The 72,089-nt window shown below is 36.4% G+C and overlaps 1 pseudogene; it reads right to left on the reverse strand.

Moving 5' to 3' along the window:
* Positions 1–34,311: 34,311 nt before the first annotated feature.
* Positions 34,312–34,466, reverse strand: LOC118619132 (annotated as a pseudogene).
* Between the last annotated feature and the right edge of the window lie 37,623 nt (positions 34,467–72,089).

A 72,089-nucleotide genomic window follows, 5' to 3' on the forward strand; every position in this document is an offset into this window, starting at 1 on the left:
ATTTGTCTTTCTCTGTCTGACATACTCCACTTAGCATAACGCACTCAAGATCCATCCATGTTGTTGCAAATGTCAGGATTTTCTTTGTTTTTATGCCTCAATAATATTTTCTTGTGTGTGTGCATCACATTTTCTTTATTCATCCATCAATGAACACTTAGGTTCCTTTCATGTCTTGGCTATTGTAAATCATGCTACAGAGATGGGGTTGCATATTTTTTTTTAGTGTTTTCCTCTCCTTTGGTTAAATACCCAGAAATAGAATTGCTAGATTATATAGTTATTGTATATTTAATTTTTTGAGGAAACACACTATTTTTGGTAGTAAATGTACCAATTTGTATTTCTACCAATAATGCACAAGGATTTCTTCCCTTTTATGTACATCTTCACAAACAATTTCTGTTTCTTGTACTTTTTATAATAGCATTGTAACAGTTGTGAGATATCTCACTGTGGTTTTGATTTGTATGTCTTTGATGGTTAGTGATGTAGAAGTACCTTTTATTCTTTTTCTTTTTTTAATTTATTTTTTATTCCTCACCCAAAAATATTTTTCTATTTATTATTAGATAGAGTGAGAGGGAGGGAGAGAGAGAGAGAGACAGAGAGAAACATTGATGTGATAGAGGCATATCGAATGGTTGCCTCCTGCACAACCCTGAACAGGGCTTGGGATGAACCGCAACTCGAGGTACATGCTCTTGACCAGAATCAAACCCAAGACTCATTGGTCCATGGGCTGATGCTTTAACCGCTGAGCAAAACTGGCAGGGGCTTGAAGTACCTTTTAATGTATCTGTTGGCCATCTGTCTGTCTTATTTGGGAAAAGGTCTATTCAGATCTTTTGACCATTTTTAATTGGATTGTTTTATTTTTTTATTGAGTTGTTTGAATGTTTTATTATGTTTTGGGTATTAACCCCTTACCAGATGGGTGATTTGTAAATATTCTTTTTATTCAGTAACTTGCATTTTTTTGTTGATGTTTTCTTTGCTGTATAGAAGCTCTTTAGTTTCATGTAGTCCTACTTGATGATTTTTTGTTTTTGTTGGCTTTGCTTTTAGTGTCAAATTTTTAAAAATCATCACCAAAACCAGTGTCAAAGAACTTACTGCCTGTGCTTTCTTCTAGGAGTTTTAGGGTTTAAGGTCTTACATTTAACTCTCTCATCCATTTTGAGTTAATTTTTGTGTATTGTGCAAGAGAGTAATCCTCTTTTATCCCTTTGCATGTGGCTGTCCAGTTTTTCAATGCTATCATTAAGAAACTGTTGTTTCTCTGTTGTATATTATTGCTACTTTTTCATACATTAATTAACTGTGTATGCATGGTATATGCATGGGTTTATTTTAGGTTCTCTGTTCTGTTCCATTGGTCTTTGTGTCTGTTTTTATGTCAATACTATACTATTTTGATTACTGTAGCTTTGTAATATAGTTTGAAATCAGAGGCATGATGCCTCCAGTTTTGTTCTTCTTTCTCACAAGTGCTTTGGCTAAATAGAGAATATTATGATTCCGTGTGTGTGTTATATAAAATAAAAGCAAACTCTTTTTTTCTTACTACTTTTTCGTTTTTGGAAAATATAATTCGTTTTTATAAAATTCTCATTTATATAAAGCACCTATTTTATGATTTTATGATTTCTTTTTCTGTGTTCATGAATTGGAAGAATCAGTATTGATTAAAAATAATATTACTCAAAGCAATCTACAAATTCAATGCAATCTTTATCAAAATTCCAATGGCATTATTACTTGAATCTGTAGACTGTTATGGGTAGTATTAATTCTTTGTATGTGTGTTTGTGCTCACTTTATTCTAGTTAGATTGGAAATCTGTCTGATGAGTTTTTATTTTATTTTTAATTTCATTAATTAATTATTTTATTACAGATGTCTCTCTTTTAAAACCCTATTGACAGCCTCCTTCCCATCCCCTCCCCACCACCTTCACTGCACTGTTGTCTGTGTCCATTGGTTGTGCATACATGCATATAACTTCTTTGGTTTATCTCTTCCCACACATCACTCCCCTTTCCTCTGAGATTTGTCAATCTGTTCCCTCCTTTTATGTCTCTGGATCTATTCTATTCATCAGCTTATTTTGTTCATTATATTCCACAAATAAGTGAGATTATGTGGTACTTGTCTTTCTCTGATTGGCTTATTTCTCTTAGCATAATACTTTCCAGGTCCCTCCATTCTATCTCAAAGGGTAAGAGATCTCTCTTTTTTACAGCTGCATAGTATTCCATTGCACAAATGTACCACAGTTTTTGTATCCGCTCATCTACTGATGGACACTTGGGCACTTCCCAGATCTTAGCTATTGTAAATAGTGCTGCTATGAACATAGAGGTGCATATATTCTTTCTGATTGGTGTTCCAGGTTTCTTAGGATATATTCCTAGAAGTGGAATCTCTGGGTCAAATGGCAGTTTCATTTTTAATTTTTTGAGGAAACACCATAAGAAATGAACAATGAACATCAAAATGTAAAGGGAACCGACTCTTTGGAAGAACATACTTTCCAATTATACATCAGATAAGGGGTTAATTTCCAAAATATATAGAGCACTCATACAACTTAACAAAAGGGAGACAAATAATCCAATTAAAAATGGGCAGAGGACCTGAATAGACACCTCTCCAAACAGGACATACATATGGCCAAGAAACATATGAAAAAAAGTTCAATGTCACTAATCATCACAGAGATGCAAATTAAAACAACAATGAGGTATCACCTCACACCTGCCAGAATGGCTGCCATCAACAAATCATCAAACACCAAGTGCTGGCGAGGGTGTGAAGAAAAGGGGACTGTAGTACACTGCTGGTGGTAATGCACACTGGTGCAGCCACTATGAAAAACTATATGGTTAATACTCAATATTAATCTTCCAGTCCATGAGCACAGAATGTCTATTTCTTTGTATCTTATTTTTAGTTTCTTTCATCAATGCCTTATAGTTTTAATGTAAAAATCTTTCACTCCTTAGGTAATTTATTCCCAGCTATTTTATTTTTTGATGCAATTGTAAGTACAATTATTTTCTTAACTTCTCTAATTATTTGTTATTAGTGTATAGAAATGCAAGTAATATCTTTATGGATTTTGTATTCTACAACTTTACTGAATTATTAGTTCTAACAGTTATTTATAACATCCTAGAACTTTCTATATGTAATATAATATCATCTGCCAATGGAGACCATTTTACTTTATTCTTTCTAATTTGGAAACATTTTATTTCTTTTTCTCGCCTAACTGCTCTGGCTAGGACTTCCAATACCATGTTGAAAAATGGAGTGAGAGTGGGCAGGTATGCTTGACATATAACTGATGTTACAGAAAAAGCTTTTAGCTTTCACCACTGAATATGATGTTAGCTGTGGGCTTGTTCTGTAGGGCCTTTATTATGTTGAGGTATGTACCCTCTTTATCTACATACCCTCTTGTTGAGGGTTTTTGTTATAAGTGGATGTTTTAAGATCCTATTTTCTAAACCCTCTGTTAGAACACTTGCCCTGCGAACAATATTTTGTTCCATTTATGAGCTCCTATAGATAGTCTAGAAAAGGCAGTGAGTATCCTAATTGAGTAGGATATTTGAATTGAGCTTATCTCTAAAGTAAATGATTGTCTTAAGTATAGGATCTACTCACTAATAAACCTACAATATTAATTATTTTATGTGAATAAACTTAGAGCCTGAATAAAAACTTAGAGCTAAAAATTTATATTATTGGAAGCCAGTAGCAGAAAATAAAGGCTTTAATGTTATTCATATAACATACATATTCCCTTCAAGTTAGCCCCACCTTTATCTTTATTCAGATATCAATGCTAGATGATTTTTAGTGTGTGTGTGTATGTGTGTGTGTGTGTGTGTGTATATGTATATATGTGTATATATATATATATATATAATTTATATATAACTTAGCATTAACAACCTTTGCATTACTTTATTTCAGATAGTAGGAGCATTACAAGTTCAAATGCAAAAGTATTATATATTCTGAATGAAATATTGTATCTCTTTAGAAATTCAATTTCCATGATATTAACTACAGCTATATTCTGTGTTATAGTTTGTTTCCCTCTGGCATCTGGAGGCATCAAGTTCATTCTTATATGTAATTTCAGGTCAATACAGGCTGCTTAATTAGCAACTAGTTGAGCTAGTAGCATTGCAAAGCAATTCCACTCTGATAGTTTAACAACTATAATAATATTCATACACAGTTGGCTCACAGAAATTACTGATAGTATCTGGCTCAACTTTCCACCCAGTGCTAAAAGTCATTGGCAATCGGCCATTGAGCTCTCACTTAACCTCAGTAATGGAGACCTCACTACCTGATGAGATTGTACATTTTATGGTTTGGCAGATCTAGATTTTAGGCAATCCTACAGCATTTAAATATTCACACAGTTCAACATATTTCCTGGCAATTGACTTATGGCAGAAATAAAATGAGTGGTAATAATAAAATAATAATGCATACTAATCTTCTTTACATTGTCCTATTAATTTCATGAGAGAATATAAGCTGATTAAACAAAGGTTACACTGTATGTCTAATTAGGAAGGACAAAGCACCAATTATTGCCCCCCCAAATTAAAACTAACAGTGGGTTCTCTACCCTAGTTCGAGAATCCTTGCTTAAATCTCTAACTGTCTAGCCATTAGCTCTGTATGTTCTTTCCCCTAAACACTCAACCGCTACTTGCCACTATTATATATTATAACTGAATTGCCTCACCCCACATCCTTGTCCCCAATTTGGTGGTATGACCTTTTTTTAATTGTTCTTCTATGAGGATTGAGATATACCATCTTGACAATATAATGTATCTTGGTTTTGATTGACCCAACTCCTGGTTCTGCATGAGAGATGCAAGGCTTTCGTCTGACCACCTTTGTAGGTAGCCTATTAAAGATTTACAAACAGAGAAAAACTGTAAAGAAATATTCTGCAAGAATAAAGAAGGCAACAAAAGAGGAGAGAAAGGTTAAATTAACTGACCAACTACATGAACCATGGCTAAAGATCAGTGATGACAGAGAGCCCAATCTCACAATTTTCATTTACATGTGCCATTTTTCTCCTTTAGTGAAACAATTTTGGATTGAAATTATGTGGAAGAAAAAAAGCAGCACATCTGGAAAATGATGTGTGCTTCTCATGCTAATTAGATAGGCTTAATAGTTCTTATCTGGAACTTCAGTCTCAGAAATAAAGCCCACAGCACATTCCAAGGTGTTCCACTGGCCCTGGAGTAGGTGGGTGTCTCAGGAGATTATTAGCTGGATGGAAGTACTTTAAGAAGAATGTCTGTGGCAGAGCTCTAAGGAGCTCAAAAATTCAAAGCAAAGTGTTTGGATCTCTATTCGAAAAACTTTAACAAACGCTTCAAGGTGCAGAGGAAAGAATTTCAAAGATCCCGTCTCTCAGCTTCCCCTGTTCCCCTGCAGAGCTTCATTGATTTCAAAGACTTGCCAGACTTGCATCCACTCAGTGGGGCATAGACCCAGGTGAGAAGTGGACCAAAGATAGGAAAAAAGAAAGGCTGAACAGAGGAAAAGGAGAGTTCTGTAGATAAATTTTAGTATAAAAAGAGAGCCCCTTTCTTCTGACCCACCTGAGTGGCAATGCAACAGAGACAAGCATCCATCATACATTAATAAAACGTGTTTGTAATGAAACTGTATCATGCATAAAATATAGATACACATGTTATGTAGCATGTACAAAATAAAGGAAATGCATATGTTCTTTTTTCTTTTTTTAAGATAAATTTAATCTGAGGGGAAATTGAATAGGTGCAGTAAGGATATTACAGAATGCCACCATAAATCCTAGTATGTTTTTTCTTACCAGTTAACCACTGATGCCTATTTTTTTCTTAGTGAGATCATAATGAGAGATACCACATTATTCATATTGATTTAGGACTTGAGTAATAACAGCTTAAAGAGTGAGAGATTTGCTGGGGGGGGGGTGTATTTATATGAAGACTTTGGAGAATAAGTGTATCTCTATTTCTCCTGTAAGTCTTAGATTGTGGCATTTATGTTGTGCATACTGTAGCATGGGAATCTATCTTTAAAATTTTATTCAGTAACAATTTATCCAAAATTATTTATGAAATGACTTTCTTTTCCCAGTAATGCATAATAGTGCCTCTCTCATATTAAGTTTTCATATATGCTTGGGTCCATTTCTGGGTTCTCCATTGAGTGTCATTTGTCTGCTTTTTACTGTTATGCTAATACCAAACTATTCTAATTGTTATAACTTTAAAATAAATATTGATAAATTGTAGTAGCCCATACAAAGTCACATGTCTCTTCTTTAAAATTAGCTGGTATTGCCCAGCTGGTCTGGCTCAGTGGATTGAGCATCCTCCCATGGACTGAGAGGTTCAGGTTCCATTCCCCGTCAGGGCACATACCCAGGTTGCAGGCTCCATCTCCAGTAGGAAGCGTGCAGGAGGCAGCCGATGGATGTTTCTCTCTCACATAGATGTTTCTCTACCTCTCTCGAAAAAAAAAAAAAAAAAAAATCAATAAAAAACATTAAAAATAAATAAATAAAATTGGCTGGTATTTGTTTTGTCAAGTACATTTAGGATCATATGGCTAAAAATCCACTAAAACTTTATAAGACTTTTACCTTAAAGTACATTTAAATTATAGAATAATAGAGTTTACAGTTATGTACTATTTAGCTTTTATACCTCTTAATATAGAGTCAGAAGATTATTTCTGTAGATTAAAAACAGCATATATACTTGGCTAGTGACGTCTGCATTGTCCCACTGTACATGTTGCTGTGGATGAAGGATCCTGTTGCCATCTGAAACAGTCCTGACCGTTTTGCACTCCGTTGTGTTATCAAGCATGTCTCCAGCAGTTCTATTCTTTTTTATTTAAATCTCTCCCAGATTATTCCCATTAATATACAAGTATGATGCTATTTCTGTCATCTTAAAAAAATCCCTTCTCTTAACCTCATTTCTCCCTCCAGTTTCCTATTTTCCTATGCCACAAAATTATTCAAGACTTGTTTTGACTAACTCCAATTCCTTTCCTTCTGTATCTCCCTAAAACTCCTTAAATTAAATTTTTCTCACCACTCTATTTAAATTGCTCTTATCAATATGACCAATGGCCTCGGCATTGCTACATTCAGTGCAAGTTCTATTTTGCTAGGAAATGACCCAATTCACCTGATTTTCAAATGTATTGGCATATAATTATTTATTATACAATTATATACTCTTCTAAATGTTTGTAACATACGTAGTGATTTTGTGTATTATTTTCACCTTGTTACTTCTGGGTTTTTTTCCCTTTCTCTTCAAAGAATATTTTTCTATGTTTTTTTTATCAGTTTCTAATCTTTTAATTTTTTTTGTTATTCCTTTACTTTCTTTGGATTCATTTTGCTAATCTTTTTCTTCTTCAGATTCAAATTTAATTTGGTCATTTTAAACATTTTTTTATTAAAATATTTATTTTTCTAAAAGTTTTATAGGTGTATTTTATTATCAATAATTTAAAAATATTTTCTAAATTTTAGTATTTTTTTTCCTGTAACCCGTGAGTGACTTAGACATATAGCTCTCAACTTGCAAACACAAGGTTATGTATTATCCTTTAGATCTTCATTGCCTGGAGGTTAGAGAATATGCTCTATCTTATTTAATTCCTTTGAAATTTGTTACAACTTGCTTTATAAGCTAGCATATGATGTACATCTTTTATATGAACTTCAAAGGAATGTATATTTTGAAGTATTAAGGTGAAGAACTCTATGTAAATCACGAGACCAAGTTTGATAGTTATGATGTTCAAATTTCTGCATTCAAACCTCAACCAAATACTAACTTGACCTTAATGTGGCTGATACCGATAGTATGGAAGAGCACTAGAGAGGAGGGAGGAAAAGATAAGAGAATAAGAGTATGCTGCTTTTCTAAATTGTGGTCCCCATGCACTCTCACTAGTTAGACCCTAAACCTCATCCTAGGGGGCAATAAGTAGTGAGATTCCTTTCTTAATAGTTATTTACTTTAACATTATAGATTATTTTTATTTTTTTTATTTGCATTTCTAATTTTTATTTAATTTACTGGGGTTACATTGGTTAATAACATATTGGTTTTAGGTATACAATTCTATAATTGAACTCAGTAACACTTTGCAATTTTAGTGCAAAATTTTTTACATGCTTTGGATTTATTTGATGTTTATAGAAGCTATTAAAATTAAATATTTTAAAAATTACTCTTTTATGCTGATATATAAAAATATAATAATTGTATATAAGGCTTGTATCCAATTGCCTTGGCAGTTTTACTTATTAATCCTAATATTTCATTTGTAGATATTTGTACATTTAACATATATAATTTTATAATGTGCAAAAATATTATATTCTCCACCCTTGTAATTTTATTTCTCTTTCTTGTCTTATTTTATTTGCTAACAACTAGAATATAATGATAAATAAAGCTAGAGAGAAAGGCCATCTTTGTCTCTATAATATTTCACTATTAATTATATGTTTCCTCTAGGATTATTCTAGATTCTCTCCATCAGATTAAGGAACTCTGTTCCTATTAGTGGTTTGCTAAGAGTTTTTGGTTTAAATGAATGTTGAGTTTTATCAAAGTCTTATTCTTCATATATTAAAATGATCATATAAGTTGTCTCTTTTTTTTTTTTTTCTTTCTTTCTTCCTGACAATGTGATGAATTACATTGACTGTTTTCAAATGTTAAACAACTAACTATGAATTCCTGACATAAACTCAACTTGGTCAGGGTGTGTTATCCCCATTGCATATTGCTAGAGTATATCTTTAAACATGTTATTTAGGATTTTAGTATCTACACTCAAGAGGTAATGGCTTGTGATATATTCCTTTCTTAGAATGTCATTTTCAAGTTTTGATATCAAGATAATGGTTTTAGATTGGATTCTCCAGGAAAAATATTCTGAGACAGAGATTTGCATACAGATGAACAGCTTCTGTGGAAGACTGAGGAAAGTAGGGGGGGGGGGGAGGGTTGTGGTACTATGATGATGTCACCACAGAGGTCCCAGCAACCCAGAGGCATTCTAGAGCCACAGTGACCCTTCAGCACTATTCTTGCTTAAGGCCTGGGACCTGGACATTTATACTATTTAATAGCCCAGGCCTTGATTGAGACTGCACACAGTGCCATGCTTGTGAATTGGCAAACTTAATATTTGAAATTCTTCCAAAATTAATCAATAGATTCAATGTATTCCCAATCATTTCCATAGTATTTCCTTTCTCTTTACTCATTTTCTTATTATGTAGACATAAATCAGGATATTCTAAAATTTATGTGGAAATGCAAAGAGCCAAGATTTGTTCAGACAATCTTGAAGAAAACAAATAGGAAAGTGTTATACTAGTGCTGCCAATACTTATTTTCAACTGCAGTAATTAAAATACTGTCTACTATCGGGGAAAGGACAAATACCTAGACAAATGGAAAAGCACAGAGTTCACAAGCAGACGCATATATTCAGTTGTTTGACTTATGCAAGTTGATAGTACAATGTGGTGGGGAAAGAATTATCTTACAATAAGTGTTTGGGTGAATTAGATGTCCGTACGGAAAAAATATTATGAATCTTGCCTCCTATCATATAGAAAATATCAGTTCAAAATGGATTATACAACTGAATGTGAAAGGTAAAACACCAACACTCTAGAACAAAATATGAGAGAATCTCTTCTAGAGATTTATTCTAGAGATAAATCTCTAGAGCCTGAGGTTGGCAAAGATTTATTTTTTTTAATTTTTTATTTATTAATTTGTTTTTGTTACAGATGTTTCTCATTTTTTCCCCCATTGACACACTCCTCCCCTCCCCGCCACATCCCATTCCCAGCTTTGTTGTCTATGTTCATTGGTCATGCATACATGATTGTAAATTCTGTGGTTTATCTCTTCCTTCACAAACCCCCCTCCTCTGAGGCTTGTCAGTCTGTACCCCACCTCTATGTCTCTGGGTTAATTTTGTTCAGCAGTTTGTTTAGTTCATTATATTCCACAAACAAGTGAGATCATGTGATATTTGTCTTTCTCTGCTTGGCTTGTTTCGCTGAGCATTATACTCTCCAGGTCCTTTCATTTTCTCTCTTACAGCTGCATAGTATTCCATTGTGTACATGTTACCACAGCTTTTTAATTCACTCATCTACTGATGGACACTTGGGTTTTTTCCAAATCTTAACTATTGTAAATAGTGGTGCTATGAATATATTGTTATATATATTCTTTCTGATTGGTGTTTCAGGCTTCATAGGGTATATTCCTAGAAGTAGGATCACTGGGTCAAATGGCAGTTCAATTTTTTAACTTTTTGAGGTAACACCATAGTGTTTTCCACAGTGGCTGCACCAGTCTGCATTCCCACCAGCAGTGTACTAGAGTCCCCTTTTCCCCACACCCTCGCCAACACTTGTTTGATGATTTGTTGATGGTGGCCATTCTGACAGGTGTGAGGTGATACCTCATAGTTGTTTTAATTTGCATCTCTCTGATGATTAGTGATGTTGAGCATTTCTTTATATGTCTCTTGGCCATTTGTGTGTCCTGTTTGGAGAAGTGTCTATTTATTTACGTCCTCTGCTCATTTTTTAATTGGGTTCTTTGTCTTTCTTTTGTTGAGTTGTATGAGCACTCTATATATTTTGGAAATTAACCCCTTATCTGATGCATCATTGGTGATTATGTTCTCCCATATAGTGGTATCCTTTTCCATTTTGATGGTTGTTTCTTTTGCTGTGCAGAAGTTTTTTAGTTTGATGTAGTGCCATGTGTTCATTTTTTCCTTTGTTTCTCTGCCCTTAGATGTTGTATCGGTGAAAATTCTGCTGCATATGATGTCTGAGATTTTGTTGCCTACATTTTTATCTAGAATTTTTTTGGATTCACGAGTTATATTTAAGTTTTTTATCTACTTTGAGTTTATTCTTGTGTATGGTATAAGTTGGTGTTCTAGCTTCATTTATTTTGCAAGTAGCTGACCAATTTTCTCAACACCATTTATTGAAAAGACTGTGTTGACTCCACTGTATGCTCTTGCCACATTTGTCAAATATCAATTGAGCATATTGTCTTGGGTCAATTTCTGGGTTCTCTGTTTCATTCCATTGATCTATCTGCCTGTTGTTGTGCCAGTACCAGGCTGTTTTGATTACAGTGGCTTTGTAGTATAACCTGAAATCTGATAAGGTGATCCTTCCTACTTTGTTCTTCTTTTTCAAGATTTCTGTGTCTATTCGGGGTCTTTTCTGGTTCCATATAAACTTTTGGAGTATTTGTTCTAGTTCTGTGAAGTATGTCGTTGGTATTTTGATGGGGATTGCATTGAATCTATAGATTGCTTTGGGTAGTATGGACATTTTAATGATGTTAATTCTTTCAATCCATAAACAAGGTATATGTTTTTACTTTTTTATATCTTCCTATATTTCTTTTTTCAATGATCTGTAGTTTTCTGTGAAGATTTTTTTTTACTTCTTTGGTTAAGTTTATTCCTAGGAATCTTAATTTTTTTGCTGTAATGGTAAATGGGATTGTCTTTTTAGTTTCTCTTTCTGAGATTTTATCATTGGTGTATAAGAATGCTGTTGATTTCTTGATGTTAATTTTGTATCCTGCTACTTTGCCAAATTCATTTATTAAATCTAGTAGATTTTTGATGAGTCTTTGGGTTTTTCTATGTACAATATTATGTTATCTGCTAATAATGACAGTTTTACTTCCTCCTTTCCAATTTGGATCCCCTTTATTTTTTCTTCATGTCTAATTGCTGTGGCTAAGACTTCTAGTACTATGTTAAATAAGAGTGGTGAAGGTGGGCATCCCTGTCTTATTCCTGTTCTTAAGGGGAATGCTTTTAGTTTTTGTCCATTGAGTATGATGTTGGCTGTAGGTTTTTCATATATGGCCTTTATTATGCCTAAATATGATCCCTCTATTCCCACATTGCTGATTGTTTTTATTAAAAAGGGGTGCTGGATTTTGTCAAATGCTTTCTCAGCATCTATTGATATGATCATATGGTTTTTATCTTTCATTTTGTTTATCACATTTTGTTGTATCACATTTATTTATTTGCGAATATTGTACCATCCTTGCATGCCTGGGATGAATCCCACTTGGTCATGATGAATAATTTTTTTGATGTGTTGCTGGATCTGATTTGCTAATATTTTTAAAAGGATTTTGGCATCTGTGTTCATCAGGGATATTGGCCTGCAGTTTTATTTCTTTATAGTGTCTTTATCCGGTTTTGGAATAAGGATTATGCTGACCTCCTAAAACGTGCTTGGAAGTGTTCTGTCTTCTTGGATTTTTTTGGAATAGTTTGAGGAGAATGGGTATTAGATCTTTTTTGAATGTTTGGTAAAACTCCCTTGTGAAGCCATCTGGGCCTGGGCTTTTGTTTGCTGGGAGTTTCTTGATTACATCTTCAATTTTCTTTGTTGTTATTGGTCTGTTCAAGTTTTCTGTCTTCCTGCTTCGGTTTTCAGAGGCTGTGTATTTCTAGAAATCTGTGCATTTCTTCTAGATTGTCCAGTTTGTTGGCGTATAATTGTTCATAGTATGTTTTGAGGATCCTTTGCATTTCTGTGGCATCAGTTGTTACTTCTCCTCTTTCATTTCTGATTTTCTTTATTTGGTTTCTCTCTTTTTGTTTCTTGGTGAGTCTGGCTAAAGGTCCATCAATTTTTTTTATCTTTTCAAAGAACCAGCTTTTTGTTTCATTGATCTTTTGAATTGTTTTTTTTTATTCTCTATGTCATTTATTTCTGCTCTGAACATTACTATTTACTTCCTCCAACTAGCTCTGGGTTTTTTGTTGTTGTTGTTTACTTTCTATTTATTTAAGTTGTAGGGTTAGAAAGTCAATTAGAATTTTTTGTTGTTTCTTGAGGTAGGACTGTAGTGCTATAAACTTCCCTCTCAGGACTGCTTTCGCTGTGTCCCATACATTTTGTGTTGTTGTGTGTTTATTTTCATTGGTTTCCAGGAAGTTTTTCATTTCTTCCTTGATCTTGTTAGTAGCCCATTCATTGTTTAATAACATGCTATTTAGCCTCCAAGTGTTTGAATGTTTTTGTGTGTTTTGAGTTCTAGTTTCATGCCACTGTGATCTGAGAAGATGCTTGATATGATTTCTATTTTCTTGAATTTGTAGATTTGCTTTGTGTCCTACCATGTGGTCTATCTTTAAGAATGACCCATGTGCACTTGAGAAGAATGTACATTCTGCAGCTTTGATGTGAAATGTTCTGCAAATGTTAAGTCTAACTGATATAATTTGTCTCATAAGGACTCTATGTCCTTGTTAATTTTTTGTCTCAGAGATCTATCCAGTGGTTTCAGTGGCATGTTAAAGTCACCGACTATGATCGTGTTGCTATTGATCTCCCCCTTGAAGTCCTCCAGAAGTTTTTAAATATATTTTGGTGCTCCCATATTTGGCGGGCAAAGATTTCTTAAACAAAACATAAAGCATCAATCCTAAAGAAAAACTTTATTAAATCAGACTACATTAAAATTAAGAGCTTCTGTTCAAAAAACAAAAAGAGAGTAAACAGTGAACTGTAGAATGAATAGTCAATCCTCACTCATAGATTTCATATTTGTAAATTTGCTTAATGCTAATATTTATTTGTAACCCCCAAATCAATATGCCCAGTGTTTTCATGATTGTTCTCAGACCTGTGCAGAGTGGCACATTTTGAGGCACTCAAAGCACACATTCCCAGCTAAGGTCAGACAAAATGACACTATTTTTTTTTTGTTTTAGTTCTCATTCTGTAAACAGACATCCTTTTCTCAGGATATTTAGTACCATATATTTTGCATTTTGAGGGGTTCTTTTGTTTGTTATCTTGCTATTTCAAATGTCCCCAAAGCATAGTGCTGACATGCTATTTACATTCTAAGTTCAAGAAGACTATTTTGTGCTTCATATAGAAAATGCATGTGTTAGAGAAGCTTCAGAGACATGAGTTATAGTGCTGCTGGCTATGAGTTTAATGCTGTAGTTTTGGTTTGTTTTTTTTGTTTTTTCCAATTCTTACCCAAGGATATGTTTAGAGAGGGGAGGGAGTGAGAGAGAGAGAATAACATCAATGTGAGAGAAAAACAGCGATTGGTTGCCTCCCATATGCACCCAGATTGGGATTGAACCTGCAACCTAGGTATGTGCCCTGATCATGATTTGAACCCACCACCTTTTGGTATACAGATCACACTCCAACCAACTGATCCACCTGGGCAGAGTGGCCATAAGATTAATGTTAATGAATCGACCATATATATCAAGTGAAATATCTTTAAACAGGATACACATAGAATAAGGTGAGATATTGATCAGTTGACAAAAATGTTGTGAGCAGAGGCTTGCAAGAACCTAACCCTGTACATCCCGTAGGAGTAGTGGTTCCTTATTCACTAGCTCAGTCTTCATGATGACTTTATAGAACATAATTGTTTCAAATAACAAGAATTAACTGTACTTGTAATAATGGGTTTTATAAAGAACTCACTTTTATAATATATAAAGAAGTCTTATAAAACAATAAGAAAATAACAGGCAACCCAATGTAAATACAGGCAAAAATCCGTACAGTTAGTTCATGTAAAGTTATATCCAAATGGTGAATATCCTTATGGAATGATAGGTTCAAGTGTATATGCCCTATCTCTGTTCTGTCCCATAGTTTTACTCATAAAAATGATAATCTACAATTTGGATAATATAAAGTTATATTAAAATAATGATGTTACGTGGTGGGTTCCTAATGCAAAAGTATAGTGTTGTCCTTACAATAGTTTGCTCTGTGAACCGTGGAGGAATCATCCCCAATAAAGCCTCAACTGATATGACAAGCGACTAACCGTATGACTATAATTATCCAAAGTCCATCAAAGATCACTTGAGCCTCTATTTTATTTGCAGAGCTTAAAAAGTATCTGAAGTAATGTTTGCTAGAATTCATATAATAATTAAATATATAGAGCTTTCATTCAGGGTCTTTGAATTGTCCTGAGAAAATAATTCTTGTGCAGAAACATAAGTAAGTAAATGAAGTGAAAGATTTTGAGATGATCAAATTCTACCCAGAGAGTTTTGTCAGGATCTCTTTGAACTTGCAATGTATTTGCTTTCCCGCTGCAGGCTCTTTGCTCATGGACTTCTCCTCAGATCAGGATAGTACTAACCCTAGTTCACTTGTACAGCTACAAATGTTGCCACTCTGAACTTCTCTGGTTTCTCTGGGAGTAATTCCTTCTGCTTCTCCGCTACTATCGTACCTTTCAGACATTTAGCTCTTTCCTTTCTATTTGGCAAATATTTACTTGTATATTATTTACTTGTATATTCTGTCACCCACACTGCACTGTGAAACCTGTTCAGGGAAGAGACAATGTGCAGGCCCTATGTGAATCCCCATAGTACCAGTCTCACACAGAGAATTAAAACTTGGAAAGTGTTCAATAAATACATGACAACTTAAAGACAATGTACTTGCGCTGTAAAATAAGTTTTAATCATCGTTTTCTAGGGAATAAAAAATAACCACAGGAGTGTAGAGAATAAATAGGAGAAAAACAGAAAATTCTCAACAACAAAAGAAATTAAGCAGTGCAAAGTTGACAAAACAGTTAAGGACAATGTGTGATCTCTTCGTTGCCCTTTTCCCTTCTATATCCAGCTCTTTCTAGTTATTTGTTCCTGTGTTTCTGGTCCCCCCACCCCCAGTTTAGGCTCATGTCAATCAGAGCTAAGCCTGCCTGAGGCCATGGCCAGACCTCTGATTTGCATTCCCATCCCGCAGAAGCCATAAAGTTTAGTGCTACAAGAGCTCCCTGAATACCTGACCAGTGTGCCATGAGACAGAAAAGATTTCCTGCCTACCTCCAATGAGTCAGCCTTTTTTTTTTTTTTTGAATTCTGATAGACAGTTGACTGAAACAGTTCTGGATACCACGTACCACCTGTAAGGAAGTCAGTGACACAATAAGACCAGTGTCTCTGAATAAACAAGCATTCAGAGCAATTTGACTCAAAGTTCTTACATTTATCCCAATGAATTTATACCCTAATTTTCTGCACACATAAATAGCCACATTATTAGAAGTTTTAAGTTTTGAATTGGATGGGTCACTGGTCAACTGGAATTGAGAAAAAATAAAGAACACAGCACCTGGTAGAGTGCCTGAGGCAAAGCCTGATTAATATTAGTGGATGATGATGTTTAAAGCAATAATTTCTCTTTCCTCACTTTTGAGAGAATGCACCATCCAAACACTCTGGAGACAGCTGTTTTTCTCATGGCAACATCTGGAGTTATGGTACCCTTTGGGCAGCATCAGATCGCTTCATGGACCATGTGTTTCCCAGGAGAGACTAGTTAGAGTCTCACTGCAAACAAAGGACACATTAAAAAACATGACACAACAGGGTAAGTAATTTAATGGAGTCATCAAAATTGTTTTAAGCCCAACCTCAAAAAAAAAATCTAGCCTTACCTAAACTCTGTCACGCTGATAAAACACACATCTGATTAAAGATTCATCATCATTAGCACCATAATTACCACCACCATCAAAGACCAGGCATGAATAGCTGCAGAGCCAGGGCCAGGTGGTAGGCACAGGAGACACACACGGGATGAGACACACCCAGCCTCCTTCCATGGAGCTCCAGATCCACGCTTCTGATCACCTGTGCAGTGGCCTCAGATGGCCCCACAAGTAGAAATGTGCAAGAATTTAAAGGTATAACATTTTTTATTTTTCTTTCCACAAAGCTTCTCTGCTTCCTGTTTCATTCCTTTCCTTGTTAATGGCACCAGCATTCACCAAGGTAACCACGGTACAAATGTAGGCATGATTAGGTGATTGCCTGATCCTCCACCTCTCATTCGCCTAGTTCTTTAGGTTATGTCACCAACATAGTTCTTCATACCCAACTGCCACTGCCTGAGTCATTTATTATTGAATTTACTGCAAAAATACCCTGTCTTCACCCATTCAAGCTGCTGTAACAAAAAAATGCCATAGACTGAGTTGTATTTATCTCTCATAATTCTGGAAGCTGGGAAGATCAACCAGCCAGCAGATTCTGTGTTTGGGGAAGACCCACTCTCTGGTTCCTAGACATAGTTTTGCTGTGACCTCACATGACAGGAAGGGTAAGAGCCCTCTTGGGTATATTTCATAAAGTCATATTCCCACTCATGAGAGGTCACTCCTCATGACCCAATTACCTCCTAGTACCACCATTTTGGGGGTTAAGATTCCAGCATATGAATTTGGGCAGCAGGGGGCAGGGCACAAACATTCATTCCACAACATATACCTCCATTTTCATTCTCCTGCAGTCCATTCTTTTTTCTTTTAATGTTGGAAGTATTACAAATGCCCCTCTCTTTTCCTCATTGACCCCCCTCCTTCCCGCTCCTGCCTTTCCCAGCCTAGTGTCTGTATCAATAGGTTGCAATCAATTCTTTATACTTAACCAAAAATAAATAATAATTTCCACTGCTAACCTGTACAAACCATTGCATAACTTCCTTTGGCCTTAGGATAAAATCCAAGCCCTTTAGCATAACATACAAAACCCTTAATCATCTGAGTCCAAATGTCATCTCCTGCTCATCTCCACCATTTTAAGTTGTATGCCCTATTGGTGCTGAACTGCTTTTATTTATCCAAATGGGTCAAATATTACATGTTTCAGTCCTTTGAATAGGCTTCCCTTCTGCCTGAAATGCAATTTTTCTTTCCCCACCCTTGACTAAGGAATATCCATGTATCCTTAGCCTACCACAGAGGGGACATCTCCAAACACCATTTCCGGACATCTTTCCCTTCAGCCCTGCTATTGTTCTATTGGCCTTACTTCAGTGGTTGTTTTCATTCTACTCTATTTGGATCCTGTGCCAGCCTCCTCATCTATATATTAAACTGTTTACTAGAATCTAGGCACCATGTCTTGGATATTTATCTCTAGCACCTCACACAGTCCCTGACGTGTGATAGGTACAGAATAAATATTTTAAACTGAGTGGGATTGAATTGAGCTGAATTACAATCTGGTGGCTAAGGGAGTGCGTGCCAATAAAAAGATTCAAATGTAAAGTGCAAAGGAGAGCTCATAGCTGCTCAAAAGAGAGAGCAATTATTCTGGGCCAGGGAGAGTGGATGAGGCAGGACATTCAGTAGTATCAGTGTTGTATTTCATGGGCTCTTACGTTCATTCCTTTGGTCCCCACAGAGATACAGTAAATGTAGAAGTGGCTGATTAAAAAATGCAGAGATAATATCAGCAAGCCCATCTTCTGGTGTATAATGTGTTCCTTAAAGCACTTGGAAAGTCAGACAACAGAGGTGTCTGTGTGTGCTTCTGTGAGGGAGGGATGGAGTAATTTTATTCCCAGAAAGGTGGGATACTAGAACTTCTTTTCACAGTTCTTTTTATTCTATTGTGACAACCACTGTTCTGCCCCCCACCCCCCGGTCATGGAACATACTTTTACAGGTATAAACAAAATAATTATTACCCCACTCTGAAGTATCTTCCTGTGGCTCACTTTGCCAATATCCAGCATGAATCTGAGGAACATATGTGGGAACTCATTTTGCATTGTCTGATCAGGAGGGTAGACTAGAGTAACTTCTGTCAGACCCAAGTCAGCCTGTAAAACAGATGGCCACTTCTGACTGAAGAGCATTAAGGCACCCCTTTATGGCAGTTTTATAACAATATTTTGTCCCTTTTTCCAGCCTTCAAGTTTTCAATAACCCTGAGTTCTAATTGCAGAGCATCCTAGTACAAAATAAAGAATTTTAATTGTCAAAAGAAAAAAATTAGTATTTACTTTTCTAACTGATTGATTCTTTAACCAAAGGGTAAAAAACTGGATGGCATCATGCAAATTTTGACACCTGTCAATCTACAATGATATTCATTCAAGTGCTACCTCTCTTCAAACCCAGGCAACCCTTCATCTAGGTGAACACGTCACAGATGTCAGCCAGACCAGGAGGCTGCTTCCAGCTATCCAAGAAAACTAGGGATTCTGAATAGCTTTCCCAAGTACACTACTGCCCTTTCTGACTCTGATGGCTTCTAACCTTTGTATCTGTCCCAAGGGAGCTCACCAGTTTCTGGAATACCAGAGGGAAACTATCATTCTTGGTCGTAATTACTCAGTAGTGGACTGGGGACATAATTCGCAAACCTCCTCAATGCTCTTAAATAAATAAATGTGTGGCTGCCTGACTGAAGGACCCCAACTGGTTTCTTCCCCTATCAAAGGGCTGCACTCCAGTGCGACTGGAAGAGGAAGTGGGAGGATGTGAAACTTTTGCGAGGAGAGGAAGTTCCTCTCACCAGAGGCAAATGCCACACAATACAACTTGTGATGAAGCCAACTCCAGACCCTTGTTCTTCTGGGTTTGAGTTAGGGATCCTCAACTTTCAGGAGAGAAGAACACACACTTGCCCATGCCCCCACTCTGTCTCACTGCACCCCTGTGGGCCAGGACTCATCTTGGTTTAAAAAATAAACAAACAGAAAAACATTACCCTCTTGACTGAAGCTCTGTTTTCCTCCCAGAAAGAACTTCTCTCACACACAGCTCAATTAGAAAGTCTGAAATGTTTATTATTTTATAAGCCCTAATAACTGCAAAAGAATTCTGTAAAAGAAAGGTGGCATAAGAGTTATAGTGTCTATTTATGAAGTGGGAGTTGTGGGAACGTTGAGTGTGTAGTAGTCACACGCTCTGTGCACACAGATGTGTTAAGAAAATCGCCTCCAATTTGAAAAAGCGTGTTGCATCATCCTGCCAATACAACTCAGGCTTGGAAAGCCCTTTTCTTTTCTGCCAGGAAATTTGGGGTTTCTGTCCTGACCTGAGAGGATAGAGTCATCTCTTACTGCAACCATAACCTGCTCAGTGACTATGTATTCACTGGGAGTGGGAGCAGTGGGCTTGCACTTCTGTCGGGGCCACGCAAGATGACAGAGATAGGAAAGAGTCACCATCCTGTACCCGAATACTTCCTGCTGTTCCAGTCTTGCTCAGACCACACACAAAGCATATTTCATGGAAGGACATAGACTTTCCTAGTCAACAGTCAAGTAAACTCTAAGGATAGGACAGGGTAGGGTATATGTAATTTATATAGCATTAATGCATATATATATCATTTTATGTACATTTATAGTCATCTTAGGTCAGACTGCTGTAACAAAGTACCATACATTGGATGTCTTATAAACAACAGACATTTATTCCCACAGTTCTGGAAGTCTGAGATCAGGGTTCCAGCATGGTCAGCTCTGCCGAGGATCCTCTCTGGATTACAGATAGCTGTCTTCTCATTGTGCCCTCTCAAGGCAGAGAAAGGGAGAGGAAGCTCTACAGAGTTTCTTTCATAAGGACACTAATCCCATTTATGCGGGCCCCACCCTGATGATTTCATTACCTCACAAAGGCCCCACCTTCTATACCATCACCTTGAAGGGTTGGATTTCAGCATATGAATTTGGGGGGACACAATCAGTCCTTAAGAATAGTTATTTATATTTTGTCAGCTTAAGACACTGTATTTAGCTTGTTTAGTTCCTTGTACCAAGCAGGCATCACAAGTGTTAGGCTTTCTAAGAAAAATGTTCCCTTCTCAGGTCAAAAAAGGGATGCTCATAAATGCTCCTTCTCTCCACCAAGACCCCTTCTCCCTCCACTCTTCAAATTTCTGTTTTACAAAGTTCAGATTCTCCTCTGCTTCCCATATCCAATCTGAGTTTTGTTGCAGCAAGGCTCATTGTGTCATTAGTGGGCTACAGAGCTAATGCACCTCAGCAGGGCCAGGGAGGCACTGTCCTGAGCACAGAACTGCCTGGGCTTACCTGAGACCAGTCTATCCTTTCTGTTAGCATCACTCCAGATTCTTCAAAACAAAAACCACAATAGTGCTGCCCCTAGGACTGTTGAGATTTTGAGCCTGTCTTTCCTTGAAAGAAGCACCACACAGCTACCAGTGGCTTTTTCCTTGACATCAGGATTGGAAGGGTGAGCTCTGATTTGCTTGATTTTAATTCAGATATGGCTCACCGACATCCCCACCACATTCCCAGTTAAAGGGGAATGTCTAGATTTTTCTACTACGTTAATCTAGTACAACAATATTTTGTTTTTAATTTCTATTAGCATACCTAAAGAATATGTGCAGAGAGTGAATATATTTGAGTTTACATGCATGAGTCATGAAATGAATATCATTTTTATCTTGTTAAAAGCCACGTAAGATTGTGTTTTTTAGCCAAGACTCCTACTCTGTGGAATGTTAAACTTGTATTTTCATGGACATATGGACAAGCTAATTTAAAAGAGCTCAGAATAGAGTCTCCAGTTCCCAAATGGAGTGGTGGTCTGTATATCAGGAAATCAGGGACATTATTGTCATTTAATCAGAGAACTTAACTCTTAGGTGACCAGAGTGGGAAAGTAATTGGAAGAGTATAATCTAATAGGAAGGGATGTGTTAGGACTATTTCCCTTCAGGTCATAAATGTATAGTTAAAAGGGGTTATTTATTGTTGTCTGTGTCCATGGGCTATGCATATATGTGCTTTGGCTAATCTCGTCACCTTTTTTTATCCACTTCTTCCCACCTTCCTCCCCTTTGACATTTGTCAGTCTGTTCTATGTATCCTTGAATCTGGTTCTATTTTGTTCATCAAATTTATTTTGTTCATTAGATTCCACATATACATGAGGTCATATGGTAAGTGTCTTCCTCAGAAGGCCAGAGAGAGTGGGGGGGGGGCCTGAGTGGAGGTGGGCAAAGGGAAGTGGGAATGGGGGACATCTGAAGTAGTGTAAAAAATAAATAAATTTTGTCAAATAAAAAAATAAATAAAAAGTATCAGGAACACAACACACACACACACACACACACACACACACACACACACACAGTGGGTTATTCACCCTGTCATCAGGAAACAAACCACTACTTTGTTAAGCAAATTGTGCTTTTGCAAATTGCTCTGTGGACTTTCTTCATCATTAAAGTATCTCCTTGAGGAACTGAGGACATGATTTTTATTTTCTCCAAGTTAAAAAAGAAGTAAGTCCTTCCATGTTGTACATTTTGAACCACAAATGTAACACCGAACTCATGGTTGTGAAAGCTGACCTTAGCATCACAGTGAGTATCAATTTTATCACAGAATCTGAACAAAATCTCAACTCTCTCAAAAATATTCCATGAAATTCTATAGCTGTTCTAACACCAGATGTCTCAACTTCACCTTTTTTTTTCAGTTTATTGTTAGAATACTTTGCAAGTTACTTTCATTAATGAACAAATAAATGCACAAGTAAATGAAAAGTTACATTAGAACTTTTTAAACTGATGCCCTAGCTCTTCATTTATTCATTGACTTAATAGATGTTTACCGAATAACTTTGATGTTCAAGGTTTATATCAGGGTGATGGCAGTGAGGTGAAGGGTACTGGAGGAAGCAAATGGGGGGTAAGTCACTAGTCCTGCCTACAAGGTTCTTGCCATATAATAAAGGGAATTAGAGTACAACACAAAGAATTAAAATATGAGGCAGAATGTCATATGTACCATGAGAAATGCACCAAAATGCCACGGGAAGGGTTAGAGAATGGGTCATTCATATCCAACTAGTGAAATTAAAGAAGATGGTGCAGGTTATCACATTTTAATTAAATCTCAAAAAATTACTTGTGATATGATGGGAAATGTAGATTGTAGAATGGCATGAAAAAGGATGTTAAAGTGGAAAAGTGCAGGGTAACTCCATAGAACCTCATAGAGTTCACGTACCCACCCTGTCAAATTCAGTGTGTAATTTCTCTGTAGGGAGGATCCCCAGTTTTCATCAAAATCACAAAGGACATGTTTGGTTTTATTTGAATATTAAGATTACATAGTGTCATCAAAATAAAATTCATGTTTTGTTCTTTGGTGAAACAACAACAAAAAATCACATAAGAGGTCCATGTTCCGGAATCCTCTGGTGTAGATCATGATCTGGAAATAGCAAGAAATTTGAGTTATTTAATACGCAATACACATGTTACCCTCTAAACAGTTAAGGAATAAAATCAACCAATAGCCAAAAAAGAAAACAGCTGTAACCCCACCATTTTTAAATTGAGCAAATGGGACTCTCAGAGGTAACAGGTCTTCATCATCATCACTGGACTTATTCCTAGAGAGAGGTAAGGCTCATTTTTAGAAAGCCCTTCTTAAAAAAATATGTGAAGAATAGACTTTTATTTACTAGGCATTCAGGAGTCATTAAATTGTTTTAGGATAATGAGTGTGTAAAGATCCGTCTGGCAGAATTCTTAGTTTTATTGGAGAGGGCAGAACCTAGACTCAAGAAGGCCAATTGAAAATATATTGCAATGGCTCAAATCAGCACTAAATATGATCTAAATCAGAATGTTGGCAGAGGAAATGAAAAGGAGGTAATATATTCAAAAAATTTAATGATGGTGAGTACCACAATATTTAGAATAAATATTAGTGGAAAAGGAGAGGTAGATGTCTAAGATTTTACTCACGTAAACTGGGAGATACTCTTTTTAAGTTTTTTCAATTTTTAAATTATAGTTTATAGTCAATATTATTTTATATTACTTTCAGGGGTACAGTATAGTAGTTAGACAATCATATACTTTACAAAGTGTTCTCCCCGCTATTTCCAGGACTCTTGAAATATGTGACACGCAGTGGAGAGTCAATTTTAAGAGGAAGGTGATATTTAGTTTTAGATATAAATGACTTGATTAACAAAATAAATTATGCCAACTTCCTACCGCAATTTGTGGTTAGTTTTCAAGAGAGAAATGACACTAGCCCAATTATAGTTTCATGATCAGAGCTGACATCCATTTATTGGCCTCATTTTGACTTCCTACTGGGGTAACTGTGTCGTGTGAAAGTAATAAGATGCAGTTAACTGAGTGCATCTTATGGTCATTATATGGAATAGGAAAAAAATTAAAATAATTTTTATATTGCACAGAGTTTATGAGTACTTATTATTATAGCTACATCAATCCATATAACTTATAAAAATCATGCTACTGACTCATTAAGTATTTAATAAGGTCCTCTGATATATCAATGATTGTAATAGGTATTTTTAAGGGAGAGTGCAAAAAATAGTAAGACATAGTTCTAAACTTTAAGTGATGGGTAGTTAGGGTTGTCAGAAATAAATACAATCATTATTTTCCATTGGCACTGTATTATTTAAACCTAAAATGCTGGAAGCCTTGTCAAATCTGCATATCCCTTTTGCTTTTCCCTTTAAAAGGATTTCATTCTGTTAGAGCTTGAAGACTGGTAAGGGTCAGTTCAAAAGCCAAAACAAACCTGGTCACTATATGATACAAAGAAACATGTGCAGTGTTGTAAATTCAGCTTTGCCTTTCTCCATGAAGTTGATGGTGGCCTTTGGCTGTGAGGGTAAAAGGATCCAGTTTCAGCCTATTGAGTATGTATTCTGAGTCCCAACAGTAATCCAACACAGACTGTCTTAGTATCTGTTTATTCTTAGGTCTATATCTGTGCAAACACATAAGACTTGACAATTCACTTCACCTTAAACTCTCTAATTTCTGTTCTATATGAAAGGTGTACTTCCTCAATATTCTTGAATATCTACTTCAGGTATCTCTCGTTCTCTGTTCTCTCAAACTTTTTTACTTTCCTATCCTATTGGCTATAAAAGTTTTAATTTTCTTTCAGTTAGATGTTCTTAAAGTCAGAGTGAAACTAAGTGACTCAAAATGAAATGGTAAAACCAGAGTGAGAGCCAGTTTCTGAGAACTCTCCTCCCACCATGACTTTTGTCCTCTTGCAAGCTGCTTGGCTTCTCTGAAGAGATCCCAGCATTTGTTTGACACCCTACCGCTCTGGACCAGCAGTTGGCATATGTCATAATTACTTCAGAGTTGAACTATTCTGAGAGCATTGAAAAATAATGAGATTTGCCTGAAAAATTATTAGCACATCTTAAAGACTTACATCAAGGTTTGCCTGTTCTTATGCATAAGTGTTAAATTTGTTAATGGTGTGGCTTGCAACAAGAACACTCTCCCTGCAGTGTGAATGTCACAGAAATCAATTGGTGGAAGTAAGAACATCTGAACTATAAATATACGTGGTGCTATTGTCAGCAAGTAGAGTTGGCTGGGGAGCGGGAACAACCACTCTCTGATGGTTGGAATGACATTAGGCGGACAGGTCTCAGAGGACTAAATGAGCTTCAAAAGTAAACCATACCTGAAACTGTAGATTCACCTCTTTATTTCAATATCTCATCTCACTGAGGTTTAAGGCTTTTCTTCATGGGAGCAGTATAGCCTAGTGGGAAGTAGCTTTGCCTATCTGGAGGCATATATAATCATATGGAATATAATTACTAAAAAAGTTAGTGATCTGGAATGAGATAATTTTAACTTGCATCAAATTTCACTTGTCACTTACCAGTTGCTGGACCTGAAGCCAAGATGTCCTCATTTGTATAATGAGGGTAATGATCAGCTTTGCTTTACAAGGTTTCTGTGACAATTAAATACATTTAAATTGCTTAGCAAAGTGGCCTGGCTCTTAACAAGTACTCACTAGTGTTACTAATATTGTTCTTCTTATTATTATTATTAATTATTCATCTTAAATTTATTATAGGTATTCAGTCATGTCTCCATAAAATGTTTTCCCAGTGACTCAGTTCAGCACCCCCCTGACATACTGATGAATCTTCCTTCTCCAAGACTCTACTTCTGTGTTTTAATCTCACCGTCTTTTGCCACTCCACACATAGCTACTGGAGTCTTGCTACCATAACTGTGTAACATGCAATTTGTGATGAACTGATTGTCTCACCCCTTTTTTTTTGTTTCTGAGATTTGGTTATGTCTAGCTCAGAGTTGTATCTTTTCAAACATCACCTTCTCAAAAAGAATCAATGTGTATATGTGCTTTCCCCTGCCAATGGGAATGAGTCTATTCTATGTCACCCTCCTCTTTTATTAAGTTGAAACTGACTAAGGAAATGCAATTAGACTTTAAGAGGTATAATTAGAATAGAAAATATTCTATAAAGACAGTACTTGGGAACATGTTTAATTTTTTAATTTAAGGACATAATTTGCAATTTAGACTTACAGGAGGAAGAAATTTCCTTTTAATTATTTCTACTTAAAAAAAAAAAAAAAAGAAGGAGAAGAAGAAGAGTGGTTTTGCAAAAGTCACTGTCTAGGTCCATAAAGGTGGAGCATTTTTCTTAAAGTTGAATCATGAAAGTAATAGGTTGTTAATCCATTTACAAATATGGATTTCTCCCTAAGAGATGAATAGTGTAGTAAGAGAAATCACGTGTATGTGAACATTACATAAGGCAGAAATTTGGTTTTAGACGATGTTTAGGTAAAGTGTTATGGGAGTTCTGTGGAGAAAAAACTCATTTCCCAATATAACATCAGAATCGGCTTCTTAGGAAGAGGATGAGCTGAGTCTTGAAGAATTAGTTTATGTGATTTTGACTTCATATTTACTGAATACATTACAGAAGTGTAGTATATTCAGTCAGTGAGTTTGTCTGTAGTTAACTGTTAAGCTCCCTCTCATCCTATCATTCAATTTCTATTTTATGTTTATCTCTCTACCCCAAATATTCCTAAATCAACTGATGATTATCTGAATTTTTGGTTGCCTTCTTTGGCATATAATAAAAGTCAGCAAGCAATTTCTGTAAAGAGCCAGATAGAAAATATTTTAGTCTTTGTAGTCCATGCTATCACAACTACTCAGTTCTGCTGTTGTAGTGTAAAGGTAGCCATAGACAACATGTACGTTATGTGCATGTCTGTGTTCAAACAGAATTGTGTTTACAAAAACAGGTGCCAAGCCATATTTTGCCTTTGGAGGGGTTTGTGGTGGCAGTTTGGTCTAAAGCGTAGGCTTATTGATCAGTCCAAAAAAAATATTTCTGTTATCTGATATGCATAGAAATGATACTATAACAAGTATGGAATCAGCACCTCTAGCCAAATGTCCAGCTGTTAATAACAGTAAAGGATCTGGTATTTTACTCTAATTGCAAGTGAATAAGTTAGCCTGGCACATTTTTAAGGACGTTGGCATAAGACACAAGGTTCCTGGGTCAGAAACAAAGGAAAGTGTATTCCTCACAGTCATAACAGTGTCAGGGCATCAGCATTTCTTGTGCCACTTCCCCCGAACCTGAATTCCCACAGGGCAACACAAAAAACGCCAGGTAATAACTGTACACACAGTGAATTGCATTATAGGGAAAAAGAGACTGAGTTTAGAGAACACGAATCTTTTATAATGGGCAATGAGCCTGCCTGACATTTGCCCCCATGAGACATTAACTTTGTTACACTAGACAGTACCTGTGTCTGCCCTTTGCTCTGGAGAGATACCATCCCTATTTTTCAAAGCTATTTATCATACATACATGCTTGAATAGATAATGCAGAACAAAGGCAGATAAAACCTCTATTTGTGAGATGTGTAGGTGCCAACGACTAATGGAAAATTGTCTACTACAGCCAGAATCTCAAACTATCCCTGTGTTCTTGCAGGACTTGAATGCTTTGATAAAAATGCAGGGTAAACCAAACACACTTCAGTTTAAATGTCCACAGAATTACCAAAACAAGTATTTTAAAAAATCTAGAAAATGAGCAGAAACACTCTGTACCTTTGTAATTTAAAACCTCAGCTAATCAACAACAATGGACTTCAGCTCTCTTTCAATTCCATCTCTGGAACTATATTTTTTTAAACAAGATTACATTAAGGGATCCAAGATGGTCCAGATTAAGTGGAAGCTACACTAACCCCCTCCCAGGACCAAACTGGAATTATAACTAAATTATTGAAAAATCATACTGAATAACCAACTGAAGATTAGCTGGAGAGAAGCATTATAACCAAGGACTTACAGAAGAAGCCACATCAAGACTGGTAGAAAATGTGGAGGCACAAGAGGGTGGGGTGGGCTCCCATGGGTGGCTGTGGAAATTTCAGTGGGATATCTCAGTTGTGGGGAGTCACCCATAAGTGTTGGATCAAACCCCAATTCAGGCACCTTATCCTAGAGTACCAGAACCAAGAAAAGCACCCACATAACATCCAGTTGTGAAAAGCATCTGGGTTTCTGTCTACCAAGGAGAGATAGCTAGAGTCATAGGTACCCTCTTCAAAAGCCAACATGTAACATTTTGTCTGTGACCATTCACCCCGGGCTCTGGTGGAGAGAGGGCAGAGTGAGCTAGAGCCACATGAGGAGAGACAAGATTTAGTTGCTCTGGCGAGAGAGCTGAAGGGTCAGCCACCAGGATTTCTGTGCTAAGTCATTTCTCCATACCACAGAAGCTATTTTCCATGGGAAGAGCACTCTCCTCTATATAATATCAGCCAGGGGAAAGCAGTAACCCCATCCTCTGGAATACATCTCGCCCCACTCAGTGGAGCTTATGCCCTGCTATAGAGTACAGCCAGAGGCTGTTTCAGTGTCTGAGACTAACAGGTAATCTGTAGGTAGAGGCAGATCTCTGGGTGCTTTGAGACTTTTGCTGACCTGCCCCTAAACCTGTTGCTAGTAAAAGCCAGCCTGGGGTCTGGCTGGTGTGACTCAGTGGTTGAGCATCAACTCATGAACCAAGAGGTTACCAGTTCAATTCCCAGTCAGGACACATGCCCAGGATGTGGGTCCAATTCCCAGTGGGAGGCATGCAGGAGGAGGCGAATCGATGTTCTCTCTCATCAATGTTTCTAATCTCTCTCTCTCCCTCTCCCTTCCTATCTCTCTAAAATCAATAAAGAAAAAAATTAATTATTAAAAACAAAAAAAGCCAGCCTTGGTGTGCAGCTTGGTTCTTTCCACACACTCCCAGGCCCAGCAAAGGCAGCCACAAACTGTGAATAGCTGATAGCTCCAACGATTACCCAGGACCAGTCACAGGGAGGATCTGACAATTGCCTGCAATAGAGTTCCTCCCAAGAGGCCCAGATACTAAATACTCAGGAACCAAATTGGAACAACAGAGCAGGATCCAGTATGCTTCACAAGTGCATATCCATAGGGAGATTTTGACAAGCACCAAAACCTGCTGAGGTGAATTCAGCTTTGTGTGATCAGTACCTTCGCAGCAGCTTGACACTGTGTAAGGGGTTGTACTTCACAGTCAGCCAGCCTGAGAGTTGATCTCATGCATGAATGGACCAATAGCAATCAAGACTCAATTATAATAGGAGGGTCCACATAATGTACAAAAGAAATACTCCTAAATCAGGTGACCAGGGAGATTGTGCCACTGGGTCCCACAAAACACCTACCACATAAGGCAATCCTACCAAGGTTGAGAATCATAGCAAAACTACCTGCTACATAGAAATGAACATAAAGAGGTAGCCTAAATGGGGAGACAAAGAAAAAGACCCCAAATGAAAAAACAAGATAATTCTCCAGGAGAGTTAGATGAAATGAAGGCAAGCAATTTATCGGATACAGAGTTCAAAGTTATGATTGTAGGAATGCCCAACAGCATAAAAAGGGACATAGAACCCATAAAAAAGGACCAGTCAGAAGTGAAGAATGCAATTTCTGAAATAAAGAATACACTGGAAGAAATAAACAGTAGGTTGGAAGAAGCAGAGGATTGAATCAGTGATTTGGAAGACATGGTAGAAAAAACACCCATTCAGAGCAGCAAAAAGAAAAAAGATTTTCAAAAAAGAGGATAGTTTAAGGGACCTTTGGTACTACATAAAGTATAACAACATCTGCATCATAGGGGTACCAGAAGGGGAAGAGGGAAAGCAAGGGATCAATAATTTGTTTGAAGAAATAATGACCAAAAACTTCCCTATGGTAAAGGAAAATGACATGCAAGTCCAAGAAGTGCAGGGTCCCAAACAAGATGGACCTAAAAAAGCCCACACCAAGATATATCATACTTAAAATGGCAAAGATTAAAGACAAAGAAGGAATTTTAAAATCCCCAGGAGAAAGACAGTTATATAAAGGGAGCTCCCATAAGATGTCGGCTGATTTCTCAACAGAAATATTTCAGGCCCCAAGGGACTGGCATATTAAAAGTGACAAAAAGCAAGGTTACTTTATCCAGCAAGGCTATCATTTAAAGTTGAAGGAGAAATAAAGAGCTTCTGAGACAAGAAAAGCTAATGGAGATTGTCACCACCAAACCAGGATCACAAGAAATGTTAGAGGGCTTGCTTTGAGAAAAAGAAGAAGGAGAAGGAGGAGGAGGAGGAGGAGGAGGAGGAGGAGGAGGAGGAAGAGGAGAAGAACATATTTAAAAAATAAAATGGCAATAAATACATATTTATCAATAATCACTTTAAGTGTAAATGACTGAAATACTCATATCAAAAGACATAAGTTTGCTGAATGGATAGAAAACAAGACCCATATATATGGTGTCTTTAAGAGACTCAGGTCAGAATAAAAGATACACACAAACTAAAAGTAAGGAGATGGAAAAAACATATTTCATGCAAATAAAAAGGGAGAAAAAGATGAGTTAGCAATACTTATAAATCTGTCAAAATAGACTTTAAAACCAAAGCTATAATAAGAAACAAACAAACAAAAAAGGATACTACATGATGATAAAGAAAGCAATCCAACAAGAAGTTATAATCCTTGTAAACATTTATGCAACCAACATAGAAACACCTAAATATGTAAAGCAAATCTTGACAGAATAAGAGAGAGATTGACAGTAATACATTCATAGTAGGGGATTTTAATACCTCATTAACATCAATGGATAGATTTTCCAGAAAATCAACAAGGAGACAGCAGCCTTAAATGACACACTAGATCAAATGGATTTCATTGATATCTTCAGAGCATTCCAGCCCAAAACAGCAGAATATCTATTCTTTTCAAATGCAAATGGAACATTTTTTTAGAATAGACCACATGTTAGGACACAAAACAAGTATCAGTGAACTTAAGAAGATTGAAATCATATCAAGTATCTTCTCTGACCATAATGCCATAAAACTAGAAATCAATCACAAGAAAAAGATAAAAACATAGACAATGAATCTAAATGATATGTTACTAAACAATGAATGGGTTAACAATGTGATCAAGGACGAAATAAAAAACTTACCTGAAAACAAGTGAAAATGAACACACAACAACCTCGAATCTGTGAGATACAGTGATACCTCGGTTCTCGAACATAATTCGTTCCAGGAGGACGGTCGAGAACCGAATTGTTCGAGAACCGAAGCAATGAAACCAATAGGAAAGCGTGACTCCACAAAGCGTGACTCTCTCTCTGCACTCACACTGATGACGCAAGCAAGGCGCGCTGGGCCGAATGAACGCCATTCGGCTCATCTCGGAAGTTCGAGTTCCAAATATTTGTTCGGATTCCGAGACAAAAGTTTCTCGAATCTCCATTTGGTCGAAAACCGAGGCGTTCGAGAACCGAGGTATCACTGTACAGGGAAAGCAGTTCTAAGAGGGTAATTTATAGCATTATAGGCCTATTTCAGGAAAGAAGAAATAGCTCAGGAAAACAATCTAACTTTACATATAAAGGGACTTGAAAAAGAACAACAAAGCCCAAAGTGAGTAGAAATAATAAAGATCAGAGCAGTAATAAACAATGAAGTCTAAAAAAAAAATACAAAAGATCAGTGAAAACAAGAACTGATTATTTGAAAAGATAACGAGATCAACAAACATTTAACCAGACTCATCAAAATATAAAAAATAAAGAGAGGATCTGACCCAGCCGAGTAGTTCAGTTATTTGGAGCATATTCTCATGTACCAAATAGGTTGCAGGTTCGATTCCTGGTCAGTGCACATACCTAGATTGCAGGTTTGATCCCTGTTTGGGGCATGAATGGGAGGCAATTGGTCAATGTTTGTCTCTCACATTCATGTCTCTCTCTCTCCCTTCTTCTCTTTCTAAAAGCAATAAATATATGCTCGAGTGAGGATTAAAAAATGTTTTTTTCAAAAAAAGAAAGAAGACACAAACAAAATCAGAAATAAAAGAGAAGTAAGTACTGACACTGAAGAAATACAAAGGACTGTAAGAAAACATTATGACCAACTATATGCCAACAAATTGGACAATTTGGGCTAAATGGGAAAATTCCTGGAAATACAGTCTTTCAAGATAAAATCAGGAAGAAAGAATCTAAATAGTCAGGTTTACACCTAGTGAAATTGAAGCATTAGTCAAAAACTCCCAACAAACAAAAGCCCTGGACCAGATGGCTTGACAGGTAAGTTTTAGCAAACGTTTTTTCTCAAATTATTCCAAAAAATTAAAGATGGGCAAAGGGCCTGAATAGTCACTTTTCCAAAGAGGATATATAGATGGCCAATAGACATCTTAAAAAATTCTCAATGTCACTAATCAGCAGAGAAATGCAAATTAAAACCACAATGAGCCCTGGCAGGTTTGGCTCAGTGGTTAGAGCATCGACCTGCGGTCCAGAGAGACCCAGGTTCGGTTCCCGCTAAGGGCATGTACCTCAGTTGCAGTTTGTCCCCGGCCCTGGTTGGTCATGTGGGTGGCAGCCGCTCGATGTGTCCCTTTCACGTCGATGTTTCTCTCTCTCCCTCTCTTCCTCTCTCTCCCTCCCACTCTATCTGAACAGAAAAAATAGAAAAATGTCCTCGGGTGAGGATAAAAAAAAAAAAAACAACACAATGAGATATCACCTCACACTGTCAGAATGGTTTCCACCAATAAATCTTCCAACAGCAAGTGTTGGTGAGGATGTGGAGAAAAGAGAACCCTTGTTCATTGTTGGTGGGACTGCAAATTGATGCAGTCACTTTGGAAAGCAGTATGGAGTTTCCTCAAAAAATTGAAAATAGAACTGCCTTTTGACCCAGAAATTTCCCCTTTGGAAATGTATCCAAAGAATCCCAAAATACTAATTCGAAAAAAATATATACACCCCTATGTTTATTGCAGTGTTACTTACAATGCCCAAATTTGGAAGGGGCCCAAGTGCCCATCATTAGATTAAAAAGCTCTGGCACAATTACAAAATGGAATACTAAGCTATAAAAAATAATAATAAAGAATTAGAAGAAAATTTTACTCTTTGCCACAGCACGGATGGACATGGAGAACATTATGCTAAGTGAGATAAACCAGTCAGAGAAAGACAAGCACCTTATCATTTCACTCATATGTGGAATCTAATGAACAAACTGAATTAACAAGAAAAATACAGACTTATAGATAGAGAGCAGGCTAACAGTTCTTTGGGGAGACTTATAGATAGAGAGCAGGCTAACAGTTCTTTGGGAGAGGGCTGGAGGGTGGAGGGATTGAGCAAAAAAGAAAAATAAAGGGAAAGAACTCATGGACACGAACAACAGTGTGGTGATTGTTGGGGAAAGGAGTGGCAAGAGGTGGAAGAAAGTGTAGTAGGGATAAATGGTGATAGAAAAAAATAAAATAAAAAAGAAAGAAAAGATATCTACTCCCCCCCCCCCCAACAAAAAGACATTAGATTAAAGTAAATGCTTTCAATGCCACTTATTTATACTATGATTTTTTTTAGGTTTTATACAGGCTTACATATAGGTTTGTATATGTGTGCATATATTTGGAAAAGTGTCCTTTTAGTACTTATCAGAGGTAACTGGGGAAATTATGTTAAATTAAAAATAAGTTGAGATGCTTCATATGTTAAATAAACTGAGATTTCATATTTTTTTAAATGAGAATCACTCTCTCATAATTTTTAACTTTAAATTATAGTTTCTACAATCACATTGCTTGGTAAGAGATGACCTATGCTATTCTCAATCTGTAATACTGAAAAATAGAAATAGATGGATATAGAACTAAGCTGACCAAGGCCAATAGGCATATTAAAGCATTTTTTAATTTTAAATTTTGTTTCTTTTTTTCAAATAAAAGATCTCACATATTTATAACAAAACCAACCTACCAACAAAGAGGCAGGCATAAAACAAAGAGAAAAATCATTATTTTCTCAATAAATTATTATCTAATTATTCAGATAGTGGTAGTTGCTTCAGTTTGATATGGCAAGATGTAATGACCTTGGCGCAGCATAAATACATGAGGCCTTTCTTTATAGACCCACCTTAGTTTTTCTCCAATGTCTACTTTGGAGTTATACTTGATTTTATCACCAGTTTCCATAGAAGTCCATGGGGGAGTGGAAAAATTCTGCTTTTCCTTCTTGGCCAGGAACTGCTTGATCCTGAAAGTCTCATGAGAAGACATGGTGATGAAGAGGGCCAACCATTCATGCCATGATGGCAGAGAAAGGAAGAAAATTTTGAAACACACCCAGCCGGTGTGGTTCAGTGGTTGGGCATCAACCCACATAGCAAGAGATCACCGGTTAGATTCCTAGTCAGGGTACGTGCCCAGGTTGTGGTCCAATCCCCAGTAGGGGGCATGCAGGAGGCGGCCAATTGATGTTCTCCCTCATCTATGTCTCTCTCTCTCTCTCTCTCTCTCTCTCTCTCTCTCTCTCTCTCTTTCTCCCTTCCTCTCTCTAAAATCAATAAAGAAAAATACTTAAAATTTGAAACACAATGCCCAGGATACTTTATTGAAATTAACAATGTGTGAATTTTGCTCTCATAGTCACTTTTTAGGCCTGTGTATATTGCTATGACAGAATACTACTACATTCTACAGAGGCAGCAGGATGTAGGATTACAGTCAGTCCTTGCAAAGGTGCTGTGCACCATCTGATCAGATACACCATACACATGGGTAAGCAGAATACATAAACATGAGAGCAGCCTGGTCCACAGCAAGCAGAATGCTAATGACTAAGAACTGAGAGAAAGCTGCCTTGTGCTGCTCCACTCCCTTCCAAGAACACATTTGTGTCTACTTGAAACAGTTCACTGAAAATGAGGAGAAATGTGCATGTGTGCAAAGTACAAATGGATGTTGGTGTGTGGGTGTTTTCACTTCTAAAGACTTTACTCTCCTTTTTACCCCATTGACCCTTTGGGAAACATACACACATAACTGTGAAACTTCACTTTTAACTTGGACATTTGGAACTGAAGATGACTGATTCATTTGACAGATATTGAATTGTGTCCTTCCTGTGTGTATAGGCATTTTTCAAGTTTGTCCTGGTGTATAGGTATGGACATCAAGATTGCTGCAAAATGCTATTGATGTGTCACTGTCATGCATCATGGACATGATAGAGAGGATTTGGTGGTAAGAAAATAAAACTGTGGCAGGCACCAGGTTTTAAGTTTTGCTTTCACCTTGCTTGTACTTTGTTCTACTTTTAGAAGCAGCGTGATGTCAGTCACATTTACATCAGATGAAAACCTGAATTTTCATATTAATTAAAGTTCAATGGATTCTTTATAGAGAATACATGAAAAGATTAGTAGTGATGGAGATGGGGGCAAGTCATGTGAGGTGGATTTTCTGCAGATTAACTGTGGCTGAGTTGAACTGCCTCCTGGGTTTTCTGGACTGATTCCAAATTTAGAAAAAGATTGACAGTGTTACTTTATCCTGTGTGGTATTGTTTTTTTTTCTCTTGTGAAGAGGAGCATAAGCAAAGAGAGAAGAAATGCTTTCAATGAGTAATAAGGTGGACAAGTGTTCTCTGTGTGTGTGTGTGTGTATACATACTATGGTTCTTCCATGAAATGACACAAATTTGTGTGTGTGTGTGGGGGGGGATAGCTATTTTCTGTGCATATATCTCTAGCAGCATAAGATAGGAGACACCTTAAAGTTTATGCCCCCAAACTCCCTATTTCCCCTGTTAACAGGTGCCTGTGACTGTAGCCTGAGGATTTGGTTAAAGCAATACCTGCCTAAGTTTCTATAGCATCACTGTGTAGCCAGTTAAATCTATCTGAGTTTAATTATTTATATTCTAACTCAGAAGTGGAGATTTTTCACCTGTTACTTGGCAAAGGCATAGATAAGGAAAAAGTCAACACTATGGAGTCATATGTAGTTTTACTAAAAACTAAATTTGAATTCAAAAGAAATTCATAGTTAAGACTCTTATGGAACTGCCTGTTACACACTCTAAAGGTTTCTAATATCTGTCACTCTGAGTGGGTGAGATCGTTTTTGTTCTTGTTCTGGTCTCCTTGGGTTCTGCCTGTCCCCATCCTGTCAGCTGTCTTCTTCCCATGTGGTTTCCGGAAAGATCCTGACTACAGAATGCACAAAGACTCTCTGTGCCCTCGTGAGCAGCAGATTCTCAATGCCTAGGGCTTTCCGCTTCAACAGTCAGTGCTGCTACAGTTACTGCTATGTTGTTACTATTAATGTGCCTACTTTATCTATCTGTCTCTTTGTATTTGGACTGCTGATTGCAAGACAATGGTCTCTAGTTAGGAAAACCTAAATTATGCCTTTAATCTTTCATACTCTGCTTTTGGTGCACTGTGGTCGTCAGTGATGGCCCCTGTCTCCCCACATTGAATTAATTCCTCTTGTGATCCTGTTTAAATCTCCTTTCTCGAGGCTTTGCTTGCTGTTTGATCAGTTGGCCTAATCAAAGTGGAGTTTAAGCTCTTCAGTCCTTAAGGACACAATGTATTTCTTGACAGTGATTCTCCAATTATGAAGCAAGAACTGACAATGGTACAAATAGTACACAAAAATAAACCAGGTATGACAGAATTTATGAAGTCATTAGTGCAGCATTAACAAAAATCACATCAATACACAATTATGGTAACCTTTTTAAAAAAAGAAAAGCAAAAGCTTAGGTTTCTATCCTGGTAGTACTGAAATTCTTTGATGTAGTGATTGGTTAAAATAAGACCTGTAAAAGTTAAGAACTAAAGCTCTGGTCCCTGTGGTTTCACTAGACACCATCTGCTTTGCTTACCGTTATATCCTCACATTTTAATTGTACCTCTGTTGCCTTATAACACAAAAAAACCATTTTGACCTGTCCTTGTGCTTTAATAAGAATGAAATGAATAATTTCCAAGGACAGAGCCTCTATGAAGTGCTTCTCTCCTGAAAACCACATAAATGTATCTCTGCTGTTTTTTGCTATTTTTTTAAAATGCCCCAAACCTCCATGCAATGGGACAAAGAGTAAAATGTCCATGTAAATATGTATTTGAAGAGTGTGCATAATAACAAATAATTGCCTTTGAAATATTTTACTTGTTTATGCCTCTGCGTTATTATAATAGCATATCATTGAATTCCAATAGCAAATAACTATTGGTGGGGTTTCATGGAGCACAATGTTTTCCACAGATGTTTACATTGTTGGACGAGATGGGGAGTTTTAAAAAAAATAAATGAAACATGACCTAATGTTATATAAGTTAAAAAAGAAAAAATAAAGATAGGGAAAGTACAATAGAGTAGGAAAGGAACTTGGTACCGTATATGAGGAAGAAATGACTGGCATTGTAACTTACAATCAGGCAACGTGGTTGTGGTGAATTTTTTAAAGTCCAGTAAATAATTTACCTGATATACTAAATGATTAGAAAAAAATAAAGTTTCATGGTGTTTTATCAGTGGTATATACTACTTGAGAAATAACATGCAAACCCAATTATGGTCTCCCTCTCAATGGCATCTAACTCGGGTACACTGCTATCTTGGTTAATACTTAGTGAAACAGATAAGTAAATAATCATAACTGAGCCAGTTGATAAATTCTGTAGAGATAAGACTTTTAAAAAATACTGAAGGTCAAAATATCTATTTCTAGCAAAAAACTAAATTTAACTTAAAAAAATAATAATTTTGAGTGCTTATGTGCCCATCGTTATTCTCATCTGGCATGCCCTTAGTCAGTCAAATAAGGGTTAATTCTTAAAAAACAGTAAAATTAAAATATGCGGAGAATACATATTTATAGTGAATGTTTGGGTCTTTATTTTTTTCTTTATTGACTTTAGAGAGAAAGGAAGGGAAAGCAAGAGATAGAAACACCGATGAGAAAGAACATCGATTGACTGCCTCCTACACGCCCCCCACTGGGAATTTGGCCCACAACCTGGGCATGTGTCCTGACCAGGAATTGACCAGTGACCTCTTGGTTCATGGGTCGATGCTCAACCACTGAGCTGCACCGGCCAGGCAATGTTTGGGCCTTTAAAAATTATGATGGTTTATTTGTACTGATTTATATAATAAGAAAGAGAATATTTGTTTTCACAATTGTTTTTGAACACTCAGTGATAAATTTAAATAAAGTGAGTCATCATGAATCTACTAAACTCACTACAAATCACCACAAAGAGGACACTTATGCCTTCCTTGACTTTAACAGTGAAAGACATGAGGCAATAGTTTTATATGATAATAATTGAAAACCTTGGTATTGAGCAAAGTTATTTTCTACCATTGTACTTTTTTAATGGAATGAATGCAATACATATTCTAATCCATCATTCAAAGGCTATTTTCATTAATCAATTTGGAGTGTACTTTTCTTTCCAACACTGCTTTTTTTGAAAGAAAAAAGAGAATAGAAAAATCTTTAAAATTGCGTATGTATTTTCTACTTTCTGATTAGCCAAGTGAAAACACCATTTTATGTCATTCTCTCTCTGAGAGAGGGAGACATGCGAACTGCTTGTGTCATGTTTCCTTCTATAGAATGAATGTTTGTGTCCCCTAGACATTCACAGGTTGAAACCTAACCCCAAAGTGATGCTATTACGAGCTGGGCATTTGGGGCGCCATTAGGTCATGAGTGTGAAGTCCTCATGGTGGGATTAGTGATCTTATAAAAGAGACACTACAGAGCTCCCTGGCCCCTTCCACCATGTGAGGACATAGTAAAGACAGTCTTCTGTGAACCTGGAAGCAGGCAGGAATCTGCCAGAGCCTTGATCTTGAACTTTCAGACTCTAGAACTGTGAGAAATACTTTTCTGTTGGTTATATGCCACCCAGTCTATATTACTGTTTTGCATCCAGAATGGACTACAGTACTTTCCTATGTGATATATATGTAGTAATAGAAGGTCAAAACAAATAATTAGTTGACTTCTGATTTAGTACATTACTAAAAAAAAAAAATATTTGGGTGATTTTCAGCAATGCTCTCCATTTTTTTTTTTTTTTAATCCTCACCCGAGGATATTTTTCCATTTTTTGTACAGATAGAGTGGGAGTGAGAGAGAGGAAGGGAGAGAGAGAGAGAAACATCGATGTAAAGGGACACATCGAGTGGCTGCCACCCGCACGACCAACCATGGCCGGGGACAAACTGCAACCGAAGTACGTGCCCTTAGCGGGAACCGAACTCGGGTCTCTCCAGACCGTAGGCCGACGCTCTAACCGCTGAGCCAACCTGGCCAGGGCGATTTTCAGCAATTCTCTAAAGGAAACCTGAAGATTGGAGCCTCTCTGGTTAAGGCTTCTTTAGCATCACAGTTTGGGGAAGGACTCCATCTCTGAGGCCTCTGCTCTCAGAGTGGATGATTAGCATCACAAGACTTGGGCTCATATGCAAATCCCTCACTCAAGGGAAATATTTTGGAAAGGAGAAAAACTTTTCTTCCATTTGCACTGAAGGAGCAATTCTCTTGCATATCAAGATTGGAATGAACCAATTCATTTATGAAAACTTTTGTGGGGGCCAAAGAGAATTTCTGTTCTAGATAAGGAGACCAGTGAGTAATAATTAAAGTTGTTTATTTTCTGCCTACTTTGTATCCGCTGCTTTGCACCCTCATCTTTAATTCTGCAATCACCTTTCAAGCCAAGTTTTTTTATCATTATATGAGAAATGAGCAAAATAAGATTTGGAGAGGTTAAATGACACAGCCAGAGACAAACAGTAATTTCTAAAGCCAGACTTTCAATAGAGCCGGGGTTTTTTCTGTTGTACAAATGAGAACTATAATAAGAGTCTTTACTTATATATTATATTTATGTATGTATTGATATTTAGTTTGCAAGTGATAATGACTTGCTTATACAAAAAGAGGGAGGAGGAGTTTATTTTTAAAATAGTCAGCTATCTTGTGGAATTTAGAAAGAGAAGTACAGTTGGCTCTGAAAAAACCAGAAGCATAAATGATATCAGAATTCTGTCTTCATTTCAGTGTTTTTCACTTCTTTTTAAATTTTCTTCTTTGCCTTCCTCCATCTCTTTCTTTCTGTCTCCCCGTCTCTTTCATTGAAGACATACCAGCTTTCATTTTCTAGTACATACGGCAAGATTCAGAATGATCTGTAACACCAAAGCTGTTTTTCTTACAGAAACCATCTGGGTGCTACATTCATGTGCCTCCTGAAGGGGTTAGCTTGACTCTCCGGATTCTTAATCTACTGGCCTCCTAAAAGGGCTAAGCTGGAGCCAGCATGAGTTAGGCACCTTCTTCTGAACCAACCAGCTGTGTCTCAGTGTGCACAGGGTTGTGTGTGCAAAAGGGATCGCAGTGGTACTAATGTGGATAGAGATATAAATCTCTAGGAGTAAGAGCTCATAAATGTCACCATTCTATAAATTTAAATTACTTCTGCCTTGTCAATTGTGGATAGTAATCACATTAACTTATCCTTCTGCTCTTGAAAACCTTAAGGCATATTAGGTCAGTCCAACTTGACTCACCACCAGTCAACAGTCAGTTTAAGACGTTTTCAGAGTTTGGACTCATGAAGCATTTCAACTGTATTTGGCACGAGTTATTGAGTATACTTAGAGAAGCTGCCAGAATGTGCAGAGTCTTTGGCAGAAAAAAAGAACAGATGGTCCCATCAAATGGATCACGTTTATGGGCACTAAATTAGATTCGAAGAGAAAAAAGTGGTATCTACCTGGGGAATATGTTTTAAAGGGTTAAGTAGCCCCGTTATCACGAGCTCATACATAAACCTTCGAGAGACAGATTATGAATTTGAGCACACAGGCTGGATTCCAGATACTGAAATAATGGCAGGAAAGAATATTTTATGATCAGAAACACTACAACAGGGCTGCTGGGGCTACGAAGTGGTTGACATATCATACTGGCAAAGAGAGTTAGATATGAGCAAGCAATATTATAGGTTTCCATCAGACACTTTAGAGACTTGAGAGCATCCAGGGAACTTGGAGACCCTTCCATCTGAACTCTTTATTTTGCAGTGAGGAAAGCGTTCAGTGACAGGACTCTTAATGACAAGGACCGTGCTCTTCTTTCTAGTATTAAACAGGAACTTGGAATTAATAATCAAAAAGGGGAATAACCTGCTGGGCAAGACTACCTCCATCCACATTCATCCAGGCTGCTTTATCTAATAACTACTTTGTTTCTCACATGTCCTCCTATTTGAGTCATCAAAGTTGTAAATGGAGGAGTACTGTTGTCAATTTTGCTGCAGGACTCAGCCAAAAGCTCAATTTATGGTTGAAAGAAGTTGATAAAACTCATGTGTGGGTAATCACTTACCAAAGAAACACAGTGACCTGAACCTGAAAGAACAGAGCTAACACAAGCCTCCTGCTATCAATCAATGTATCAGATGGGTCAGAGTGGGCTTTCAACATCCGTACTTCTCCTGCGTAACACAGAGTCACTCTGACGAGTAACTGCCCATGCAGGGCCTGCGTTTCCCAGCTTCCCTGGCATTACTACCAGAAGGAGAACAGAAGTGATGTGTGTGCTGCCTCCTCTCCAGGAGGGTTAAGAAGCAGTGTTTTTTCCATACTCTTTCTCCCTCTCTGTTGGTTGGAAGCAGAGAATTCTAGGACCCTGAAAGATTGTGGAGCTACAAGTGGGAAGGAGCATAGGGCCCTACATCACAGCATGGAAGACAGTTTTCTAGAGTCCAGGAAGGTCCATATGCCACTGTTACTTGTGCAAGAAAAAAACCTCAGCAGGATTGCACTACTGAAAGTTTGGGGTTATTTGTTAAGGCAGCTAAAATTACTGCAATTGTTACAGTAGACTATTTCTTTATGTGGATGCCATGTGGGATATGTGTGAAAATTCATGATAATAGGCCATGTTTTTAAAGGGATATATATGAAATGAAGAAGGCTTATTAGATATGCATAATGTGTAGGGATTACAGGCCTGAGCATCTTTTCAGTTTCCCAGCGTTTATTTGGAGCTTCAGAGCTGATCTGCCTTTTTGTATATCAGAAAATAAAGTTCTGTGCTAAAATAATGACTTATAATTTGATGTCATTGCTTGAGTCAAAGAATATTATTAGAGTGAGATTTCCAAAGAGCTATTGGGAATTATATGCTCTGGAGAAATTTCTAACATGCTTCTCTGAGTCATCCCCTTTAGGGTCAAAACAACCTGATCTGTTTGTGACAACAAAAATATCTCAAGAAAGATGACCAAGGCACTTAAGTATCCCAACAAGTGAAACACAGCCTCAAGCAGTATTAAGACAATAAAAGGCGTACAGAATATCGTATTAAGACAGGACCCCCCAACAATCATCTTGCCTCTATTTTACATAGGAGAAAACTAGCTTTACCTTTTGATGTCACTCAACTAACAGATGACTTGAAAATTCTGAAACCCCTGACTTTTACTAGAAAGCTAGAGAGTTTTCCACTAAGAAACACTAGATCTAATTTGAGTTTATCACAAATTCATATTTTCTTCTAGTTATCTCTTTTCTCCTTTGTATCTCAAACTGCTTTCTTTCACTGATCTATGTACATGAGGGGCTTAAACACACCTAACATGGCTCTTTTCTAAGTGCATAACCTGTTTATTAAATCCGCAACTGAGGGTGTATTTTTCCATTCATCTTCAGATAGAGTGGGAGGGAGAGAGAGACAGAGAGAAACATCGATGTGAGAGAGACACATCCAGTGGTTGCCTCCCGCACAACCCCAACCAGGGCCAGGGACTGAACTGCAACTGAGGTACATGCCTTTGACTGGGAATCAAAACCACAACCCTTCAGTCCAAGGGTTGACACACTCTAACCACTGAGCTAAACCGGCCAGGGCAGTAATTATTTTGCTAAATAGAGCGTGTTTGAGAATTGACGTCGTCCCCTTTTGCAATGAAGGCTCACAATTAGTTGCAGAGAAACAAAATATTCAGTTATTCAGTGTTATTTTACTTCTAAAGTGAAAGATAGTGTGTTCTTAACAACGTGATCTCAAGGAAAAGTAAGGAAAGTAAGAGTTTTGCTTAATTTATGAAGATGCATGCATTCCTGAGCTGTAGCAATGGCTTGGCTGTTGCCAAGGTCCTGGAAGCCACTAAACTGAAAAATTGGAAGCAAAGAAGAGAAAAATAGATGTGTGATGGATCCATGAGTGTGGGAACAACCTAAACCTACCAAAAAGAGAAACACTCAACAACTAGATAGATAGACTGTGTTTGGGAAGGAGTATCAGGCAGGCCCTATCCTTGACCATCTCCTATCCTTGCATAATTGTCTCATAAATAGAGAATTAATGACAGAGATGAAGGCTCTGCATGAGCCCACTAATTCTTTCTTCTTTCTTTTTAATTTTTTTTTCTTTGTTGATTTATAGAGACAGAAGAAAGGAGAGGGAGAGAGAAATAGAAACACTGATGTTCTCCTTCATGCCCCCCACTAGGATTTTGGCCCACAACCTGGGCATATGCCCTGATCAGGAATCAAAGCAACGGCATCTTGGTGCATGCATCACGCTCAACCACTGAGTCACACCAGCCAGGTCCCACTGACTCTCTTTTCAATTGAATGTATCGGGGTGGCATTCGTTAATAAAATTATATAAGTTTCAGGCTTTCAATTCTACAGTACATCTTCTGTATATTGTATTGGGTGTCCACCTCCCCAAATCAAGTCTTCTTCCATCACCATTTATCACCCTTTACCCTTCTCTACCTCCCCCCACCCTCTTTCCCGCTGGTAATCACCACAATGTCTGTTGTCTGTGTCTAGGAGGGTGTTTTGTTTTGTTTTGTTTTGTTTTGTTTTGTTTTGTTTTGTTTTGTTTTGCTTAATCTTTTTACCTCTTTTACCCAACCCACTGATTGTTTTCCACCAAGGCTCTTTCTCACAAAGGCTAACCTATCTTTAGCTATTGCTATATACCCAATCCTGTCAGCAGCAAGGCCCAAACCTAAGTTCTCAATATGGTATCCTCATGCAAGGTCAGCCCGCCACTTGAGGTAAATGTGTTACATTAGACCCCTCCTACCCCAGAACTGACAATCAGCCTATGGATTTTCCTCACACACTCTCACTGCTTCTGTAAGCAGCACCATTAGAGGGTATGTATGCTCAATTAATGATTAAGGATCCTATAGAATATAAGCTTGAACTAAATGACCTATTTTACTGCAAAGTTAGTATGAAAATGGACACCAGTTTCCATGGATGGATCTATTTCTAAGCTCTCTATGTTGATCCATCAATCAATTTCTCTGTATGTGGGCCAATACCACACTGTCTCCTGCTTAATAATACATCTTGATACCTTGCAAAGCAACCCTTCACACTTATATACATCTTATTCTTTGTTAGAAAATTTTTGGTGGATTTTGTCCTTTGTTCTATAAATTTGAAAATCAACTTAAAAGTCCCACATAATGTCCTTTTGAAATTTGGATAGAAATATCATTGAATGTATAGATGAATTTGAGGAAAAATTAAATATTTGTAATACTGAGCCTTCCAATTCATGAAAATTTATTTATTTATTTAGATTTTTTTTTCTTTTTTTTGGTCAGCTCTCAGTAAAACTTCTTTTGGCTTTATCACTGTCTTGCACAAAATGTATGTACTTCTTTTTCCAGCTCTATTTCTAAACATCTGTTGTTGATAATGATTAATAAATAGATTAATTTTTATTTTCTTCATATATTATCATGTCTTCTATAAATGAGAGAATTTCTCATTTTACAACCTGCATCCACTTTCTTTTTAATTTTTAGGGTCCGGGGCATCCAATGCAAAGCTGAATATATATGATAATATTAAATATTTCTTAGGGACTATTTTTAAAGGTTTCACCATTAATAATGATATTTTTAGGCTGTCTTTTATTAGATATGCTCTGGTTTTCTAAGAATGTTAAACATGAACTGGTATTAAAATTAATTTATTTTTACATTTATTAAAATGATCATATAGATGTCTTTAAATCTATCAATAGGGTGATTACATTATGTATATACATATATACATAGGTGTAAATATGATTAAAAGTTGGTCTGTTTCATACAATAAGGGATTAGTTTGTTTTAAGAACTTTTGGATTTATGATCACAATTGAGATCAGATTAAAATGTTTCTGGTTTCATGTAATAAGTTGGAGAGTATCTTCACTTTCTACCATTTTCTGGAAGAGGTAGAATGAAAGTGAAATGATCTTTTCCTTCAAAATTTCATATAATTTAGAGTGAACACTGGTTTCTTTGGATGGATGGATCTATTTCCAAGCTGTTTTGTTCCAAAGATCATTTTCTCTATCCTTGGGCTAATACCACATTGTCTACTGCTTAATACTAGGTTTTTACACCTGGTAAAACAAACTTGCACACATATAAACATGTTACCTTTCGTTAGAAATTTTTTTAATTTTTGTTAAAAATAACTTGAGCTGGGTGTTCTGTGAGATTTCATTAGATCATTTTTTATTTTATTCACATTCGAGGATATGTTTATTGGTTTTGAGAGAGAGAAGAAGGGAGACAGAGAGAGAAAGAAACATCCATCAGTTAGCTCCAGGTGACACCCCAAAGCAGGAATCAATCCCACAGCCTAGGTATGTTCCAAGACCAAAAATCTAAACCACAACCTTTTGGTATAAGGATAGATGCTCCAACCAACTGAGCCACTGACCAGGACTTATGAGATTATTTTTAATACTAATTTTATTGCTGTGGTTATACTAAGACTATGCTTGCTATTTCTTCTTGAGCATTCTGCAATAGTTTATATATTTCTAAGAATGTGTCTATTTGGTCCAAGTTTTCTAATTTAATGGCATTAAGTTAATATTGTCTAATTATATTTTAAATCTATTTTTAATTATACCCCCTTTTGTTGCGAATATTGTTTATTTAACAAGCAGTTTGTCAGTTTCATTATTCTTTTGAAGAAACAACTATTGAGTTTTTGAACAACGGGTATCTTCTATTTCACTGTTTCTAATCTTTGGATTATTTATTGCCCTTTTGTATTTCTTTTGCTGTATCTCCTAATATAAACATTCATGTCTCTCAACTTCTCTCAATTTACTATTACTGCATCCAACATGTTTTGGTTTATAATTTTATTTTAATTCATTATAATTTTATTTTACTCAATTCTAACCATTTATAAATTTTATCATGATTTTTATTAACATATGAGTTGCTTATGTGCATATTTAATTTACAAGCATGGAAACATGAAAATTATCACATACTCTTGCAATGATAAAAGGTATTTTAACCTGATTAAAAAAAAACACATAAAGGAAAAAAAACCTGATAGACTTGAGTAGTTCAAACTTCTACATTCTTAATAACAAAAATAAATTTGCTTATAAGAACACTTAAGTTATCTGAAAACTTGAAATAATATTTACAAAATATAAAGTTTAATATCTTTAATATATGAAAGTCCTTACAAGTCAAAAAGAACATGAGCATTCTAACAGAAAGGTAGGAAAAACTTGAAAACTAACTCCCAACAAGATATATAAATGAATAATACCAATGAAAAAAGTCTTATTTAAATAGTCTAGAAAACAACCAAAGAACTTACTTTCATTTATGCATAACCAATAGACAGACAATAATACTGTGAAGCGGGGTGAAGGGATAGGATCAGGAGGAGGGCGTCAATGGGTGTAAAAGGAGAAACATCTGTAACCAAAATTAATTAATTAATTAAAAACATTAAAATATATGTAATTGTACTTTATCAAATTAAGAAAGCCTTTAAAAATAAAATTATCTAAAAAATTTTTATATATCATATTTGATTGTAAATTACTTTAATTTTCTTGGAAGTAAATTTTGTAATAATACATGTAATATATGTCAAAACCTTGAGAATTAATGAATGACTTCTAAATCAGTAATCCCTTCTTATAAATTTAACTAAGGCAAAAATAATAATAATGAGAAAAGATCTTACTGGCAAGCATGTCCAGTACCATATTTTTAAAAGAATATGGTAATTTATGCATGCAATTAATATTAAAATATTGAACAACATAAATTCACCCAAGCTAGGGTTGAAGGTCATGTCTGAATGATCTCATCAACATTCATTCACCAGTAGCATGGGCTGTACCTTAAAAATCGTTCTATTATTTTTGTAATCTATTTTGGGGCCTATTTTATAAGATGCATACAAGTCTGCAAAGCTATAACTTCCAGATGAATAGAATGTTTTACTATTATCTAGTGATCCTTTGTATTCTCAATATGTTTTGTCTTAAAGTACATTTTATATGAATATAGCTATTCAATCTTCATTTCATTTTCTGTTTTCTCTATGTATCTTTTTCCATCTTTTTACTTTCAGCTTTTTCATTTTGTAGATACCACTCATAATGGGATAGAGCTATAGCTTTTAAAATTTGTTGAAAAAAATATATTCTTTTTATTAATAACTTTATTTCTTTCACATTTATTTTACTTATCATTATTTTGGAATTCCTTCCATTAAATATCTTGTAAATTTATCTTTGTTTCACTTTGGGGGAATGAATAAGACATTGATTCCAAGAATGGATTTTGTAGCCTTGTTCAGAATCTGCCACTTAGTAGCTTTATGAAATTATATGTCACACTCACCTGCTCTATAAAATGAGGATAGTGGTAAAGCCATAAAGTTGTGTTGGAGGATTCAGTTAATTAATATGTGTAAAGTGATTGAACTGTGCCTGAGTTGTAGGAATCACTATATAAGTTACAATTATAATTCTTTCTCTTTTATAACCTTTCACTTTGCCCATTTTTCCTATTTCCCTCTACTGATTTGCAAATTTAGCTCCCTATTTCCGTTTTTTACCAACTACTAGTAAAATTGTCCAAGAATGTTTAACTTAAAGGTAAAAGCCAAACAAAGTCTTTTTAGCAAACAAGGTTAGTTTCTGAAAACAAGATTCTAGGAAGATTTTAACTCTAATAACCTGTCCCCCAACATGCCAACTGCTTTTGTCTAGCATTTAAATTTTCACTTTTGATGACAATCTCAGTAACTGGACATTCATAATATTTTATACACACAAAATTTAAATTTACATGTTTGTTTAGCATATTCTTTTCTTTCTGTGTTCTAAAGTTAATATTTCATTTTCTTCTCACTTGCATTCTTGTGTTTGATACATATGCAGTTATTTCAGTCATCCTTTTGTAACTATTCTACTGTTCTCTTTGTTTTCCACAATTTTTATTATAAATGAACTTCAGGTACAGTGTGCTTTCTGACGCTGTGGTTTTATATTTTTCATCATAAAATAGCTGGGAAATTTTTATATATTATTCCTTCAAATATTGCCCCTTGTTGACTCTTACCTCTTGGGACTCTTATGGTATGTATGTTAAAATTCCCTACTCTCATCCAATATTTCAGCTCATCTAAGTTGCTTGCTAGGTCAGCGTTGCCAATACTTTTATCCCTGAGGGATCCAGAGCTTTTGTTGTCTTGCTCTTATCTTGCTATGGTTGCTGCAATTGTCCATTTACTCTATTGTGGGCATGAAAGTGCATACCTATGAGATTTGATCCTGTAAGCCAACAATATAACCCTTGGTATATACTGCTTAAAAACTAAATAAATGATGTAGCAGAGAATATGTACTTTTTATAACAGCAAACTAACTAGAAATGTGAAACAGATAATAAATGATATGGAAGCCAACAGCAAACAAGCAAAATCTAGAAACAACACAAATATCTTTCAATGTGAAAGTAGAAAAATACATTATGTTGTGTGAACAATGGAATATTCTATATGAGTGACTGTTATCTAGACCTGTGATATCTACATACTCGTTAGAAAGTTAATAGGAAGTGAAAAAACAAATTTTAGAATATAAAATACAGCATGAAAGCATTTATATAAAGCTAAAAAATAAGCAGAAATAGCATTATAGTTTGGGAAGGATAGGTTGGAGATGTTCACAGCACGCCAACCCTCCCATTGAGAAAAATGTGAAGAGTCAGATACATTACAAAAATAAAACATTTAAATATACTGTAGAGCTATAGAAGCAATATGAACTATAGATAAAATTCTAAAGATGAGACAAACTTTCAGGAGTGGAATGAGGAGCTGGGTTAGCTATGGAGGCCCTTTTCAATCCTGAGCATGTGACAAATATTAAGAATCTGGACTTGACCCAGGGAAGAGGGAAATATGCATATACTTTATTTTGAGAGATGTTCTTATATATTCTTACACTGCTTTTGGGTATGTTTATTTTAATGTATACTCTGTTACTTATAGTACTATTTCTAAATAAATTTTGATAGTTTTTAAGCTATCAGTTGATAATTTTACTTCATCTATTAACATGCTCATTTTGTTTTCCCCTTTAATTCATTTAAATGTGATAAAATGTTTTTAAAGATTCTAAACTCCAAATGTCTATAGAAGAGATTAGAGTATAGTTCAAGCAATGGATTTTGGATTTCCTGGATTCTAATGTATCAGATTTTGATTGAAATTACTTTGTGTTCATAGATAAATGAGGAATATTGTATCTTTATAACTTTTTGTATCTTAGATATTCATGTGCTATGTTCTGTGTTTTTTTTAAATCCTCACCCAAGGACATTTTTTTTTTTCATTTTTTTGTTCAGAGGGAGGTGGGGAGAGAGAGAGAGAGAGAGAGAGAAACATCGACGTGAAAGGGACACATCGAGAGGCTGCCACCCACATGACCAACCAGGGCCGGGGACAAACTGCAACCGAGGTATATGCCCTTAGCAGGAACTGAACCTGGGTCTCTCTGGACCTCAGGCTGCTGCTCTAACCACTGAACAAACCGGTCAGGGCTATGTTATGTATTTTAATAATATTTTAGGGTTTTTTCCAAGATCTTGCACATCTTTTGTTATATTTATTCCTCAGGGCTTCGTAGTTTTGTTCCCAGTATGTAGAGGGTTGTGTTTTCTGCTAGATTTTATGTTTATTGCCAAAGTATATGAATATTGTTAATTTTTATAAATTTCTTTTATATCATTAAGATTGATGATCTTCTATTAGTTATAACCATTTACATGTAGAATCTCTTGATTTTTCTATGTAGATAAGTACATAATCTGAAAAAAGAAAGGACACATTATTGAGTTTATGTCTTCCTCTCACAATGTACATTGCTTACTTTTCCTCTTGTGTTATTATATCATCTAGAATCTCCAAGAACATGTTGAATAGCAAGGATAATCAAAGACACTCTTACCTTGTTTCTGATTCTAATAGGAATGCTTCTGAGTTTCCATGTTAAATGCAATGCTTGAGCTAAGTTTTAGGTAAATGGCATTAACTATATTAAGCAAGTGTTCTTCTGTCAACATTAGCTAGGAGATTATTTATTTTTACTTATTACTTGTTTTAGAATGTGTTTGGATTGTTCTGTTCTAGAGACAACAGCTTACTCATTTGAGGAAAGTTTTCCAGTCCTTTGTTCCCTTTGAATGTGACAATTCTATCTGTTCCCATTTCCCTAGTTTCTTTTTCACTTAGTTTCTATTTGCTCTTTAGGGATGCTACATAGATGTCATTTCTCCTTGGAAGCCATCTCTAATCCCCCAAGTCTCAATTGGAACTACACTTTCTTTGTCTTTCCATATTGTGTATACTTTCCCCATCCATACACTCACTATTGCAATTGTCTGTTAACTTGTCTTCATCCCATTAATGTGCGAGCAAAGTTATTTGAAAAAAACTGCAATAGAGTGAAGCCACGCAGGTCAAAGTGGGGAGTGGTAGGGGACGACTGTGTATAAATAAAGAATCCTACTCTGAGGAAATTAATATATCGTGGTAGAGTCTGTAACTGATTAACCGCAATAAACGAGGGCCGACTGTGTTGAGTCTTGTTCTCAGTTGTATTTTTAGTGACTAAGAAGGTGCCTAGCACAAATTATGTGCCTAATATTTGTTTAACTGATTAGTTAATTGCTTACTGTGTATTCCTTATTTGTTTTAGAGCTGAGGTAGAGCCTTTGAGTATTCATTTTTCACCCTAAAATTATAATCACTTGCACTTTAAAATAAGGTTTGGTGCATTTATGACCAAAATCAGGCCCATTGCATATAAAATATTAATGTTTGTGTTGAGAAAGTTGTTTAATACAACATTCTGGGACCTCTCCATGAGAATCTGAGAGAAATGCCTCTCTAATTGCTCATCTCAAAGATCTGTATTTCTGCTAAACAACTGCTTTGTTTTCATCTTATGGAGAGATGACACATGAAGCTGACTGTGTTTTCTATTTCATGTTGTTTTTTGTTGTTGTTATTGTTTTATTTATTTTTGTTACAGATGTTTCTCCTTTTTCCCCCATTGACACCCTCCTCCCTCTCCCTCCCTGCCCTGTCCTCAACTTTGTTGTCCATGTCCATTGGTTATGGGTACATGCGTACAAGTTGTGTGCTTTATCTACCCCGCCCCCCCCACCGCATCCTCTCTTCTGGGGATTGTCAGTCTGTACCCTATTTCCACGTCTCCGGGACTACCCTGTTCTTCAGACTGTTATGTTCATTATATCCCACAAATAAGTGAGATCATATGTTTGGGAAGCTTAAAGCTTAAAACCAATTGCAGAATACCTCCACTAAGGGCATACAACATATCGTATAATTTTGTTTATTCATTTAATTCCTGCTTTTCTTTTGTATGTGGACCCTTATTTTTCCCTCTTCTCCATATCTTTAAATTGTATTTTATATTGTTAAATTATGTTTCTCTAAACTACCTTAAGTTCTTTTCAACCATGTCCAGTAAACTATCATCAGGGTAATATAGTATTATTGAAGGGATTCTCATCACTTCAACCTATTTTAAATGCTGCTATCAGATTTGTCTTTCAACAATACATATATAATAATGTCTTGATTCTGCTTAATATTCCTCAGTGACTTCCCATTGCTTCTAAGATGAGACACTAATGTCTGAGAAAGTGGCACTTGGATCTTCATGGCACCTTTTCTCGGTGCATTTTGACATGTGATCATTTAAGCACATCATGTCGTCATTGGACAAGAACAGTTTGGAAAATAAAATATACCAATAAATTTTTATGACAATATAGTGGTTTACCTTCCCAGCAAAATTATAAAGAATGTTATTTTCTTTTCACAATAGTGAGCTTGGGCATAGTAAGTTATTCTTGTTTGTTCATTTTATTTTGTTTGTTAGCTTTTCAACAATGATGTTTATTGAACTGTATTTGACAAGAAATGGAAATTCCAGAAAGTGTATGTGATGGTGCAGAAAATAGAGAGGGAACAAGAGAGAGCATGAAGATATAACCATCATTTTAACGTGCTATTCCTTATGTATATAAGTTGACTCAGAGTCCCGGAAAGCTGTATCTGCAATCCCCAAGATTAAAGGGCTTTAGATTAAATGGAAGTATTAAATTATTTCAGAGAAATAATAAAGAATATTTTCAGGATTCAAATCTGATCTTTTCTACTGTGTCAGCCCCTTTGTTTTACTTCCTACATCTAAAACAGGGGGATTATGTTCAATTCTGGTAAATACAGAAAATCATGGTTTGGGAAAAATAACTGTCCTAAAAAGGACTTCCTCACCAGTGATTGAGAAGAAAGTATGAGTTTTGTAATAAAATTTTGTATCCCTATGCTAAAGTGACAAAGTCATTTAATTCTGCTTTACTGACAGTACCAGAAAATATATGTGAAAGATTATTTTGCAGAGCATCTGTGGAATGGGAGCGTTCAACTTCCTTATAAATCACTTGATAAAGATCTAATTTGAGAAAACTCATAAACTACGACAGGTCTGAAACAAGGATAGAATCATCTCGGTTCAGATCAGTTTAAAAATTACATAATACCATATGATTTCACTTATATGTGGAATCTAATGGACAAAATAAACTAATGAACAATATAGAAGCAGAGGCATGGATACATGGAACAGATTGACAGCTGTTGGAGGGGAGAGGGGGACTGGATGAAAGACGGTGAAGGGATTATCATTAGCCAAAGAATATTTATACATAGCCCATGGACACAAACAACAGTGTAGTGATGGCCAGAGGGAAGAGGGGTGGGGGCTGGGTGGAGGTAAACAAAGGTGGGGGCAAATGGGGACATCTGTAATAGTGTCAACAGTAAAAATAATTTTTTAAAAAGAACAATTACATAATGCACCATTTGAAGCAACATTATACATTTACACTTGTGTGATTTGTATTATGCTTATTTAAATGTAAGGTGAATTATAGTGCATTTCATGTTTATATACTTAGTTATCCAACAAACATTTTCTCAACCTATTAGGTGTTCCATACAACTGTCACCTTTGAAATGACACACATAGAAAGTGCCTGCCAAATTAAATGCCATATATTGGTTAGAGATAGTTCTATAACATATGCATTTACGTTAGTTATCTTCTCTACCATATCACAATTTTCTCTGTTAAGAGACAGAAAGATTTCTACCATAAAGCTTAAAATTTAATTACATAGATTCCAAATAGATTGAGAGTAGAGACCTTGAAGTCTAGTTTTTTTGTATCCTTTACTACCTACTTAAAACCTAAACTGAACTACATTGCCAGATAAGACTGCAGGGAGATGGTTAATCACTTCTAATTATTTTAAATTGTGTGTTTAACTTCAAGGAATGTTGCCCTTTTTTCATCCATGCTATCTGGCAACTGACGCCACCACTACAATGAAATTGCTTTGCCAATAGCCTTCAACTTGCTATTTCTTATTGAAATTTTCTAGTCTATTCCAGCCCAGATCATAAATATTTGAACTCTTTGCAGAATTAGATATCCTGGAGAAGTCCAAATTATCTCGCTTGAATTCTTTTATCTCGTTCCTATTCCTTCTTGCCTCTCGTGCCATTTCTCAATCTGTCACTCGAGCTCCCCCTTTGCCATCCCAGCAATCCTTCTCTTATTTTGTGGCATTCTCTTGAAGAGCTCATCGCCATGTGGTTTCTGTTATAGATTCGTGACTCTCATCATTATCATCCCTCTACTGATCACTTGTCTGAGAGCTAGACCCAGATATACTGGCCATCTTCTCTACTTTCTCCAATCAAGTTCTTGAACGAACATGTTCCAACTCACCTGACTATCCCACTCACTGTGCTGAACTTGAATCTCCCTGCAGCCCCCACTGGATGAATTGTGCTACTTTCACCTCATTATCTAAGTGAGAAGTCACCTCTTCTTTTCAGCACTGAATGGTTCTACTGATCCTATTCTAGAAGCTCCACATCATTCTGTTCTCACCTTGGTCAGTATAGGGATTGCAATTTCCTTGGGAAGGCCAGCTTCTTTCCAATATGTTCTGCAAAATTCGAGCAGCCAATTTAACCAGGTAATATACTTTTCTGTAAAATGCTGTAGTTCTTTATATATGTCTCAAAATCTGGTGTTCTCTCTTTATACTTTCTGTGGTTTTCAGTGTTCTCTGGCTACATCTTCTATGTCACTATATCAGAGGAGCAATATATGCTTTGGTTTAGAAATATAAATTAGTATTGTTTCCCACTATAAAATAGCATGATGCTTAGGGTATCACATGTTCCATGATGCTTAGTGTATCACATGTTTCATGATGCTTTGTGTATCACACATTCCATGATGCTTAGTGTATCATGTGTTCCAGGTACCCTTAGTAAAGGGAACATTATGTTTAATGATTCGAGCCATCTCCCACATGGGCTGCCTTACTCTGCAGAGTTGAATTTACTCTGAAAGTGGCATTCATTTGTGGTATCTTTGCCTGTCTACTAAGAATGTGGCAGCAAGATAGAAATGGCCTATGTAGGTTTAAAGCATCCTTCTGGTCTTTGTTCTATCCTATGCTAAATATCAGTTTCTGAGGTGATCTGATTATAATCTATGTACCCAGACTATACTTTCCCAACTCTGTAGGTACTAGTTCCCAAAGAAAATGATTATGAAAATCTCTTAATATCGGCAATCCCATGTGCGTGTTTACTTAAATATTCAAATTAAACTTACTTTTCATAAATTTAATAGAATTGATTTAACAATAGAAATATGGCTCAAAAGATAACCCAAGAGTAATAAAACATTTTTATGAGAACAGTGAGATTTTTTTCAGTTATTTAAGTTTAAAGGGGTTAATTATGATAGCTAAGTGTTACACTAACTGTGAGAAATTTCTCAGAATTCTACTGAAATTAACAAAAACATTATTCATTGACTATTATAATCATTAAGACATCAGGGTCACAATATATCATTCATTAGACAGTGTTTTGCTGGCCCAAAGACAAATAGTAAAATCACACTGAACATAGTTGATTTAGAATGAGGGAGACATTTATCAAAAAGCAATAAAAGTAATTTTAAAATATGCAATAATTTTGAAAAATAGTTCATTGTCAATTATAGCTGAAAAGATCAAATGTTTTACACTTTAAAAATTCAACTAGCATCTTCTATCCTAATGTTAAGTTTCTCTGAGTATGAACATTTACTAAAGATTGTTCCTTCTCTAAAGTTCAATGTCAGGACTTATTATTTGATTAAGGCTAATATTCTGCTAATTGCACTTAGCATTAAGACCCATAAAAATATTCCTTCTTCTTTATTTAAAACATAGATTTTCAGAATATAAACCAACACGGGCTCCTCTATGCATATTTGTATATTATCTAACATATTATCTAAATATGTTGGATTATTCACAATGATACCAAAGTATTTAATATTAGCATATTAGTCACAAAAACTTATAACTATAAAGTAAAATACCAGTATAAAGGAGCCATTATCATTTTCCGGCTCTACATATTTTTTCTTCTACATATTGTTCTCTTCTCTGTAATTTTTTCTTCTACATATTTTCAGCTCTACAAATCTTTCTAGCACTCCCTTTTAAAAAGGAAAGGATTGAGAAGATGCCACTTGAAATTATAGAATGCTTCAGGAAAATAAAATCTCTTTTCAATTAAATCTTTTGAAAAATATATGCATAGTACTTTCCAAGCCAAGGCATGGTTTGGTTTTATTGCATTTTATTCTATGACAAAGTACCATAATTAGTACATTGGTGTAATTTACCACTGCTTCATTAGAGCTGATTGCCTAACTACCTGGGAAGTTAACATGGCTTCTTGAGTACTTGACCTGCCTTATTTTTTTATGCTACAGCTGTTTGTAGGTGTCCAGCAAAGGCGTTCGTTGCTGAAGAAGAACTAATCCTGATAAAGGTTGTAATACAGGGAAAATATGTCATTCTGTCCTTTGCATCCTTAGTGCTTCCAATTTTTAGTTGTTTTGGTGTTAATGACAGCATGGATATCTGGTATTCTGGTCTTTTTTTTTTTTTTTTTTTTTTTACCAATTTAGAATGCTACATCATGTATATTTAAGTTATATTGTTAATCATATCTCTTTTTGAAAATCTGACTTAACCCCAATAAATTCAATTAAAATTTTTAAAAAGGAAAAATAATGGTTCCCTACTGATGTTCATGTCCCAACCCCTGAAACCTATGGATATGTTTTCTTACATGACAAAGGTACTTTGCTATAATTAACCTCCTCTCAGATAAATTGGAGTTAGCATATCAAATGTAACATATGACAGTAAGTTCACATTGTTTCAATTCTCTTACCTATAAAATAGGTGAATCTAATATATATATATATATATGGCATTAAAGTCCATTAAGTCATGTTCATTCTTGGCATTCAGGGTTCTACAAGTTAAGCAGAAATAGTCAAGTTCGTTGAAATGGCTTGAGGTAGGGATAAGGAAAAAAATGTTTTGAGAAATACAGAAACTAAGAGGCAAAAGTAGATTAAATGTCATCACGTCAATAAGAGTAACTTCCACGTTTTCAGCCACTGGCAGAGAACCATGTACATTTCATCTTTTACTCATCAATCACCCCACCCCCGACTATGAGAGAGGAAACCACATCAGCACAGTGCTCATGTTAGAGCAGTAGGATGATCTAAGAAAAATTAAAACCTTAGTAGGAGAACCTGTGCTATTACCATTAGAGAATCAGTGCCTTGGATCAAGAGGCAAACCTATAGATAATGCATACTTCATGCAAACTTGGAATAACTTCACTACCAAAGTAGTCTGTAACAGCCGTATCAGAAGTGAACATTTAGAAAACAACAACAAAAAAGCTTGTTGTAAATTCTGGGGAAGCTATTTACAGTCTGACAGAAGAAGGATGTGCTTTGTGAGTTTTCATCATTCCTCTGCTACCAGCTGGCAATGGGCTACACATTAAATAACTTTTATTTTTGTTGCTAAAATTAAAGTGGTTTTTATGGGACACACCTTAAGTTAAATTTGCAAAGTAGACTGCATTTACCTCTATGACTTTCAGCTCTTTGCCGAGATCATAAATATGAAAATGAACATTTTGGATTTGGTTGCTAAGACTCTTTGCATTAATATTTTATCCTGCTTAGAAGTTTCTGGCATTATGGAATCTTCTTTCTAGGCCCTCTGTCCCTTGAATAAGTCTCAACACTACATGCCACCCCTTCTTCCCCCAAAAAAGATATCAGAGAAGTAAACACCCTGGTAATATTGCTATTTCTATCATTCCTAGAAATTGTAATGTTTATAAGTTAAAGGAAAAGGAGAGAATGTATCTTGGAAATGAGGAACAGGCAGTAAGAAATGCAAAGGATGCACTGAACAGATAATAACAGTAAAATTACAAATAATAGTAGTAGTTATTATTAGTATACATCTTTAGAAAATGAAAAAGAGAGAGAAAGAAAAAAAAAATACCCAAACAGGAATCAAACCCCATCATCACAAGCTATGGTGAAGCAATTAAAATGGAAGGGAATTACATGCAGATGCTTCAGATAGAAAATGTAGAATACCTTTCCACTGATGATTTTTAGTTTTCAGGACAAGTGAGACCCAAGCAGCAGACAGAATGGTCCCAGCATGCTTGTTGCCTTTTTTTGTTTGCACAGTAGCTGTCAATTTCAGGCTTGCAGGTAGTGGAACCCAGCAGGAAGAAGGGGCGGGACCCAACGATGCAGACTGAACTGAGAGCAAATTTAAATTACTGAGCCTTTTTTCCCCTTTTTTATTTTTCTACTCTGCGACAAACTGAAAAGATTCCAGCACGCTAATTTAACCACCCTGCTTCTTCTTCTTTGCTTTCCCCCCACCCCTGCTTCCAGGATAATTAAAAGAGAAACCTGTAAAGGCAACATTCCTGTGAGCGAGTTGGTGCTGCAACGTGCTGGTAAGAAAACGAATTTAATTTTTAAAAATCTTTTCCTTTCCTTTTTTTTCTGCTTTTCCTTTCTTCAAAAGAGCTGAAGGCTTTGTCTGTCTAATGCAGTCATAAGCGCAGCTTCCCTGCCGTGAGGGGTTAGCATGTAATGAAAAGGTGTAATTGCCTGATGTGTGACCTTCACGTCATACTTGTAATGGGTGATAACAGCATTCCTGTGTACCCTGATGATGCTTCTCTCTGCGAATTGACTAGCCGCCCAGTTGCAACAGGGTTAAGATTGTCACACTATGGCAATGAGTTTTTGATCGTTTAGGGTTGTCATTTCAATGTCCTGTCAGGGAGAATTCTCAAGTTGTCCAAGTTACCCGCTTGCAGGGGTGTTATGGGTTTTAACAGGTTTGTGAGAAACGGTAACTGTTTTGTTGTTTACCTACCAAACAGGAAGTATAATGATGAAACTTTGTTTAAGTAACACAGTAATGATCATAGACTTCCTGAGTCCAGATAATGAAACAGACTAAAGTGAATCCCAAGTAAAGTTATTTTAATCCCTTTCATCTGGATCTAGCCAGGAGCTGATTAGACAGTCAACTGTGGAGAGCCTAGATCATTTGGGGACCTTGAACTTGAGATGCTAACTTTATTCTTTAAAAGGACACATTTTAATCCAACCCAATTAAATTCAACAAGTATTTCTATACACTCTGCTCGGCACTGGTGCTGACAATGTTCTTGCCTGCTGTTCTGCTATGAGGAGGAACTGAAGCTAGATGGAGTACATTTTCAGCAGCCAGCTATTTTTACTGCTATTAAAGCTGATCAAATCATTTAAGGCACATTTCAACATGCATGACTGTTGACTATGAGATAAAGTTCACCAGGTTAAATCTCTTACCATCAATGTACTTCTATTCCTTTTGTGCATATAAATTTTGTTTAAGTCAATTTGCAACTATGGTCCATAAATTTTTTACTGCATTTTAATATTATAAAGAAGGAAGAAAACATAGACATCTTATCTTTCTTGCAAACCAAACATGTTATTTGAAAATCTATCCATGTGGTAAACTTTCTTTGTGTTACCCAGATTCTAGCCTGAGAAGCTAGAAGACACATGGAAAGGTTTAGGTTTGTCAATAAGTTTTCTTAGACTTGTGTCAAGAACCTTAGAAACAAAGATATTCTCTCCCCCCCGCCCCTTCCCTCTCACCTTTAAAAACACATAAAATACCAAAGGATATTTTCTGCTAATCAGCATTGTTTATAAACTAATAGTATTTATTCTTGGTTTTTAATAGATAACTTAAAATGTAATGGGACAGCATCAAAAGGAGACTATTGTTACCAATTGTCCATTAAGAACTTTTTTGGAAGGAAAACTCTCCTATGAATGGATGATGCCATTTGCATCTGATAGAGGATGTGGCGCTTCTCACACTGGTAAAATTTGGTTTCTAGACTCTGTGGCCATTCTGATCGTGTCACCTCTGCATTTAACAGCTCTGGACTGTGCGCTCTCCCCTGAGTCCTCACCAGGTCCCCAGATCACTTTCAATGTCTAAAAAGACCTTGAAACATTAAAAATGTCTATTGTTAGAATAATTTTTGTCTCATACAACAAGAGATAATACTATGGATTTAATAGTTCATTTTTTAAAATCTGTTTTTATCTACCAGTAACTGTCTACTAGGGACATTTCAGTTATAATTGGAATAAATGGTTGCCCAGTAACAAGCAAGTAACTCTGAAGCTACTTTCCATAGAATCAGTGACTAGAAATAGCTACAAAGAGCTAAATGCAAGTCAAACCACAGCACTTTGCTTTAATTTTTTAAAGGGATTCATTTTTTTTTTTATATAATTTTACCTTTCTGCTTAAATTCTTAAATGTTTTACTCAAGTTGCCTTTTCGTTAATGAATTCTAGTTGACCAAAATCTTGTATGTGAAGAATAAAGGCCAATAAACCTTTGGGGGGAAAAAAACCTTCCTGATTCAAAATAAGAATAAAAGAGGATAAGCAGAACCTCTCAGACTAGGAGTGTTAACAAGATTCTGGGCTAGCAATACCATTATATGTGGAGGACTGCTATCATCTCTTGCAGAATGTAATGTGAAATTATGGGTTTCACTGTGGGACTCTGTCATTTGAACCAGTCATCAGTCCATAATTCTATAGATTACTGCCGTTAGATCTTTTCCCCCATTAATAAATATTGAATAACACTGAAATTACTTTAGTTAGATTTTACCCTATCTATTTTTTTCAATAGAAAAAGAACCAGTAATAACCCCAAATTCCTATATCTAAGCATAGAGAATATCACATCTTTTCTTCTCCCCTCACTGAAGTGCTATGACATTACAATCATAAGAGCAAAATTTTTTCACAATAGTTTTGCATTAGCTACTTAGCTCTCGTGGCATTGGGGACTAGTTTTCTAATTGCACAGGGGTTGAAACAGAATATACCTTATGGAGAAAGTAAACACTTGTTATTTTACACAGACATATCAATAGACAAAATTACGTATGATGCCAGAATGAAAATATAAAGTCACCATAAAAATGCAAGTAATGTTTTCTGACAATATGACATTGGATATTTCCTCAATTTGTTATAAACGTTTACTGAGTATCAACCATGTTAATCTATGGGAAACTGAAAAATAAAAAAGCCATATATTGCTCATCAAGAGAATAACCATGTAGTGGAAGTTCAACTGGTAAACTAGAAACTGTAACTTCCTTGAGTAGCACATGATGAATGTATCATTGCGTTAGGCTCTCTGGATCATGACAAATTAAAACATATTGTTTCTAACCTCTTGGAACCTGCCTATTCTTTACTTTCCACCCTTGCTTCAGTTCTTTTTCAACCACATATGAGTTTTCTTTTTCTTGTGTTTTTACAAAATTATTATTATAGATACAGAGAGTCTTAATAGCTGTATATTTATTTATTATTTTTAAAAAGAAGCAATATCAGGAGATATCAATCCTAATCCCTAATTATCCACTGGCTTTGTTACTTAATTTTTTAGGCCTCTGTCTCCTCATCTGACACAGAGGAAGTGGACCCGTTCTACAGTAAAATGTTTTGATTTTGCCTAGCTGAACATGGGTAACTTTCAAGGAACAGAAAGAGTGTGATACTTATGGCAAGCACTGTGGTTTAGTGGTTTAAACAAAGTACAAGGGAATTATCAATAAATGAACTATAAGTCCTAGCCTCTACATTTGTGCTGAGTTCATATGGGCTTATGCCATTCCTTGATTTCATTCCCTCTTATCTCTTTGCTGACTTGGTCATGCCCACAAGACTAGAGAGAAGCATTGCAATAGAATAGTGAGTGTGGATAAAGAATGGAGATGCTTCCACATGGGACCCAAGGCAATAAAAAGAACATCTCTCTCCTTATGACTAAGATGTATAGCAATGCCTTTCCTTTGTAATTTATGTAAAATCGGTTAATAACATTATATAAAATTCAGGTGTACTAATACTTTGATATCTGTATTCTCTATTTTGTGCTTATCACCAAAAGTCCAGTTTCCGTTCATTACCACACACTGACCCCCCCCCCCTTTTATCTATTTGGTCCTCTCCCTACCTCCTTTCCTCTCTGGCAACCGCCATTCTGTCATATCTATGAATTAGTTTTTGTTTTGTTTATTTCTTACTTTTTTGTTTTAAATTCCACTTATGAGTAAAATCATACATTTTTGTCCTGTTTTAGTCTGTCTTATTTCACTTAGCATCATACCCTCAAGATTCATCAATGTTACAAATGGAAATATTCTATCTTTTTAGGGAAGAGTAGTATTCCAAGCAATGCTTTTTTTAAACACATAAAAATGTTTTTATGTGTATATTAGTACCTATTCCTGGTGCCTTAGAGTAATGAAATAATTTTTTATTTTTTATTTTATTTTTTTTATTGATTAACTTTTGTTACAGATGTTTCTCCTTTTTCCCCCACTGATTCCCCCCTCCGCCTCCCGCCCTGCCCCTTCCCCAGATTGTTGTCCATGTCCACTGTTCATGCATACATGCATATAAGTTCTGTGGTTCATCCCTCCCCCGCCTCCCCCTTCTTTAGGGGATTCGCAGTCTGTACCCTGCTTCTGCGTCTCTGGGATTACCCCATTCCTCAAACTGTTATGTTCATTATATTCCACAAATAAGTGAGATCATATGAAACTTGTCTTTCTCTGTTTGGCTTGTTACACTTAGGATGATACTTTCAAGGTCCCTCCATGTAGTCTCAAAGGATAAGAGATCTTTTTTCCTTACCGCTGCGTAGTACTCCATTGTGTATATGTACTACAGCTTTTTTATCCATTCGTCTACTGATGGACACTTGGGCTGTTTCCAGACTTAGCAATTGTAAACAATGCTGCTACAAACATGGGGGTTCTTATATTCTTTCTGATTGGTGTTTTAGGCTTCTTAGGATATATTCCTAGAAGTGGGATCACTGGGTCAAATGGAAGATAAATTTTTAATTTTTTGAGGTAACACCATATTGTTTTCCATAGTGGCTGCACCAGTCTGCATTCCCACCAGCAGTGCACTAGAGTCTCCTTTTCTCCACACCCTCACCAACACTTGTTGTTTGATGATTTGTTGATGGCGGCCATTCTGATAGCTGTGAGGTGATACCTCATTGTTGTTTTAATTTGCATCTCTCTGATGATTAGTGCTGTTGAGCATTTCTTCATATGTCTCTTGGCCATTTGTATGTCCTGTTTGGAGAGGTGTCTATTTAGTTCCCCTGTCCATTTTTTAATGGAGTTTTTTGTCCTCCTTTTGTGGAGTTGTATGAGCACTCTATATGTATTGGAAATTTACCCCTTATCTGATATATCATTGGCAATTATGCTCTCCCATACAGTGGGTAGCCTTTCCGTTTTGATGATTGTATCTTTCGCTGTGCAGAAGTTTTTGAGTTTGATGTAGTCCAATGTGTTCATTTTCTCCTTTGTTTCTATGGCCTTAGGTGATGTGTCAGTAAAAATTCTGCTGCGTATGATGTCTGAAATTTTGTTGCCCACAGTCTCTTCTAGGATTTTTATGGATTCATGAATTACATTTAAGTCTTTTATCCATTTTGAGTTTATTCTGGTGTAGGGTGTAAGTTGATGGTCTAGTTTCATTTTTCTTCATGTAGCTGTCCAATTTTCCCAGCACCACTTATTAAAGAGGCTGTCTTTACTCCACTGTATGCTTTTGCCACCTTTGTCAAATATTAATTGAGCATATTGCCTTGGGTCCATTTCTGGGTTCTCTGTTCTGTTCCACTGGTCTATATACCTGTTCTTGTGCCAGTACCAGGCTGTTTTGATTATAGTAGCTTTGTAGTATAACCTGAAATCTGGTATTGTGATCCCTCCAACTTTGTTCTTCCTTTTCAAGATTGCTGTGGTTATTTGAGGACTTTTTTAGTTCCATATGAACTTTTGAAGTAATTGTTCTAATTCTGTGAAGTATGCCGTTGGTATTTTGATGGGCATTGCGTTGAATCTATATATTGCTTTGGGTACTATGGACATTTTAATGATGTTAATTCTCCCAATCCATGAACAGGGTATGTGCTTCCACTTTTTTATATCTTCCTCTATTTCTTTTTTCAATGACCTGTAGTTTTCTGCGAATAGGTCCTTTATTTCTTTGGTTAAGTTTATTCCTAGGTATCTTAATTTTTTTGCTGCAATGATAAATGGGATTGTTTTCTTAGTTTCTCTTTCTGTGAGTTCCTCATTGGTGTATAAGAATGCCATCGATTTCTTGACGTTAATTTTGTATCCTGATACTTTGCCAAATTCATTTATTAAGTCTAGTAAACTTTTGATGGAGTCTTTGGGGTTTTCTATGTACAGTATCATGTCATCTGCAAATAATGACAATTTCACTTCTTCCTTTCCAATTTGGATCCCTTTTATTTTTTCTTCCTGTCTGATTGCTGTGGCTAAGACTTCCAGTACTATGTTAAATAGGAGTGGCGAAAGTGGGCATCCTTGCCTTGTTCCTATTCTTAAGGGAAATGCTTTTAGTTTTTGCCCATTGAGTATGATGTTGGCTGTAGGTCTTTCATATATGGCCTTTATTATGTCTAGATATGATCCCTCTATTTCCACACTGCTGAGCATTTTTTTCAGAAATGGATGCTGGATTTTGTCGAAGGCTTTTTCACCATCTATTGATATGATCATGTGGTTTTTATCCTTCATTTTATTTATGTGGTGTATCACATTTATGGATTGGCAAATATTGTACCAGCCTTGCATCCCTGGGATGAATCCCACTTGGTCATGGTGGATAATTTTTTTGGTGTATTGCTGGATTCGATTTGCTAGTATTTTGTTCAGAATTTTGGCATCTATGTTCATCAGGGATATTGGCCTGTAGTTTTCTTTCTTTGTTGTGTGTTTTTCTGGTTTTGGAATTAGAATTATGCTGGCTTCATAAAACGAGTTTGGAAGTCTTCCTTATTCTTGAATTTTTTGAAATAGTTTGAGGAGAATGGGTATTAGTTCTTCTTTGAATGTTCAGTAAAACTCACCCGTGAAGCCATCCGGGCCCGGGCTTTTGTTTTCTGGGAGAGTCTTGATTACATCTTCAATTTCTTCTGTTGTAATTGGTCGGTTCAAGTTTTCTATCTCTTCCTGATCCAGTTTTGGGAGACTACGTGTTTCTAGAAATTTGTCCATTTCGCTTAGATTTTTTAATTTGTTGCCATATAATTGTTCATAGTAGTTGTTAACGATCTTTTGTATTTCCGTGGTGTTGGTTGTTACTTCTCCTCTTTCATTTCTGATTTTGTGTATTTGGGTTCTCTCTCTTTGTTTCTTGGTGAGTCTAGCTAAGGGTCCATCAATCTTGTTTATCTTTTCGAAAAACCAGCTCTTTGTTTTATTGATCCTCTGAATTGTTTTTTTGGTCTCTATGTCATTTATTTCTGCTCTGATCCTTACTATTTCCTTCCTTCTACTTGCTCTGGGGTTTTCTTTTTGTTTGCTCTCTAGTTCTTTAAGTTGTGAGGTTAGATAGTCTATTAGAGATTTTTCTTCTTTTTTGAGGTAGGCCTGTAGTGCTATGAACTTCCCTCTCAGAACTGCTTCCGCTGCATCCCATAGATTTTGTGTTGTTGTGTCTTCATTTTCATTGGTTTCCAGGAAGTTTTTGTTTTTGTCCTTGATCTCCTCGGTGACCCATTCATTGTTTAATAACATGCTATTAGGTTCCATGTGTTCAAATGTCTTTGTATGTTCTTCTTGCAATTGATTTCTAGTTTCATGCCATTGTGGTCTGAGAAGATGCTTGATATAATTTCAGTCTTCTTGAACTTGTAGAGACTTAGTTTGTGCCCTAACATGTGGTCTATCTTTGAGAATGTTCCATGTGTACTTCAGAAGAATGTGAATTCTGTAGTTTTGGGGTGTAGTTCTCTGTAGATATCTATTAAATCCATTTGTTCTACTGCTTCATTTAGAGTCTCTGTTTCCTTGCTAATTTTTTGTCTAGAGGATCTATCCAGTGATATGAGCGGGGTGTTGAAGTCCCCTGCTATGATTGTATTGCTATAGATTTCTCCTTTGAAGTCCTCCAAAAGTTTTTTAATATATTTTGGTGCTCCTATATTGGGTGCATATATGTCTATCAAGGTTATATCTTCCTGTTGGATAGATCCTTTCAATATTACGTAGTGGCCTTCTTTGTCTCTAGTTATGGCTTTCTTTCGGAAATCTATTTTATCAGATATAAGTATTGCTACCCCAGCTTTTTTTTCTTTTCCGTTTGCTTGAAAGATTTTTTTCCATCCCTTCACTTTCCATCTATGTGAGTCTTTTGTTGTGAGGTGGGTCTCTTGCAAACAACATATAGATGAGTGATACTTTCTTATCCAATCAGCTACTCTGTGTCTTTTTATGGGAGCATTCAGTCCATTTACATTTAAGGTGATTATTGATATGTATTTATTTATTGCCATTTTTGTTTAGTGTGGTTCTATTTTCCTTCCCATTTCTCCTGCTAATTACAGTAGTCCTTTTAACATTTCTTACAGTGCTGGTTTGATGCTAATGTATTCCCTTAGCCTTTTTTTGTCTGAAAAGCTCTTTATTTGAGCCTCTATTTTGAATGATAGCCTTGCTGGGTAGAGTAGTCTTAGATTCAGATCCTTGTTTTTCATGACCTTGATTACTTCATGCCATTCCCTTCTAGCCTGTAGTGTTTCTTATGAAAAGTCAGCTGAGAGCCTTATGGGGTTTCCTTTGTAGGTAACCTGTTGCTTATCTCTTGCTGCTTTTAGGATTCTCTCTTTGTTTTTAATTTTTGGCAGTTTGATTACTATGTGTCTTGGTGTGGGCCTGTTTAGGTTCTTCTTACTTGGGGCTCTCTGAGCTTCTTGAACTTGAATGCCTTCTTCCTTCACCAAATTAGGGAAGTTTTTTGTCACTATTTCTTTGAATATATTCTCTAGCCCTCGCTTATTTTCTTCTTCTTCAGGGACTCCTATGATGCAAATATTATTTCGTTTCCAGTTGTCCCACAGTTCTCTTAAGTTGTCTTCCTGTTTTTTAATTGTTTTTTCCTTTTTGTTTTCTGATTGTTTGATTTCTTCTAGCCAGTCTTCTAATTCACTGATCCGGTCCTCAGCTTCCCCTACTCTGCTTTTTAGACCTTCCAATGTGTTTTTCATTTCTGATATGTCATTCTTCATTTCTTCCTGTTGGTTTTTCATTTCCAGCTGGTTTATTTTCAACATTTCTATGTCTTTACTCATGGTGCTCATGTCCTTACACATGCTGTTGAGCTTCCGCAACATCATGGCTCTAAATTCTAGTTCTGTTAACTTGCTTAACTGCACCTCATTTATTTCATCTTCCGTAGAGGTCTCTTGTTCTTTCATTTGGCTTTTGTTTCTCTTTCTCACCATTTTGGCTATCACAGTGTGCTTTGGAGTCTGCCAAATTTTCCCAGTGGGTGTTGGTGTTCTGCTGTTTGTGGCTCCCTCTCCTGGGTTTGGATGCGCCAGGGAGGACCCACTTTAAACACCACGGTCAAGTCTTAGTTAGTGTTGCACGCCCAGGGAATGGTAGTTATTCTCTAGCTTTTTTTTGCCTGGAGGCTATTAGTAGAGGTCACCTGCAGACCCGTGGTTTCTGAGTTGCCTGAAAACCTCCCTCAGGTGCTCAGTGTAAGAGGATTTCCTGAGAGTGAGGCAGGTGTTCGTTGTTAATGGGCCTCAGTTAGCATTTCAATGGCCACCAGGTGTGGTTGAATCTCTGAGGGAGGGGCTGCAGCCTCTCCCCAGGGCCCTGGGAAGGAGTAAAATGACCACAGTCCTGCGTGGTTGCAGTCAGCAAAAGCTCTTAGCACCCTCCAAATCCCGAGTGTCCCCACACAGTTTTAGTCCAGTCTGCCCTCCCTCTGCCGGAGCCCAAGGTGAGTGGCTGCTGTCAATTTAGCCTCTGTCCAGACTCTGTGTCGTGGAGCCGCCTGGGACTTTTAACCCGAGGGCGCTGCTTCCAGCCAAGGGCCGCCGTGGCTGTGGCACCAGCTGAGGGGGTTGCACTCAGCAGAAGCCCCAGGACTGAGCCATGGTAGTGGGACACTGCAGAGGTGGCAGTAGCGTCCAGCACAGTCCCCTGGTCACCACGAGGCCCGGCACCCACGGAGGCCTTAGCATGCAGAGTTCGTGGGACTCAGCCTTGGTAGCAATGTCCCGCCGAGTCCCCTGGTGCCCGCGAGTCTGTGTGGCACCAGCCGAGAGCTTAGCAGGCAACAGAGTTCCCAGGGCCCATGCAGGATGGCAAGGGAGGCGGTAGCAGTAACTTCCCGCCAAGTTCCCTGGTCCCGCCAAGTCCCCTGGTCTCCGCGAGTCTGTGCAGCTCCAGCCGAGGGCTTAGCAGGCTACAGAGTTCCCAGGGCCCATGCAGGGTGGCAAGGGAGGTGGTAGCAGTAACTTCCCGCCGAGTTCCCTGGTTCCTGCCCAGGCCGCTGTGGACCGTGCGCTCCCGGCCCCCTCTCGCGTCCTCGCAAGCCTACCAGGATTGAGTGGGTGTTTCTGGTTATGTGTTCCTCCAAGGTGTCTTTCAGCTGCCCTTTCCTGACGATTTGCCTTTATTTTCATTGTAAATCCAGTTTGGTCTTGGGAGATGGTCTGTGTCGCTCCGTTCACTTCGCCGCCATTTTTCCCTTCTGAAATAATTTTTTAAAAAGTCACAGTTTACAACCTATACATTATTACTATTAAATGTATTATAAATGTAAATTTACATTATTTCTAATGGCTATTTATATAACTTTTCTAATATATCCATCTATATTACTTCAGAAAATATAATTATATCCATATTATATAAATATAGTTATACTATATCTCATAACCCTTTTGTTTTCTTCCTGCCTCTCTGGTTTCCTTTTATTTTTCAAAAGAATAACTAAATAATGATGAGAGATACATGGGATATATATGTATGAGAAACTAGTTTACATTTTTTTCCTTATTCCCAATTAAATGTTAATTAATCTTTTAGAAATCCAGGTCAGTGAGAGGAGGCAGAGAGAAGGCTAGTTGTTCTTAGATTATTATTGTCAGAAGAGAAGTAAGGCTGGAGGACTTGTGACTTCGTCATTGATTCACTTATTTATTCATTCAACGTTTGTTCTATAATGTCAGTTCTATAAAAGGCACTGACATACCTTGATGAAAGAAAACTATATGGTTCCTGTCCTCAAGAAGCTTAAACTGTAAGACATTTTTAAACAAATGACCACAACAATATATAGTTACAAGTGGTAAGTGCTATGAAGGAAAAACTTAAGTGCTAATTGGGGGGCATAGGGAAAGCTGTTCTAATAAAAATATATAAATATTAATTCTTTCTAAAGTTAAAAAAAATACATATTTCTGTTTCCTCATGTCTTTGGGTAGTAGAGTTAAGGAAGTTCTTTGCTTACCTGTATTACTGTTGTAACTTCCTAACTACCCCATATTGTACCCTAGCCTCTTTATAACAAATTTATTGGGGTGACATTGGATCACAAAACCATACAGGTTTCAAGTATACAACTCAACAAAACATCATTTGCACACTGCATTGTGTGTCCATTGCCCAAAAGAAAGTCTCTTTCCTTCCCCATTTACCCCACCTTTGCTCATGACCACCTACCCCCACCTCCTTTTCCCTCTGGCTATCACCACACTGTTGTCTGTGTCTATGTGATATATATGTGGATAAAAAAGCTGTGGTACATATACACAATAAATACTACCTTGCCATAAAAAAAAAACAACACATAGATGGACCTAGAGATTATTATGATAAGTGAAATAAGCAGCCAGAGAGAGACGTGGGCACATGGAACAGACTGACAGTTGTCAGAGAAGATGGAGTTTTGGGGGATAGACGAAAGAAAATGAAGGGATTACCCCAGCCTCTTTTTAATACAGTGACCTGAATGGTTCATGAGTAATAGAAGTCAGATTATGTCACTTGTCTAGTCAAAAGACTGAAATAAAGATACCTTAGACACTAATAACAACAGTTGCTTATGGGATGGGAAACTGGATTCCTGGGGCTCAGGGTTGAAAAGAAGGGCTTGCATTTACTCTATACACTTTTGTGCCTTTTAAATTTGGAAATATTCATGTATAATCAATTTGATTAAATAAATTAACTTAATTGAATTTTTTTTTTTTTTTTTTAATCCTCACCCGAGGACATTTTTCCATTTTTTGTTCAGGTAGAGTGGGAGGGAGAGAGAGGAACAGAGAGAGAGAGAGAAACATCGATGCGAAAGGAACACATCGAGTGGCTGCCACCCGCACGACCGACCAGGGCCGGGGACAAACTGCAACCGAGGTACATGCCCTTAGCGGGAACCGAACCCGGGTCTCTCCGGACCGCAGGCCGACGCTCTAACCGCTGAGCCAAACCGGCCAGGGCAACTTAATTGAAATTTTACAAAAATCTCTCCAATGCTTTTCATCTTAGAGTAAAAGTCAACTCCTTATGAAGGTCTTCAAGGTCTATATTAGGGTAAGTGTATAATTTTCCATTTAAATATGGACATTTTTGAGAGTGAAAAGTGATAATATTTATAATTACCATGAGACAACCAGCGTAAAATAGAGTTGTTTAGGGCCAACATATATGTAACCTGGTAAATCTCCCTGACTCTCTCGCCTTACTCCTAATGCCCCCTGTGCTACTACCTCACTCACCTGTACAGGTGAAGATGCACAGAAGTGAAGACATGATAAGATGCAATGAGTGGGTTTTATAAAACAGGTGGCAAGTGAGGACAGTCATGACATAATTTCTGATGTTCTATTCATGTGCAGAATCTACTGGATTGTGCACTGGGTCATCTGGAATAAATTAGATCTTTCTTATCCTATAATTGTGGCTTCACTCGGATTTCTGGAAGACGTTCTTAAGGAACTAGTAGTAGACTTGACTAGCTGATCTAATAAGTGATAGTCATCTGAAAGAAAACAAAGGTCAAAGGAATTGGGAAACATTTTACTAAAGATTTTTATAACCGCATCATACAATGTGCCATTTTCTGTGTATTTTTTAAAGTAGCACTTGAGCAATGCAGTTAGCGTTCCTGAAAATCTACTAGCTACAGGATGATATGAGTGGCCATGGAGAAATGAACAAAAGTTATTTTGTTCATCAATGGTTCTACAATATTTGTATAGAAAAATAGCCCTTTGTTTTGAGGACTGTGTTAAAGAGAGATAATGCTGTCTAAGTATCCATCTTTTGTAAAGGTTATATAAGAAAATAAGGCTGTGAAGGCATACTTTTCTGGCAAAGAGATAATTCTGAGTATTTTTTATTATGCGAGGCCTATTATCTATCTGGCCTATTTAATGAGGGGTTGGAGGTGAATAAAAAAATCTGCCCTAATTTTGAAAGATATCTGGTAGGGATTTTCATCAACTAAATTGATTTGCAATTTACATGCAATATGCTATGCCCATGGCAAGTATACAATTTGAAGAGTATCCATTGACGTGTCCACCTGTGAAACCACTACAGCAATCAAGATGCAGCATTCCATCCATACAGCATTTTCCTGCATCCCTTCACAGTAAGTCCTATCCTCCACACCTAGCCTTTAGGCAACCACTGATTTGCTGTCAGAATAGATTAATTTACATTTTAAAAACTTCTATGTAAATGGACTCATATAGTGCATACTCTTTTGTGTCTGGAATCTTTCACTCAAAATAATGTCTTTGAGATTTATATGTTATGTACATCAGTAGATATTGTATTGCTGACTGGCATTCCATTGTATGAATATGCCACAATTTGTTTATCCATTCACCTGCTGATTGACATCTGAGTAGTTTCCATTGAGAAACTATTGTGAGCAAAGTTGTATGAACCTGCATATTCAAGTCTTTATGTGGCCATAGATGTTCATTTTACTCAGCTAAATCCATAAAAGTGAAAATGCTCATTCTTAAGATAGGTGTATGTCGACTTTATAAGGAAAAATCAAGC

This window comes from Molossus molossus, unplaced genomic scaffold (genome assembly GCF_014108415.1).
Source record: "Molossus molossus isolate mMolMol1 unplaced genomic scaffold, mMolMol1.p scaffold_m16_p_1, whole genome shotgun sequence".
Taxonomy (NCBI): Eukaryota; Metazoa; Chordata; class Mammalia; order Chiroptera; family Molossidae; genus Molossus; species Molossus molossus.